Here is a 71,289-nt window from a genome sequence, read left to right as displayed (position 1 = left end):
TCTATACAATTTTAACAAGAAGGTATTGGATCCGGATCTAACGATCCAAAGCATCCATCTATGACCAACTCGTAACTTATGTTTTAGAGGTATCACAACTCAGTTGGGATTAGTCACTACCTTGCAACCTTTTGGGTTTTAAGCATCATCGTATTCTAAACAGTTAAACTACCACATCATCTCTACTATAGAGACAACCAATTAAATTACAATAATCTAATTATTGACTAATAAAGAACAATGTTTTGTCAAACAAAACATTCATCCATCTCTACTATAGTGACGGATTTAAGTTCCTTAAAATTGGAATGTAAAGACAATCTTTAGTATTTTCCAATTTCTTTGGTAGTTCATATGAGGAAGTAAGTACAATCCGCTTTCGCAGAGATCTATATTTTATTCACTTTCCGAATGTGAAGTACTTTCTCTTCTCTCATTAATCTTCTACTTCTTATTAGCACACTTTTACAACAATTGTAAAACATAGTTACTAATACAGAATCATGCATTCAAGTAGAAGAACCAACTGTTATGAACTTTTCAAGAACATTTTACAACACCTTCAAAAAGGTGTGTTCTTGACACTTGCAAGATATTTCTTGCAAATACCCCTTCCAATGTCCATCCTTTCATAAAGAAAGTTTGTTCCCTTGGAGTTATTTTGCCTTCTTCATTTGACTTCCCTTTTGATTACAATAGTCATGGTCCCTAAACTCCCACTATCTCTCTTGAAACTTATTTCAAATGTGTTATACACATCATACGATTTGGAGAGCGTGCGGTTATTGTTCACTATATAGTTTACAATAAACTTAGTGAACCATTAGGATAGGGACACAAAGGTGAAGTCCTTGCCTAGTTTCCGTCTCGTTAAGTGTTTTAACACTTCAACACTCAATGATTCAAAATCATCATAAGTCCATATAAATGGACTATTTTTGTCAACCAACCATTATGTTCTAAACATAATAACAAACTTTCAAGAGTTGTTCAAGGCAACTCTCATTTCTTCATACAACAATTTGTAAGTGAAGAATCATGGCTCATAAAGTGTCCATGCCCTTGTGCTTACTTCAAAAGTTCCTTGTTTATGTAACAAAGAAACAAGCACTAAAGTTTGTGTTAATTAAGGGTTGTTCAAAGCAACTCTTAATTCTTCATACAACAATTTGTATTTGAAGAATTATGACATTAAAAGAGTTGTCCTTCTCATGTTAGACTTATCTAAAATATTCTTCCAATGATACATTATCAATAGGAAGATTGTGAGGATGAGACTACTTAGTTACATCTACAAGCCATTAAAGACAATCTATGGGATTGTAGAACTAAGTCCGAAAATTAAAGCATTCGGCTTTTCTTTGTCAAGTTTTGGATAGCGTTCGCAAATATATATTGGTAAACAAATACATAACGAATATAAATTGATTGATTTTAAGCCATTTGATTCGGGTCTTTAAATCAAATAGCACCACCCACTATTTTTGGCAAATTCCATATCCCTCATCGGAATTCGAGAGTTTTATTGAACTCTTAGCGGGGTATGGGAGACTCACCATTACCAAGCCCACCTCACGATGATACGATGTTGGTTAGCAAAAATAATGATGAGAGAATAACGCTTTACTCATTTACAACGTTTGTAATTACCCATCTTGTTTGGCCTCTAGAGAATGTTGCCTCACGATGATACGATGTTGGCACTATTGCACTTAGTTAAGTTATTCCCACCATGCTTAGTTTGTGTAGGGGTTCAAGAATAGCCTCACAATGATATGATGTTGGCCATCCTCGTTGCCTACACTCACCTCATCATATGCGTATAGACTCCTCCTGAATGTAAGCATGCACTTTGTACTCCCCCATGATAGGGTGAAGCCGGTGTACAAGTCACAAACGATTGGAGCCTACCACGGTGGAAGGCCACGAAGAGATATTCAAAGCATCTCTAACTTATCAACTTAATATTGATTTGGTTGAGGGTTTTTAGGTCTCATCACATATAAACATACATTTTAATCCAATTAAAACATTTTGGTCCTATTACAACTATTGGTCCATATGATTGATTTAGTAGTATATAATACTCCCACTATGCTTTTAAAACGGTTTTTAAAGCAAGACTATATGGTACTACTAACATAAGATTTGCATTCATTGATGGACTATATAGTTGCCTTAGGGCCTTAGGATGACTATGAACCTTTGATTCGATTCAAACACGAGCCTAGTGTTGAATCTCGGTCTAGGGATGGAGATTGATTTTAGTTACGCGTTTAATCACATTAAGGCGTGTTGTCTTATTGGGCGTTGGACCCAACTACTCCAATTTCATGCATATCGAATAAAACAAGAAAGGAGTACTTCAAAGTAAATAAGAGCTTATGCTCTTTTACAACAATTGATCAAATCAAATTACTTTAAAGTAAAGAACAGCTTATGCTCTTTTACAACAATTGATCATATCAAATTACAACCAAAATTTAATCTACACATTCCCATGGTTCAAACAAATTTGAAACGGCCTTTCACATAGCTCAATTACCGTAGGCTAAGGTTCATAATCACCCTTTCTTTAATTAATTAACGCTTTAACTAATTAAACTTGAATGCAACATTTTCATTTGGTTTTTGTATCCATAGAATTGATTTAAATGGAGCTAAATGAAATGAAAATCCAATTCTCATTTAAAGAGACAAAACAATTTTGTTCTCTACCTAATTTGGGCCAAAATGCTATGACCTCAACTTGTTTGGGCCATAGTACAATTAACCTCAACTTTTGGGTTATTTTGCAAAAACTTAAACTTTTGGTGTCACTTTGTAAAAACACAAAAGTCCACTACTTCATGTAATTACAACTAGAACCCAAAAATTTCCACAAAAAATAAAACTTCATTAAAGGAGCAAAACAATTTGTCTTTTTAGTGATTTTGGACCTTTACGTAAAAACGTAAACTTTTGGGTCAAAATGCAAATACACAAAAGTATCAAAACTTTATATAATTGCACAAAAGCCCCACAAGGACCCTAATTGAGTAGGGTGGCCGGCCATTTGAAACAAAATGTATAAAAATTTCAAAGTTTTTGTAAGTTGGGTGTGTGTAATGGAATAAATCATTACACACCAACCCACTAAAATTTCTTTAATTTTTCAAAATAAATATCTAATATATTTAAACATAAGAAATATTTCAAAACAAAAACTTTATGAAATAAATCAAAACTTTGAATCAAAACACCAAACATTTTGTTCTTGGCAAGAACATATCAAGAACAATGAAGAACATTCATGAAAACCCATAAGAGCTCCATGAACATTCTTCACCCAAAAACATACCAAAACCACTCAAACTTAAGGGAAATAACATACAACCATACTAGGGTACATAGGGGTTCCAAAAGTCACTTTAAAACACTTTTAACAAGTCAAACAAGAACCCAAAAATCCACCCTTTGGATTTGGCCGAATTTCCCCAAAAACATGGCACCAAATTTTAGCTCCAAAATTCATGCTCATATGAACTACATCTACAACATTTGAGATGGCAAATTTTCTAACAAAATTTACATTCAAAGAAGCAAGAATAAAGCTTGTAACAATTACAACATTCAAATCACAAACTATGAACTACAAAACCCAAAAGGATTCACCAACTACTAGACTTAGGCTCTTGATACCACTTGAAGGAAGATTTGTGAAAAACATGTTCATTTAAGCAACATCAATAGCATGCAATTAACAATTAAAGGCGGAATCATGCTTGTATGCACTTAAAAACAAAACATTTACCCATGAAATTCAAAGCCTAGTAGATAGGTGAACCAAGACTCAACTCAAAACAAAGTGAGTTGAGAAATCAATACCTTTGTAGATTCCTCTTTGCATAAGCAAAGGCTAATCACCCAAAGAGAGGGCCTTCATTCCTTGCATCTTAGATCCATGGATTTGGATGGATGAAAAGGTTTCTCCAAGTTCCCAAAATTGAGAACCTCTAATTATTCATCACCAAGGCATAATGAAGAAGAAATGAGTGACCTTGGAGGAGTTTGATTGCTAGATGATCCCTCCAAGGTTGGCCGAAATTTTAGAGAGAAAGGAGAGCTTGTGTTCTCATCCTTTCCCCCAAAAATAACCCTTAATGAATTTTGGCTATTAAGTCATACTTATTCCTTAATTCATTTGAGTGGCAAACTTGTAAATAAGTCCAAAACCACTCCTTCTCTAACATGGCCGGCCTAAGGGGATTTATTGGGCTATTTGGGCCTTTGTGAATCATTATTCATTAAGTTGTCATACAACTTAAGTCAATGGACTTGACGTTCGAAGCCCATTGGGCCTTAAGGTCCAAAACTATCCCGAGGTCTTTTAACGAACTCATTCGTTTGATTAATTAACATATTAATTAATCCTTGCCATTGGATAAATAATTAAACCATTTAATTATTCTTACTCATCTCCGTTGTTTCTTCAAACTCTACCTTACTCGGTGAACGATCCATTAGGTTCCTTTTAGCGAGGCAGTGGGTGATTAAAACTCTTTCTAATCGATTGTGAATTGAAACTTACTTTCAATTCTCCCGTTAGTGATAATATACTTTTAGGGCTTCCACAAACCATGGTTGACGCCTAGCAGCATGTCATGGTTACCCAAGCTAATCAGAAGAGGTGGAGAACCTATTCAGTTTTAGGATTACAAATGCAATACGGTCTTTCTCTAATACAATACTCTTGACCACATTGTTTGGTTTGATAGTTTATTCATGTCTACTATCCAATGTGAGTCTTGTGCTTATATGATTACCTTGAATGTGATTTGGAACACATTCCTAAATCTCATTCATACTTTGGCCAAAGATTCTTAATCATATCATAGAGTATTTTCCCTCAAACAGTTTGAAGGTTAGAGATCCCTTGTTGCACATTCACTTGCCTCCATGGCTAAGTGGCTTAACCCCAACGATGCCTTGGACACCCTCCTGATGGAGTGACTTTGACATAATCAAAGATTAAGGACCTAACCACAAGACAACTGTGATGCCTCAGGTCAAAAGACTAATTTGCATTATCCCAACCATGAGTTCTCATGTGACATGAATATGAGAACTCTTCGTTGATCGTGTTCAGTGAACTCATTCTCTATTAAGCACCTACGTACTTGTCTTGATGTCACACACACCAATGAATCGAGACTAGTCACTCTCCCTGAGAGAAGACATAGCACGTACTGATCTTAACGGACTGTCAATGCCCAATTGACAATCCTATGATCAGGAACGTTTAGGATGTGTCAACGAAAGAATGGTCTCATGAATTTAACTTCTTTAGATCGCATTCTTCCAATCACATATTCCTTGGACTTATCGTTTAAGCATATAACATTTATATGAGACGGCTCAAACAATAATCTTTGCCCTTTACATTTAAACTACATTAGTTTAACTTTCTGAAATGTCCGTAAAGTATCATCATATGATTGGTTTTAGGGCACATTTCCAACAAACCCAACATAACTTTTGAGAAAAATTCAAGCGAATTAGAAGATTGGGAAAGAGCTTCCAATTCAAGAACTTCTCTATGTATATCGGCACAGCTAGATTCCAATGGTTGTTCACTATTCACATCTTGACCATCACCACATGGTTGTTCATTTAACGTTTGGTCAATCTGTCCCAATTGAATTTCCAACTTGGTAAGTGCAATGGAATGTTCTTGAATCATGCTACTCATTGATTGTTGAAAATTGTGAAGTGCTTTGAGCAAGTAGATCCAAAGTGTCCTCCAATGAAGTGTCAAAGGGGGCCTGTTGTGGGGGAGGTGCAAATGTTTGATTTGGAGCTTGTATATTGTTCCAAGAGTCATGATTAAGGTCTACTCCAAATAAGGCTATATGTGTTTGATAATGAATGTATTGGCCTTTGGTTGGATAAACTTATGAGGTGTGAATGTTCTCGGACAAATGTAGGAAATTCATCTCTCCTTGGACATAATTGAAAAGGATGACCAGTCTTGGCACCTAATGAACATACACCATACATCTTTTTATACCACCTGAAATCAAAACAAGCTAAATTGTAAATGAAAAATCTAAACTACGAAAATAAAAACAAAAAAGGTTTATAAGGCAAGCAATTAGAGAGGACTGAAGTCAGTCCCCGGCAACGATGCCAAAATTTTATCGTGTTCCTTTCAAGTGAAAATATAAGGATAGTATAATGGCACAAGTAAAGGTGTTGAATCACATGGACTGATTAGTACTCTACAAATTACTAGCTTTATGTTAACCCTAACTAAACAATGAAACTAACAAATTAAATTTAGATTTTTGAATTGGAAACTAAAATAACTTACAAATGGAAGAAAGATATAGATAAATGATAGGTTGATTCAGAAATAATGGGAATGGAACTAGGGATACCGATTTCACCGTTACAAGCCAATTCCATGAAAATTAAGTCAAAACGCATTCAACTCTCCAATCTGCAACTAGGGTTTGTTTTACTCATTTATGATCATCCATTTAATGTGTGGTTTTGATCAAGTACTCCTAATCTGCAACCTAGTTGTGATGTTCAACTTAGATTACCAAATAAGAATCCATTAAGAACAAGAAAACTTCCAAGAACCAAAGAAATCACATGGCATGATGTATGCATAGCAATTTCTTCATTCATTCACATGTCTACAAAGATTAAGCATGATGTGTACCACAACCTTGATCAAATAATTCATAAGCAGCCCTAATGGTGATCAAACATTAAGATTAACTAACAAATTATACTATAAAATCAGTGAATGAAACAAGAACACATATTGGTAATTTGAATACTTTAACTTAATAACATAGAGTAGGTTTGCAAGGTTACATTGAATTCCCCAGCTATGAACTTAATTACACAACATTATTACAAAATATATAAATATCAAGAACACCATGAGTGAAATTAAAGTTCATAAAAGAAACCCCCTTAAAGCAATTCTAATGTTGAACTTCTCCAAGAACAGTGCGGCTATGTGGTTTCTTTAGTGGCTGCGGATGGTGAATGGAGAAAGGATTTTGTTTCTGGAAGAAAGGCCAAAGAAAGAGAAGAGAAAGAGTTATGGGCGTCCCCAAGGGGAAGCTTGTGTAAAAGTGGCTGAAACTCTCAATTTTATAAGGTTAAAGAGGCTATTATAGAATGCCAAGACATCCCAGTAATAAAGCATTTATTTCAAACGTTTTTTGCTATTATTGGTCTCTTAAAGGGCCATATTCATCTCCATTTTCAATTGTACACTTTGAATCTTTCTCTACATCAGAATCCTTATTTAATTCTCCGCTTTCAGCACCATTTTGCCTTATGTAACTTCAATCGGCTCTAAAATACAATTAACTGCACATTAACACAAAAGAGCAAAATGCAACCAGATTAACTCAAAAATATCACTAAGAGACTAAGAATGGATGGTATAAATGTATGAAATATATGAGTTATCAACTACTAGTTCAAGTTGTTGGATATAGGAAACTATGGAAACTTCTAATTCCATTAATATGATTCAATGAGCTTTTAAGCAAAGATGTTTCCTAATATTATATCCTTCCACATAAGTTCCCGAGCATCATGAATTCATGAAAGTACTTCTTTCCTGAGATGTCGATGGTAACATAATCGAGTTTTCCTAAGTTCACCAATTTCTTGTTCCAAAAAGAAAGAAATTCAGATATGACAGAACTTGTGATAATTAATTCATACCATACAAACACATGTCTACTGTCGATGGTAACAAAATCGAGTTTTACTAAGTTCACCAGTTTCTTGTTCCAAAAATAAAGAAATTCAGGCACGACAGAACTTGTGATAATTAACTCATACCATATAAACACATGTCAACACAAAAATGTTAGAACTTCAAGTTCTTAACATTATTTATATATTGAACTTGAGGTCAAAACATAGACATATATACTCAAAATTTATTCTTGATAGCGAGACTATTAGAACTTTTAGGTTTTTATTTTTAGAATTCATGCCCATACTTAAGTTGTACATGGATTAAAAAACTTATGGCCCTCATTTACAAGAATCAAGGAACTTCTAGCCCTCATTTATTAGTCTGCAAACTGAGGCGCATATGGCCGTCATTTTAATTTAATTGAGCAAATGTTGTTCTCTCAACTTATTAAAAAACTTTAGCTTTTAATTTTAATCAAGGAACTTCGGGACCAATTTTTTATATGATGAGGATCAAGGAACTTCAAGTCCGATCTTTTCATATGATGGAACTTCAGGTTCAATCATTGTATATGATGAGGATCAAGAAACTTCATGTTCTTGTTTGATCAAGGAACTTCGGGTCTTGTATATACTCATCATAATAAAATGTATTACAATAAGTAAATTAAAGCAGAGGGCGGTAATTACAGCCACAATAAACAAATTTCTTTAAATAAATAAAGATTGTGACAAGGGTTTTAATTCAGCATCATTCACATAAATATCAAAATTTAAAGATAATAATTGTTATTATAAGAAGGGTGACAATGTCGCGCCATTCGTATATATATAAATTTATGAAGGGTGAGGATGGTCAATCTGTAGTATTCATACTATAATCTAGAGTGTAAGATGAGCGATTATACTGCACCAATCATATTGATAATAAGATTAATAATGATAAGGAAAAAGTAAGTACTAACTTACTATACTTTTCTCTCTCTTTCTAACAGTGGTTATTTATCAACGGTAATGTTTGAGAATTACAGAAATATCAAACCGTTAGGGTATTGACAAGGGGGTAATGAACAACTACAATGAAAAAAGTGTTTCCATCCGAGGTTAGGAAGTTGGAGTTTAACCTGGCCGCCAGTTTTTCTGTGAATTTCAAGTCTATAATAGTACTTTTGAAGATCGAGAATGAATTAACCGTTGGATCTTTCTGGAATTTTGATATGTTATAGGAGAGAGGATAAGGAACAACTTCTATGAAGGACAAATTTCTATTTGAGCATAGTAAGTTAGAATTGTAGGGCTCGTAGGACGATTGTTGGTTATTCTACGAGTTTCAGGTTTATAGTAGTATTTTTAAGATCTAGAATGAATTAACTATTGGATCTTTCTGGGATTTTGATATGTTATAGGAGAGAGGATAAGGAACAACTTCTATGACAGACAAATTTCTATTTGAGCACAGGAAGTTAGAGTTTTAGAGCTCATAAGAAGACTGTTGGTTTTTCTGCGAATTTCAAGTTTGTGCCTTTTTTGCTTCTACAAATAATTATATACAGTCATAGAACAAGATATATATTTGGTCTAAGAAAGTTATGAGGATAAAATAAAAGGATTTGCTTATCTATAAGATTCCAACCGACTAAGATGGAGGTAGGTAGTGCTTCACTGAATTTATTCTACTGACACGAGAGCTTCTCATGCTGATAATGTATTGTGAAATTAAGGTATGTGTGCAGTGGAATAAAGTAAATAAAACACAATATTTATGAGGTTTGGCAGGTGTGCTTATGTCCTGGGGGTAGCACTAGTATTTTATTTATTTATTATTTGAAATGATAGGAGTACAAAATAACTCTCATTATTTTCACTCTTCTCTCTAGTATTTTCTCTTTTCTTTGCTTTGCTACTTATGTTTCTTTTATTTGTTAGCGGCCTTGGCCTTCATTATATAGGCAAATGAATAAGTAATGATATCGTTGCTTATACATACATGATGTCATTACTTGCATTACTCAAACTAAATAATGAAATAATGAACATTCATATTTACAACAATGACATAAAAATAGTTTACATGTAATTATGCTGACAGGTGTTAAGTCAAAGCACTTTAATTAAATATTTAAAAGTTTAATTGAAAAACTATTGATGTGTAGTAAAAAATTATAAAGATAAACTTGAAGAAGGGAAAGGAGTCCTCGAATTTGATTGAGGGTAGGGAGGCCTTGGAGCTTTCGCTTTGACTATGAATAACGGAGAATCGGTGAAAGTGACATCACTTTTTTGGAAATTCTCAAGGTTTTGGATTTGTAATGGAAAATCCTGAATGTGTAGATTAGTAGATTTGCCTCTGAAGCTGCAGTTGGGTTCTTCTCCATTTGCTCTCGGAAATGGCCGACGAAAAAGAAGCTGCAGGAAGCGGTGGCAACCTGGTTTTTGCAGTTAACGGGGAGAGGTTTGAGCTCTCGACCCTTGACCCTTCCACCACTCTCCTCGACTTCTTGCGTTCTCACACCACATTCAAAAGTGTCAAGCTCAGCTGCGGCGAAGGTCTTAATACTCTCACTCTCTCTCTCTCTCTCTCTCTCCGTCATTTGCCCGAATACCCTTCTTCCTTGTTCATATGCTGACTGGAAGGCGGATCGCTATGCTTGTAGCTTTATATCATTTTATGATCAAACATTGCGATTTTTCTTCAATGGTACGTAGTACCGAGTTGTACGGGAAATGAATGAATGATGGAGATTGAAAATGCAAAGATTTATATACTTGTGGAAATGAAATTTGACGGCTAAATCAAAACTTGTTAGTCACTCGCTTTCGCGGTGAACAAACTATAATTTCAGGAGTTCAGTTGATGATATGCACAAAACATTACCTTAGTAATCATATTAGATTAGGTTGATGATATGCACAAAGTTGGATAATTTTTATGACATGCACTTAAAAGATTGGCTGCAGGTGGTTGCGGTGCTTGTGTTGTGCTTCTGTCCAAGTACGACCCTGTTGCGGACCAAGTGACAGATTTTACTGTAAGTTCATGTCTCACTCTGCTTTGCAGTGTAAATGGAGGTTCCATTACAACATCCGAAGGCCTTGGAAATCTCAAAGACGGGTTCCACCCAATTCACCAAAGGATTACTGGTTTCCATGCTTCTCAATGTGGCTTTTGTACTCCTGGCATGTGTGTTTCACTCTTTGGTGCTCTGGTCAATGCTAAAAAGACGAATAGACCTGAACCCCCTCATGGGTTCTCCAAGCTGACTGTTTCCGAAGCTGAAAAGTCTATTGCAGGTAACCTCTGTCGATGTACTGGGTATCGATCAATTGCTGATGCCTGCAAGAGTTTCGCAGCTGATGTTGATATGGAGGATTTGGGGTTCAACTCTTTTTGGAAGAAGGGAGAGAGTAAGGAAGTAAAGATAAGTAGATTGCCCCTATATAACCATAACGATGACATCTGTACATTTCCGGACTTCTTAAAAAATGAAATCCGCTCTTCTATGTCTTTGGATCCAAAGAGATATTGCTGGTACATTCCTGTTAGAGTTGAGGAGCTTCAAAACTTATTGACAGCTACTGATTTTGATAATGCGGACGATATGAAATTAGTTGTTGGAAACACAGGGACGGGCTATTACAAGGAGCTAAAGCGCTATGACCGATACATTGATCTCAGATATGTTCCTGAATTATCAATTATTAAGATAGATCCGACAGGGATTGAGTTTGGAGCAATTGTAACAATATCTAAGGTTATTGAAGCTTTGAGGAAGAAGGACAACGGTGAATCTCCATCAAGAGGTGAGGTTGTGTTGAAAAAAATTGCCAATCATATGGGGAAAATTGCTTCAGGGTTCATCAGAAATACAGCTAGTATAGGAGGGAATTTGGTGATGACACAGAGAAAATGCTTTCCTTCAGATATTGCTACAATACTTCTTGCTGTGGATTCAGAGGTAAATATAATGGATGGTTCTAGATCTGAAACGATTATGTTGGAGGATTTTCTGAAACAGTCTCCACTGGATCCAAAAAGTGTACTTCTAAGTGTTAAAATCCCAAAATGGGAAGCAGTTAGAAACGTTTCTCCAGAAACCAACACTGTATTGCTGTTTGAAACCTATCGAGCTGCACCAAGACCCCTAGGAAACGCATTGGCTTATTTAAATGCTGCCTTCCTAGCTGAAGTATCGTTTTGTAAGATTTCCAATGGAATTATGGTGGATAATTGTCGTCTGGCTTTTGGTGCTTATGGAACTAAACATGCAATTAGAGCAAGAAAGGTTGAGGAACTTTTAACTGGGAAAGTGCTGAGTCCTGGTGTTCTGTATGACGCTATTAAATTAGTTAAAGATGTTGTGGTTCCCGAAGAAGGAACTACAAGCCCTGCTTACAGGACAAGCTTGGCTGCTGGTTTTCTTTTCGAGTTCTTTAGCCCCTTAATTGACAGTGAATATGATATTTCCAATGATTTCTTGGGAACTACTTTGTTGGCCGATTCTTCTAAGTTAAAAAGGAACCAAGGTGCTAATAAGAAGATGACAACTGTTCTGTCATCTGCTAAACAGGTGCTTGAATTAAGTACAGAGTATGATCCGGTTGGTAAGCCAATTACAAAATCTGGAGGTCTCATACAAGCTTCAGGTTAGTTATCCAACTTATCCTTCACGTTATTATAGGGATGTCTAATCACTAGCATCCTTTTTAATGTTCTCTTTGGTGCTAATTAAATAAGGAAACAGAAAGAACAGGAATTTTTTTGGGGTGTTTGGGGGTGGTTGGGACTAGCAGACCATGCCCTACAGCCCGAACAAAACAAACAAGACACAACCACTCTAAAAATTGCTAACGAACTAAGAGGATATCAGCTTCCAAATATAGACATTTTAAGGAAGCAGAGTTTCCTTTGAACTCTGGGGAAACAGAAGCCTAAAGGGCTGGCAAACAACAAATGCTATCCCAAAGCTCCACTAAACCAGCTCCCACAGAATCTTCAATAATCCTTCTATTCCTCTTCATCCAAGCCCCCCAAAACAAAGTGAGGATCATACTGCCTCACATAACCTCAGCTTTCTTTCCCTTCCAGACCATATTGTGAGCCCACATACCTTAAAGCTTTATATCCCTCCCAAACCAACTTCAGCCACAGACCCGAAGTTAAACGAAGAAATATATGATCAACAGATTCCGAATATGACTTCCATAAAATACACCGGTGAGGCAACAAGCAATGATTGTCTCCATTTTTTTGGTATTGGACTTAGTTTGCAGTCGTGTTCTCTGCTCCAAAATGTTCCTTTTTGTCTAGCTGAGAAAATTGTAGTATGATATACTTGATATATTTTTCTCGCCGGCCGGTCATGTTGCATACCTAAAAGTATTGAGGGCTTTGAGGGCTTGAATTATAAACTTACAATATGCTTATTGAAAGGTCTCATTTGCCATCTTTTGAGATCATTCTTTAATATAAGAAACAAAATCTTAATGAAACCAATATTGGCAGAATATAAACTAATGACCAGTTGTGGACAATTAGTTCACTTGCTATATAGTATTGTGTCCTCCTCCCGTCGTCTCTCTATCTCTCTGTAATTATATTATATATACGTGTGTGGGTATTTGTATAATTTCTGAACAGATCATGTTTAAACTTTTATGGCACCGAGTTTTGGTTGACCTTTTGTCTTTTTGTTTTTTTCTTAATCCAACTATGTATCTTTTCCATTTCTTTTATATGTTTTCTTGAGTGCTTTTAATTCTTGAGAACAAAAGTACTTATCTCATTCATGACCATCAAATTGTAGGTGAGGCAGTCTATGTAGACGACATTCCGTCTCCGAAAAATTGCTTACATGGAGCGTTCATTTATAGTACAAAGCCTTTGGCTAGAGTGAAGAGAATAAATTTTGAACCTAAACGACATCCAGAAGGAGTTGCTGCACTTATATCTTTTAAAGATATTCCCAAGTCTGGGGAGAACATAGGGTCTAAGACTGTATTTGGTACAGAACCTCTTTTCGCTGACGATCTTACCGAATGTGCTGGTCAGCGTCTTGCTTTCGTGGTAATTCCACGATCCTGTGATTATATTTAACAATCTTAGTTTGAATGAATGCCAAACTACAAAAATGCTTTTTCTTCTTTCTTTGGATTGTGTGTCAATTTACTCATCAAAAAAAAATTCTGTAGGTAGCCGATACGCAGAAACATGCAGACTTGGCTACAAACTTTGTGGTGGTTGATTATGACATGGAAGATATAGACCCACCTATTCTATCAGTCGAAGAGGCAGTTAAGAGATCTAATTTTTTTGAGGTCCCTCCTTTCTTGTATCCGAAACAGGTTGGTGACATATCAAATGGAATGGCTGCAGCTGATCACAAGATTATTTCTGCTGAGGTACTTGAAATCAATATAACATTCTTTCTTTTTCCCAGTCCCCTTCCCACACTAATGTTCTGCCCTGTTTCTGATCCTTGTAATGTGGGTTTTCGATATTCAACGTTGTTCCTTGGTTTTATTCATATACATGAAAAGGCCATCCGCTAACTTACAAATCCGTGCATATTTGGCTTTCAGATCAAACTTGGTTCACAATACTATTTCTACATGGAGACACAAACTGCCCTTGCTGTGCCAGATGAAGACAACTGCATGGTGGTTTACACTTCAAGTCAGTGCCCTGAGATTGCACACTCTTCAATTGCAAAATGCCTTGGTATTCCTGAAAATAATGTTCGTGTAATTACAAGAAGGGTTGGAGGGGGCTTTGGTGGAAAGGCCATAAAGTCCATGCCTGTGAGTATAATACCTATTGGAATCTCTATATTCCATTTTTATTACTGTTTATCTAATCGTGGACAAGGTTGTCCAGTTTAAGTGTAGACTAAGCACTTGTTATCATCACCTGTCTATGTTTATGACTTTTTTTTGTACGTGATTCCCAATGTTGAATAGAAGATAAAGGTGCTGCAATTCTGATATTTTAGGTGGCAACTGCATGTGCTCTTGCTGCACACAAATTACATAGACCTGTAAGGATGTATCTCAATCGGAAGACTGATATGATAATGGCTGGAGGAAGGCATCCCATGAAGATAACTTACAGTGTGGGATTCAAGTCTGATGGGAAGATTACTGCTCTAGATCTTGAGATATTAATAAATGCAGGGATTTCCCTAGATATAAGTCCAGTAATGCCAAACAATATTCTGTCTGCACTTAAGAAGTATGACTGGGGTGCTCTGGCTTTCGATTTCAAGGTGTGTAAAACAAACACTCCGAGTAGGTCTGCTATGCGGGCCCCTGGGGAGGTGCAGGGGTCTTTTATTGCTGAAGCTGTAATTGAACATGTAGCATCCACCCTTTCTATAGAAGTGGATTCTGTGAGAAGCATTAATCTTCACACCTCTCACAGCCTTGATTTGTTTTATGAGCACAGCGCTGGTGAACCTCTGGAGTATACATTACCGTTTATATGGGACAAGTTGGCCATGTCTTCAAGCTTTAACCCAAGGACTGAGATGGTAAAAGAATTTAATAGGTGTAATAAATGGCAGAAAAGAGGAATTTCTCGAGTACCGATATTGCATGAAGTGATACTGAGGCCAACTCCAGCAAGAGTAAGCATTTTTGGTGATGGGTCTGTTGTCGTTGAAGTTGGAGGAATTGAACTGGGTCAGGGGCTCTGGACGAAGGTAAGACAGATGGCAGCTTTTGCTCTTGGTTCAATTCAATGTGATGGTAGTGGAGACCTTTTGGATAAAGTACGGGTGGTGCAATCTGATACATTGAGCTTAATTCAAGGGGGATTTACTTCCGGGAGCACTACATCTGAGGCAAGCTGTGAGGCAGTTAGACTTTGCTGTAATATTTTGGTTGAGAGGTTAGCTACTCTCAAGGGGAGATTGAAGGAGCAAATGGGCTCTGTTAACTGGGAAACTCTTATTCTGCAGGTATTCTACTTGGATTCAGGGAGGGCTTATTTACACACCCGTGCTCCTTTGTTGGACTGCTACCATAACACATGTTATTTGCAGTCCCCCATAGGAGTGAGGGAAGCATGAATAGCAATGGCCTTGAAATTATTGCTGCATGACTTTTTTCTTTTTAAACATTTTTAATCAACTTATTGATTTGTTACAAATCCCTGCCATGGCGCTTCACGCACTGCATCACTCTTTTTTTCTTTTTAAACATTCAATCAATTTATTGCATTTTTCCCAAATTCATATATACATCATTGCAGTGTATTCTGTCAAAATGCAGGCATCCTTGGAAGCTGTGAACTTATCAGCAAGTTCTTACTATGTCCCTGATTTTGCTTCCATGAAGTACCTTAACTATGGCGCTGCTGTGAGTGAGGCAAGTTTGTGTTTAACAGTCTTACTTCATTTTATTCTTGTGTATTTTAGTTCTTTTGTGCCCGTTGAATTTTCAACAACCTTTTATGGATGCAATGTCATAGTGCAATGTCACAGTCGCACTATTAGGATGAGTACTAGCAATTACTATCAGTTAAAATTTCTAGAGTAGTAACAATGAAACTACTTGATCACAGGTGGAGGTAAATGTCCTGACTGGAGAAACCAGAATTCTGCGATCAGATATTATCTACGATTGTGGTCAGAGTCTCAACCCGGCTGTGGACTTAGGACAGGTTGGCATGATTAAACTTACATGCTACTCGAAGTTTTATAATGATTTTCTGTGAATTAAGATCTAGAGGCGACTCCGGTCGTATTGCATGATGTCAGATTTTATTTTTCGTATCGCGAATGCCAGTAGGTGCTGCCTGGGAGAAATCTTTCATATTCCATTGCAAGGAAAGTTGATAGTTATGTTCATTTTATACATTGTTAGGATACTTTTGGTATCTAGCGTCTTTATGATCTGTCTATTCAAGGCATTGTAGCATTTTCATCATCTAGTCGTCTTTGGAATAAGAATCACAGTTTTCAACTTTTCTGTAATCTGCTAAGATCCATAAAGCCAGTTCACTTGCTTGCAGTCGATGTGGTTTAATTAAGTTTGACAGTGCATGTTTCTTGCAGATCGAAGGTGCTTTTGTTCAAGGTATTGGGTTTTTCATGCTTGAAGAATACTCGGAAAACTCAGATGGGTTGGTGATTTCAGAAGGTACATGGACTTATAAAATTCCTACAGTGGACACCATACCCAAACAGTTCAACGTTGAAGTATTGAACAGTGGGCATCACAAAAAACGCGTGCTCTCTTCAAAAGGTATGCCATTCAAATATTTCTGAGACTCTTTCATGTTAGTACCATGCCGTGCCTTGCACACTTCTACTTATCTCAAATACAACTGATACCAGAAAAGATTTTTGTGTAAGTAAAAGTAGGCGGATTTGAAAAAACAGAGATATTATGTTATTACAAAAATTGAAAAGTCGAAAACTTTATGTTGTTGCAGAATTTGAAAGTCGAAAAATATATGCTTGCCGTATTTTTTTTAATTTTCAATTTATTACAAACGTTTCAATTTAAAGAAGTGTTTGATCGCCAAATTTGAAAAGTGTCGTGAAACACATCGAAAATCTTTTGTGCAGCTTCTGGTGAGCCACCATTACTTCTTGCGGTTTCTGTTCACTGTGCTACAAGGGCTGCCATTAAAGAATCGAGAAAACAGCTTCTCCAGTGGGGCGGCTTAGATGGATCAGCTTCGATATTCCAGTTGGATGTTCCCGCCACCATGCCAGTTGTGAAGGAGCTGTGTGGGCTGGAAACTGTGGAGAGGTACTTGGAATGGATCACTGGCAGAAACCAAGGTTCGCTCAACCGGCAAGCGGTTCGTCATTCTGTGTAAGGACACTCTTCAGATTGCTGGAGGTGGAATGGGGATGTTTTCCGTTTATATTTACGCCTTAACCAACAAGACATGATACCCTGCAAAATCAAACCCCTAAATGAAATATGGCAAAACCCAATAAGCGGGGAAGCTCGTGTGAGTAACAATAACAGCAAAACATAGGGGGTGCCGGTGGTGGCCAATTTAATCTCAGTTTAAAACACAAGCATCACCTTCACAAATATTTATTTGTATACACCAATATGGATCCCAACATAGCCCCAATGTTTAAAATTGTATCGATATTGTCCATATTTTAACGGAAATATCGGATCAAAGATTGATATAGAAAGGGGGTTGAAGACTAAACTCACTCATATCGGCAAAATTAAGCAAAAATCCGTCAATATCGAGGATGTCAGCCTATAATTCCATGAAATTGTAGGATGAAGGAGAAAACTCCATGAAAACCGTCCAATATTCACAGTTTTCAATATTATTTTTGTAATTTAATACACGTTTTTGAGTTTTGTATTACACTAGATGAATAGATTTTTCAGTATAATGATATATATATATATATATATATATATATGTAATATCTAACTTTTATACAAAATATTTTATTTCAGTATGTAAAATATCTATTCGATATCGAAACATCCGCCAACATATGCGTAAGCGTAACACATCACTTATGCATAACCGCGACCACACAGGATCCCAGCAACACCTCCCCAGATGCAACATCCAACTTAAATCACATTTATGCCAAACAAAAGACGAATCAATCAACAAAAAAAATCAATGCTAAGTGGCATCATTGAAACTTGAAATCTACGTACTTGTAAATGTACAGCACAAGATGGCAACTGTCAGGCCAAAAAAAAAAAAAAAGAATGGTGTCCTTTATTAAAATGGTTAGATCAGAGTATGGAGCCAGTTACTACTGTCATGCTCTCAGCAGAACCTCCCTTCCCCTCGAATCCGTCGAGCTAGCTCTAAATCCTTCTTCACTGGGGACACAAGAGGCAAGTGAAACCGGGTCAACTTGTAAATTTTACACAGCATTTGGAGAATAACACTTAATTAAGCAAACATTAAATTCCAGAATTACTTACTAAGAGTGACACGCCTCGCATGGATTGCACAAAGCATCGAGTCCTCAAACAGGTGGACTAAAAAATCCTCGGCTGCCTGCAAAGGTAAAAACCAATATGCGTTGCTAGTTCGTCTTCTAATAATCTACGCTAAGTTCTTCATGCACTGGCACAACAAAAGCTTTGGAGGAATGCTATAGTGGCCTATGGTTACATGGCATGCTTGGGATAATAAGAAGAACTAAATGGAATAAGCAGCTGAGGAACCATCAAATGTACTTTCATAGACGTCGATGATACCTAGGGAGGATCGCTCATCAAGCCTGCTTATTAGAACCGACAAGAATATGCTACAACTCACTGAAATTGGAAGGCAGATATTTACATTTGCATGGTAATTCTGCTACTACCAGGTGAAATTTCCATTAAAACAAATAAAACATTTATTCACCTCTTGAATTGCTTGTAAAGCCTCAGGTGTCCAACGCACGGGATCTTTAGACATATTGATGCTGATCTCTCTCACCTATAATGAAGGACGACGGTGTCAGAATTTTGTGATCAATCAACAAATTTCACTAGCAAAACTAGATCATGAAATCTAGTAGATATTATCTTCATACAAAAAGTAAACAGAAAATCTAATCACATTGTTCACAAATAAAGCTTTAACTCTGAGATTGAAAAGATGTAAAGTCCAACTTGTCTATACAATTTAAAATGCAAAATCAAATATACATCACAAGAATCAAAGAATTTGTTAAATTGGCAAGTTCACAAATATCATGAGTAGTTCTCTGATTTCTGAACAGAGAAGTGCGACTAGCTGGCGCAGCGCATAACTCCTAGCACTAAACCTATCAAACATCTATGAGCACAGAAACATGCATATGTGGGTACAAGTGTGTAATATATCAACAAGGGAGATAAGAACTCACGGTTCTGATAAATGGAGCAGCGGGGATAATCAGATTCCACGTCTTCTGGTAGTATCTGATCTCCCGAAAAGCCACGGTTCCTGGCCTGTAACGCCATTTCTTCTTCTGTGTTGGTGGAGGATTCCTCTCAGATTGCTTCTGCTTCTTTGATTGAGGTGCTACAGATGTAATAACAATAACCATTCAAAATAAACTCATTTCCACTACCATCATAACCACAACAATCATCAGTGTCAAACAAATGGAAAGATATATAGATAAACAATGAAGAAACAAAAACTTACTTTGAGGATTCCTCTCAGATCCCTTCTGCTTCTTTGATTGCGGCGCTGTAGAAGTAACAACAATCATTCAAAATCCTTTCATTTCCATTACCATCATCACCACCAGCTTCACCAGTGTCAAACAAATGGGAAAATAGATAAATAAACCATTAAGAAACACATATTTACTTGCTTGAGAATTCGTCTCAGGTTCCTGCTGCTCTTGCGATTCAGAAGCTACAACACAACAGCAATTGACATTCAAAATCAACTTCTTTCCACTATAGCATTACATTTATCACCACCATTGTTGGCAACAAACTAATCAAAAAACAGATGAGAAAAAAATAATGAAAAAACATATTTACTTCTCTGAGAACTCCTCTCAGATCTCCTCCGTGGTGCAGATGGATCCTTCAATTTATTGAAAATAAATAAATTAGGAATGTCAGAATTACAGATACGAAATTTTTCTTCAATGGATCAAGGATAAGTGATTAAGTTTCAAGGGCCTTAACTATTAGGATTTTAACTCAAGAAGGTTAGATCCAATGGGAAATTAGACATAAACCAATAATATAACACTAAACTAAGTGCGTGGCTTAAATATTTTAATGGTATTTTTAATTTATATACATATTTTATTTACCGCCCTTTTTCTTAGCAGCCAATCAGAGAAAATTAGAGGATTTCATGAAAATAAAAAAAACTAAGCAAAACTCCGTTTGGGCAACAAGAAAATTACTAACAAGAAATGAAGTGCGAGAAAGAGAATACCGTTTGTTTTGCAGTCGACGCCGCCGAGGTTCCGCCAGTACCTGGAGAAAATGACAAAAATTAGGGTTTCGGAAACGAAAAAATCAAAATCCTCAACCCGCGCACACAGATCCAACAAAATCCATACATGAAGAGAGAGAGACAGAGAGAAGGGTACCAGCAGCAGCTTCTTTGGGAGTTGACGATTTTCTGGCGACGGATTTCTTGTGGGCAGTGTGCTTAATCCTCGCCATTGGCGTCGAACTCCGAGAACCAAAAGGGAAAATAAAAGTCAATATTTAAGGTGATTGCATTTTGATTTGGCGTCCGCTTAGAACAAAACAAAAAATCCCATCCGTTTCTTCCCGCTTCCTGCCAGTAAAAATGAAAAGCCTCCCGCTCCTTTACATTTTTCAATTTTTCATTATTCAAACAAAACCAGATACTTTTTTTTTTTCTTTTTTTTTTTTTTTGAACAAATAATATTATATACACTAAGAGCAACTTCAGCGTTAGAGCCTCCCCAGGCTATTCACTATTCAATCCACCTGGTAAACAGTAACTGCTCTTAATGAACAGTAATCGTCTTTTGCATTTCCACCGTTACACTTCAATAACCCTGGCAATAGGTAATAAAATATTAGTAATTTTTTTTTATAAAATAATACAAAATAATTTTAATTGTAATTTCGGATAAGATTTTTAATCGTTCTCGTTGCGTCACGTGTCATTATCCAAAGTATTATTAAATAATACAAAATAATTTTATTTGTAATTTCGGATAAGATTTTTAATCGTTCTCGTTACACCACTTGTCTTAAAATCCGAAAAGACAATTATTGGGGATGGATTTCCGATAAGATTTTTAATCGTACTCGTTGCGCCACGTGTCATTATCCGAAAATACAATTATTGGTGAGGATTTCTGATAAGATTATTAACCAATCACATTGTGCCACGTGTCATATTCTGTTTACAATCTTTGAGGATAGATTTCCATCAGATTTTTAACGAATGATGGCATGACATGTGTCATTATCCGAAAATACAATTATTGGTGATGGATTTCTGATAAGATTAGTAACCAATCACGTCGTGCCACGTGTCATAATCTGTTTACAATATTTGAGGATAGATTTCCATAAGATTTTTAACGAATGACGGCATGCCACGTGGCATTATCTACAACTTAATCCTTTCTGAATCCTCCATATAATCCACTATCCATCCTCACAAATCTCACACCAATTTTCTCAAGATCTCTATCATTATTCATAGTTTATGCTTCCTTTTTCACAAAAATTTGTATCATTATTCATAGTTTCTGCTTCTTTCTTACAATGTCTTCTTCTTCCTTAAGGATGATATGGGAACTCGATCAAGAAGAGAAAGAATTGTTTAACCAATCAGAAGGAATGTTCAATCTCCAGGTGGCAAAAAATGAGAGGGAAGAAGATAAGGAGCGTAGAAGGAGAGATGACGAAGTAAGAATGGGCAGAGCCTCACATTCCTGTCGAGTCATCAAAGTTGTGGCTCAGATCTGCAGGCCCAGCCATTCCAAAAACCTTGATAGAAGCAAGCAACGACGAGGTATGGAACTCTTGGACAATTATTTTGTCCCTAATAGTGCATTCCCTGATACGTACTTTAGACGTCGTTTTAGAATGGAACGACATTTGTTCAACAAAATCATGATTGTTGTTTGCAACCATGATTCTTACTTTGTGCAAAAGAATGATGTTTTTGGTGCTATGGGTCTCCTTCCTCAGCAAAAAATTAATGCTGTCTTGCGGATGCTTGCATATGGAGCATCTGCAGACCAAGTGGATGAGATAACGAGGATGGGGAAATCAACCATTCTTAAGTCCCTACTGAGGTTTTGCGGAGCAATCGAATCTATCTACACCGCAGAGTACCTCCGAAAACCTACAAACATGGACTTGGAACAGCTTCTGAAAAAGGCCAAGATGCATGGTTTTCCTAGGATGATTGGAAGCATTGATTGTATGCACTGGACGTGGAAAAACTGTTCAAGTGCATGGCAAGGCGCTTATGGGGACAGAAAATGAGCAAAAGTATCATTTTGGAGGCAGTGGCATCTTTTGATACATGGATTTGGCACGCCTTTTTCGGGGTTCCAGGAGCTCAAAATGACATCAACGTCCTTACCTAATCCCCAATGTTCAATGATGTCCTGCAAGGAAAGGCACCAAAAGTCACGTATGAGGTCAACGGACATATGTACGACGGGCCATACTACCTAGCTGACGGCATTTATCCAAGGTGGTCAACATTTGTTAAAACAGTGCCACGTCCGCAAAGTGCAAAGGAAAAACACTTTGTAAGCTGTCAAGAGGGGTGCAGGAAGGATGTGGAGCGTTGTTTCGGTATCCTCCAAGCTCGATGGGCGATCGTCAGAGGTGCTACCAGATTGTTTGATGTAAAGTCGCTTCGATCCATCATGATGATGTGCATCATTCTTCACAACATGATTGTGGAAGATGAGTACGATTATGAAGCCGTTGATGAATATGAGCCAGACACGATGAACAATTCAAGAACACGTATACATTGTGCTCATGACGCCACCGATGAGCCCGTGCAATATGAGCCATTACAAAATGATGGACGTTACAATGAAAGGCTCATTAAACGATTGGCTAAGTAATTTCCAACAACTGGACATCGATTCTTTTGTTTTTTTCCCACCAATTTTCTTAAGATAATCAGTATGGATAAGACTCCACATTTCTCGCAACTACACCTCATTACCCGTAAGCGAACTATGAGTAACTTCAACCCAGCTAGTACACAATGCAACATCTTCAAGAAGCGACCAATTCGTAACTACATCAGTAGTCATTTTGTTGAAAAAAAAAATGGATTGAAACTTTGAGAGAATGAAAGGAATGTGATTGAAAGTAGTTGAGAAAATATGAAATTGTGGTGTAAGGTAGAGTAAAAACAATTTTTTTTTTTTTTTAATTTCAGATTTTTTTTCGAATTTTTTACAATTTTTTTACAATTTTTTTTAAAATTTTATTCAACTAATTAATCTCTGCCGTTGAATATAAAAAAATTTGAATTCCAACACTCCAGATTGTGCCACGTGTCATAGCGGTAACTTTTTTTAATTTTAAAACTATTTTTTCTTTTTTATTTATTTATTTATAAAGCATATTAATATCGACAGTTGATCTCAGATCGAACGGTAGATATTAAACAAGACTTTTTTTTATTTTTTTTACCGTTGAGATCGAACGGTCCAAGTTAAAGAGTCGTTGAGATTAAATGAACCGTGGGAAGCCACGTGACTTCCCAACAGTAACTGAAAAACTGACTGATTTTTCTGAAATTGTGTCGGCGACGCACCCCCATGCGCGAGTGGGGTGCACGCGCCTGACAGAAAAAAAATTAAAAAAAGGCCTGACACCAGGTTGACATCAGTCTTGGCGTCACATCCACTCGGCCTCTCAGGCTGGCAATTCTTCACGGAACCGGAGCTTGGGCCTCCACCTCCACTCGGGCTCCTTCACGCTGAAGCCAGTCCACAGGGCCTCGGGCCCCTTTTCTCTGGCCTGTCCCTCGAGCATCCACCTATGGTGGAGTTGCTCTAAGAGGAGGGGGTGGGCTTGGCCTGCTAGTAATAATATGGTTCAAACTCACTTTTGGCGAGAATCAAACCTAAGACCTCTCTCACTCTCACTTACAAGTGAACAGGAATACCACTAAACCGTAGTACTAAGTGGCAACAAAACCAGATACTTGAAAATTCCTAAATTAGCCAAATTTATTTAGAATTTTTATTTATACTATATATCTTTTTTAATGGAAGCAATATTTTATGAAAATTACACTAAAGAAGTTACATAATACTACAGTTTAGTGATATTCATGTTCACCTGTAAGTAGGGTTGAAAATTTTTCCCGAAAGTCCCAAATCAAACCAAAAAAATCCATATCTGATAGCGAAAATTCCCAAACCGATAATACCAAAATTTTCAAGATCTATACCAAACAGATCTTGAACCCTTAGATACTGGAATCAGGATTGCATATTCAATTGTTTGGGAATTCCGAACCAAACCAAAAGAAATATATATATATTTCTTTTGGTTGGATGCATGTTGAATGTTGATTTTAAGTAGTATGATAGTAAACTATATTTAGAAATAGAAGTATGAAATTAAGTTGTTTGGAACTTTAGAATGTCAATTTGACTTGGTATGAATGAATTGGTATGAGGTAAAAAGCCTAAATTTCAATTGATATGAAATTGGGCAATAAAATTTCATGCCGAAAGCCCAAATTTTAGCCACAACCCAAAAATCTCCAATTTCAGCCCAAAATCCAGTTCTGGTTCATCACGAAATACCAAAAACATTTTAGGAATCCCAAAATTTTAGTTCTGGATTAGTCTTCAAATTCTTGTCCCGAAAATTTTCAATTTGGGATTCGGGATCCCATTTTCAGTTTAGGATCCAATACCGAACCACCCCTACTTGTAAGTAAGTGTCTTAAATTCAAATCTCCTGGATGATAAGTTCGCAATCAATTTATTCGATAACGTAGTGGTTTGAAGAGTAATTTCAACTAATTTAATCCACCAGACAATCTGCCACTTATATCTATACTTTACTATATTTAAGAGAACTCTCTTTATCAATCAAAAAGGGTAATAGTATGCCCCTATTTTAATAAGGTTAATAATTAATTATAAAAGGCAGATGATTTTTGTGGCAAAAAATAATCATACATGCTCATCCAAATATGGGTTCAATCATTACCAATATCTCTCCCCTAACAACTAACTATTTAACCAACTAATGATATCGCTCTGAGCAAAATAATAATAACAACAATTACTTATACAATAAATAAAGAGGAATAGAGCATAATATTCAATTGATATCTTAAAAATAAGATGAATAGATCATATTATTCTTAATTAGTGATCACCTATAGAAGTAGGGTCGCTTTTATGAGAATGAGATGTTTAAATTCTTTAAAGCTTTCATAAATCCAGGAGTTGTTCAAGACCAAAATTGAACACAATTGTATGAAGCATAAGATATTAGGTTAAGAAATGTGTAATGCATATTGTCAATGATGAACAGTTCAAGATTGCATTTCTACTGCATCTCCAGTAAATCTGGTAAGTGATGCGTTACGAATGTGACACACAAATTAAACCCTATTTGTGACAATTGTAGTAATGATGTAAGTAGGGATCGTTCTAACCGGGGATTAACTAGGGGTGCTAAACACTTTAAACTGACTCAAATAAATAAAACTAACCTTTAAAACACTTAACTCACTTAACAAAAATTCAAAACAAGTCCACAAGACTCCAAATACTTAAAAACACAAAATAAGATAGATTGTAATGACTAAGACTTAACAAAATATAGGGGGATTGTGTTTGGACGAAATTAAATTAAATGGACAGATTGTAAAGAAAACAGATTGTAAGACAAATTGTGATAAACCAATGGATGATGGAATAGCTAAGGGGTTCTTCTCCACACATGAAATATATGCAACGTAAATCAATTTCCAGTTATCAATTCAATAAGTTATGAACCTCGACACTCCAAGTTAATTAGGTCCGCTTAAATTAACCTTCAGATTTCCCTAGAATCATTGAATTGGATGAATATGCATCGCAAACAAATTATTCCTAACAAGTTCTCTATATGAACAACATGATAAAGATACAAGTTAGAATCATTATGTTCTTTGGAAATCATAAGCATCGACAAGGCATTTGTAACTATGAAAAGCATGAAACTCTTGCCAGGAATCTACTTAACATGATCGTGACTAGCGACCTTCACTACTTGTGAATATAAATTCATAACGATTAGGTGAAACAAACTTATATCCTAGCACCAAATTCAAGCATGCAAATTAAGCGTGCACTCTCAATCAACATACAAGAATAAGTTCTAAATCAAACGGTTAAGCAAATTGTATTCACGACTTATGCAACGATAACTGGAAGTAATCAACTTATTTCACATATATAATCATGGTTTCGAATACACCCTTAGCCAAAACGAATTTAACCAATCATTCTCAAGGCAAAACAAAGATTACATGAATTCGACATTGAAATATAAGATAGAATACACCTAAAATTATTCAACAACTCATAATGAAGAGCCAAACAATTGTGTGAAACTGTCTCCTTTCCCTTGCTTGCGGTAGATTGGATAGTGATGGTTCCTGGGCTGTTTTGATGATGTAGAATGGATTTTGGGGGTTGTAGAGGCACGGCAAGGGGTGTGGATGGTGTATGGAGGTGTGGAATGGAGTGGGGAATGGTTGGAGTGCTGCTGCCAGGATGGGGGAAAGCTGGAAATGGAAGGGGAATGCACGGCCCAGGTTAGGATTTTCTGGAATGCACGGGTTTTATGAGAGAAATGGGAGAGAATGGATGAATGATTAAAGAGGGAATGATGATGGAATGACAGCTAGGGAGTGAATGATTAAAGAGGGAATATGGAAGAGAATGTGCTGCAATGATGAAGGGGGAAAGCTGGAAATGGAAGGGGAATGCACGGCACAAAGGGAGAGCATGTGGCTGATGGTTTATGGGAGAATATATGGCTCAATGATGATGGGAGTGACAGTTAGGGATTTAATGTTTAAAGAGGGAATATGGAAGAGAATGTGCTGCAATGATGAAGGGGGAAAGCTGGAAATGGAAGGGGAATGCACGGCACAAAAGGAGAGCATGTGGCTGATGGTTTGTTGGTGAGGGGATGCACGGGTTGATGATTTTGGGTGATGGTGGATGCGGCTAATGAATGAATAATGTCATGGTGGCTGAAATAATGGGAGTTAATGAATGTGACAGCTAGGGAATATGGAAGTGTGCAGCTGCAATATGAAAAGAATGACTAAATAATGCATGTGGGGTGCGGCTAAGGTTGGAAAGGTGTGGAAGATGGCTGGAATTGGTGGTGATGGAAGGGGAAGGCTACGGCAATGGTGTGTAATTGGGCTAGGGCCATTGTTTTGTGTCCTAAAGTGCCTACAAGGCCTTCAAAGTAGCTAGAAAATACGGACGTTTAAGTTTAGGAAAGGTTACCAAAACGGGAAACCTAGGGTTAACTTTCCTACTTCAAGTAGGAATCCTTGTTTGAGTAGGATTCCTCGTTTTGGTAGGAATTCATCGTTGGAGTAGGAATTCGTCGTTGGAGTAGGAATTTGTTGTTTCTTCAAGTCTTCAACTCATTCATTCCTCTTTCGCTCCAAAAGACTCCAATTTGCATCTTCTTGCACACCTTGGCCTTATAATCTGAAAATACACAAAAGTGGCCTTAAACACTAAAATAACTAAGTAAACACAACATAAATGCACGAGAACAAGCTAATTAAGTCGCATGAATATGCTCCTATCAGTAAGTATTCACTATGGTAGATTCAAGTCTAAAAGATATATCTCATGTTAGAACCAAATTTGCGCACCTATTGATATGGCGAGGCAATAACTTAAAACTCTGCAAAGAAAAGCAAACAACAGTAAAGAACGTAGGCACCTGTGTGGTACTGGCCAAGGACTATATGGCAATCAAGTTAGTAAGGCTATTGGAACTCAAGTAGTAGGCAAGAGAGAACAAAGGAAGTAATTTCCTTCCTTTTAGGATTTTGGTCACTTGCGGGGCAAGTCAATCCCTTGATTTTATAGGGATTCCCAAAATACTATCCTAATTCAGATGCAATTAGGAGTTGGTTACTTGAGGTACAAGTAGATCACCCCTGATGGAATGATTCCCACCTGCCAATCTGGGAGATCTAGATTAAGCTCAGAGCCTCCGATTCGAAGGTCATGTCTGAGAACCCTGATTCGGTCCTTGCTTGTTTGGTTATGGCACTCTGCATCAATTACTGGCAGTCTAGACGCCACATGGAGGCACAAAACTCATGGTTCCACGTCTCTTGATGCATCTCTTGTCTGCATATACTCTTAGTTTCTTACTAATTTTCATACACATGGGGGATTGTTAGAAATATATTATGATATTAATTTGATATTTAATAGAAAATTGTTATTGACACTTCAAAAATCTAATTGGACACTCTTATGAAGAATGCATAATTAGATTTTTGGAATGCTCATAATAATTCCTTATAATATTTAATTGGGAAAATTTTTGAATTATCATATGAACTACTACATTTGTTTTAGTTTGTCATATGAACTAAACTTTTGAGCGATTTGTCATATCAATTTTCAAAAAGACTTAATTTGTCATCTCACTCTAATTTCATTAAGTTTTTCATTCAAAATAAGTCATGTGCCTTACACATGACTTATTTTCAAGGTTGTTTCAGACATTTCAACTTCTTTTTTTTCAGTGAAGATGATTGACCACATTGATTTCTCAAAACTTGTAATTAGTTAAACATGTTAGTGAGCTCAATGTCCTTTTCTATTAGTTCACCATAACTCTTTGAAATGAACGTGTCATGTTTTTTTTACTAGCCAAAATGTTTGGGTTAGTACCAAAGAGAAGTAGAGAACTTGTGAAAAGAGGTCAAAAGTTCAAAACCAATTTATTCCTTCACCCTCTGGTGTACATATATATATTTGTGTATCTTTGTATAAAAATAATAAATAAATAAATAAATAAGCTTGTAAAAAATGATGTTAATGTTGGAAATTTGTCTTAAAGTCAATTACAAAATGATACTTTACAGATATTTCACATGCTAAAATAACGATAATTAAGTCCAAGGAATATAGGTGGACCACTGTATATCTCTATGTCAATTTCATTACCAGTCACCTACTGGATATCAGGCCCAAATCCAAAACCCTCTGGCATTCACGTCTTAATACCCTAAAAACCCCTTTGTTAACCTTACCATATTTTAGCAGTAAGAATATATAAGTGGGCACAATATTTTTATGTTCCTATTATGTACCCATATATATAAGTGCGTACAATATTTTGTGTGTATATTATGTAATCATATATTTTTGTCATTGTATGTATAATATGCCTTACCATTGGTACATTCTTTCCCATGATGGTTTTTATTTGGGTACAATTACAATGGGTACATATGAATGCTACCTGATATTATATACGAGTAGAAAGATGGACAGAAGAAGTTGGTTTTACATTTTGTGGGTAGTAAGACCAAACAAAAAATTGATTCTTGGTACAAATATTAGGCCATAAACAATTATGACTAAAACTAATTAATTATTGTTAGCTTATTTTGAGGCTAAATTCATCTCATCCCCATTAGTGTAGATAATATTGTTTGCTCAAAAAAAAAAAATATATATATATACACACACACACCAATTGAATTATGGAATTTTGTGTGACTTTTAACTCGGTTTAGAATTAAAATTTGAAAACCAAATTAGCTAGTATGCCTGGTATGCGTGATATGTTTAGGATAACATATATTAGGTCTTGGATAGTCTAGACTCTGGAGAGCAATAAAAGGGACATATAGTATGGAGAAATTTTATTTGGATTCAGTTATCTTATTTCTACACCCCAACTAACAAGTTTTACCTACCAAACTTTCAAGTTTACACTTATATAAATAAGAATAAGAAAAGAAACGAAAATAAACATTGTTGTTTTTATCTCTACACCCCATAACTCCAAAACTGGCATACCAGTGCACTCCTCCATTATTTCCAGCAAAACCCACCTAAATAACAACAAAATATTCTCTCGAGTTCATCAACGAGTCAACTTGCTAGAAACCCTTATCAACTCTCATTTATAATTTCAACATAGGTTTTTGGCTAATATGTTTGCTTGTTTGAACCATTATCTGAGAGTTGGCTACTTGCAATTAAAACTAACAAGTCAGCTTGCATAAATGATTAAGGCTTCCATGTTAGTCAGTGTCTATTAGAAGAGATAGCAACAAGTGTTTTGTTTAGACACTGACTGACAAGGAAGCTTTTTTCTCATATTGCCGGAATTTGTTTCATGTCCAACAAATTGGTAAGAAGTTTTATCCGCTAAAATTATAAATGAGGTCTGCTAAGGGTTTCATGCAACAAGGATTTCTAGCAAGCTTACTTGTTGATGAATTTAGGAGAATATTTTGTTGTCATTTGGGTGTGTTTCGCGGGAAATAATGCAGGAGTGCAGATATGTGCCATTTTTTTGAGTTATTGGGTGTAGAGATAAAAACACTAATGTTTATTTTCTTTTATTTTCTTATTCTTATTTATTTAAAGGCAAACTTGAAAGTTTAGTACAAAAAAAAAAATTAGTTGGATGTAGAGATAGGATAGCTGGGTCCGAATAAAATTTCTCTATTTTATATTGTTAAGATGAATTGTCATGGTGGAATAAATAAGGGACTTGAATCAAAACTTTCAAACTAACAAGGTTTGAGTCTTAAGTATACGATGATGAGGCACCGGAAGCTAAATCTTAAAGTTCCAAGTTTGTGATGTTTCGACGGTAGATTATATATTCTTGGACCACAGGAGACTAATGTCTTTCGAACTGTAAGCATAAAGGCAGAGAAGAAATTCAGTCTTTAGAACATTACATTTATGTAAGCCTCAACTTTCAAGTTTGTCAATTTTCTACAACTTTTCTCTTTGATTTGTCGTTATAACTGATCTGCCATGTCATAATCCTTAACTGTTTGATGTAAAATATACTATCTATTTCTACTTTGTTATAATAAACATGTGAAGTGAGTTACTTCTTCTATTTGTATATAATTTTCTGATAGGTTTTTTTTTTTTTTTTTTTATCACTAATGTCTCTAAAATTGATCCACACCATCAAGATTGTCCTTGAAATTGAAAATCGATCTATGTAATCTCTGAAAATATGTGTCACAAATCAATGTAGTCATTCTTTCATAATTCTGTCAAAATTTTTATTATATGCTGATGTGGCATATAAATGGGTCCCACAAGATTTATGGTTTTTTATTATATATATATAAAATGGTCACTGAAATTGATTCACACCATCAAGATGGTCCTTGAAATTGAAAATCGATTATTATAGTTCCTGAAAATAGGTGTCACAAATCAATATAATCATTCTGTCAAAAATTTGGTTGTCAAAACACCTTTATGCATAATGGGATCATCTCATGGCAAAACTCATCGTTCTCCGTGTCAACAAGATCACTGAGGGAGCTCTCAACAAGCTCTTCAAGATTATGGTTGTGAGGATGTCGATCGCCCAAATGATAACGGTGATGTCACATAAGTCATCACCAATCCAAGTTGTCACCAAAAGGTGGTCTCAATCCTTGTTTAATTCAATGAAGGGTGTAAAGATGGGTGTCCTGAGAATTTTTTTTTCAAAGAAGAGACGGCAAAGGCTACCATACATGGAGGTAGAGGAGTGTGGGTTGGGATCAGAGGTGATTGGGAGACTCGGTTTCTGGGTTGACAATTTTTTTTAATTAATTATTAAATTATTAAACCTATTTCTAATTTAAAATAAATTTAATTAGATTCAGCACATAATAGAATTTTTGATAGAATTGTGACGGAATGACCATATTGATTTGTGATGCCTATTTCTATGGCTACATTGGTTGATTTTCAATTTAAGGGACCATTTTGATAGTGTGGGTCAATTGTGATAAAATGACTTATGGGCCCCTATTTATGTGTCACATTAGCACATACAAGTGTTTTTTTACAGTATTGTAACTGAATGACCACATTGATTTGCTACACCTATTTTCAAGGACTAAATTGATCGATTTTTAATTTTAGGGATCATCTTGATGGTGTAGGTCAATTTAAAGACCATTTGCGATAAAAACTCTTTTTTAATATTTCTCCATCACCAACCATGCGCCCGAAGGACGGCATGATGTCTAATATGGAGGCCCACAATACTCACAAACTATAATCACAATCAGACCTACATTCGAAAAATAGAAGAAAACTAAGTGAACTGTATTTTCAAAACAACCACAAATTTATGAAACAGCTCACTTTTGAGTTGATTTTCCTCAAATTTTCTGCACGGCTCTGGGACAAATGTCTCACAAACGTCATGGTGCTTGTAATAAAACCATTTCAAGTTGAAGTGGAAGCACTAAATACCAACCGTGCTCTCCTAAGGTCCTCTTTTTGAGGACATGTAAGGACCTCTTTTATATTAGTCATAGGATTAATCTAACAGTAGAAAAATTATTGAGTTTATATAATCCTATTACACTAAAACAAAATCCAAACAACAACAAAAAAAAAAAAGGGTTCACACTCAAATTTTCGACGTTAAAGAAAAGCAACGCGACCCGATTTCACAGTGCCCTCGGAAAATTAAAATTTTCTTTGAAACTACGAAAATGTATTTCCTTTGTGGTTGTATTGATTTCAATTTCTCCCAATTTCTCCCTCCCCGCTGTTGAAAAAAAAGTAGAATGGAAACTGTAATTTAATCGAGAGCACCATTCTTCTTTTAATTGGGTTTCATCTAATGCTCTCCTAATAGCACCATTCTATTTTATATTCCTTTGTGGTGATGGTTCAACCTCAACTCCATTCTTCCTTTTTTTTTTTTTTTCTTTTTTGCTTCACTTTTAATTTTAATTGCAGATTGTTGTATGATGGAAGAACAATCTTCCCAGGAACGATCTCGAACTGATAGTGATGATCTTTAAGTGTGGGAGCATAGCAGTAGAGAGGGAGGGTTGGGACGACGTCCTTGACAAAAGATTTCCTCAGAGATTTAACGGGTTGCAATTTTGCTCCTCTCTCGCGAAGTAGGAAAGAAGGATGAGTGTGAAGCTTGTTAGCATGTTTTGATTTTGTTTAGGTGTAATAGGTTTATATAAACTCATAAATTTTTTTTACCGTAAGATTAATCCTATGACTCATATAAAAGAGGTCCTTACAGGTGCTCAGAAAAAGGACCTTAGGAGAGCATTGATGCACTAAATACGCCGTTGCCAAACCACATCTTGAGATTCAACAAATCTATAGGTTGTATCATTGTTGTTGAGCTTTTATTTTTGTTAGGCAGCTAGGTTGTGTTGAAGAGGCAAGGGCGGGAGAGGTTGTGGGTAGGGGTGGGCAAACGGGTCAAGGACCTACGGGTCGAGGCTGGTATAGGGTGGGTGGTGGTATTTACGGGGCGAGGTGGGTCCAAATCTTTAGAATTACGGGGCACCAAACCGGCCCGTTTCTAAAATGGAATGATCAACAATCATCCAATCTTACTCGTTGGATTGGATTTGTTTCTCCAAGTGACCGAGTCTCTCCCTCTTCTTCCAGACTCCCACTCGGCTCATCTTTTCCCACTCTTCTCCTTGACGACATCATCGATTCACCAAAACGACCTCTGGTCCACAAACCTTATCTTCTCAACCCTCCTTAATTAGCCATTTCAGCTCCCAACTCGAAAGCCTCTTCGACTCATTTTCCTTCTCTCCTAAGTCCCAAGTCCAAAATGTTGACAATATCAAAGATTTATTGCCTCTCGACACCTGCAAGTCAAGAAACCATTAGATCCAATGAACTAAATACAAGAAAGTGCGAATAAGAAGGTAGAGACCTATCATTGAATCGTGAAGCTGTGGTGTTGAGGGCGATTGAAGTTGCAAACAGAGAGATGACTGAAGTTGCAGACAGAGAGACGATTGAAGTTAAAGACATCGGCAGTGGCAGAGGCCTAGGTGATGTTGTCGAAAAATGGTGGTTGTTACTTTAATTTTTCATTTGGTAGAGGGAAAGAGGGGAGAGAGAGATAGAGAGAGAATGAAGATGATGTGAAGAGGAGAAAGAAAAAAGACTTAGGCAGTATGCCTAAAGCAAAAAAACAAAAAAAAGTACTTAGACTCGTGGACCCGCCTTGAACCAACCGTTTGAAATAGGCTGGGTTAGGTCCAGTTCCAAAACTCAAAATCCCTCCCCAACCCAACCCACCCCGTTACATTTTAAAACGGGTAGGGTCTGGTTCCTCCAAATTTGGGCCCAACCCAGCCTGTGGCCAACCATGGTTGTGGGTATGGCTGCTAACGAGGGCAGTCGGGGAAGAGAGAGAGAGAGAGGTGGTGGTAGTTAGTGTGCCGGTGATTGGCTAGGTTGTTGAGGAAGGGGTATGGGATTCTAAGTTGCAAGGAATGATGTAAGTTTTGGTTTTTTATTTGGAAAAGACTTGGCTTCTCAAAGATTGAAGAGGAACTCCTCTTCAATATACTTCGTGGCCAATTCACGACACTTTATGTTCATACTTATGATCGGAACCGTTCATATTATAAATCATCATGTAAGGATCCTCTCTACAAAAAATTACAAAACTATGATCAAACTATACAAAAATAAATGGTAAGTATCAATAAAACTATTACGAACCATCTACTATAGTTGATTGACTTAACAAACTTAGTTTTAGGTGATTTTTGGCAAAGATGATTTTACAGAGTGATTTATAATATGAACGGTTCCAACCATAAGCACAAAGTTTTGTTAATTGACACAAAAATTGACCACAAAGTGTTTTGAGTAGGAACTCCTCCTCAATCTTAAGGAGCCAAGCTTCTCTTTTTTTATTGTACGTCCCCAACACCTTTAATGCCCCACTAGTCACAAGCCCACGTAACCGAGCTCGGCAAGTTTGGTTTTTTATTCATTGTTATTATTTTCATGATTTAAAATTATCTTTGAAAATTGATTTAATTGGACATGTGGGTCTACAAGTGTGCATGTCAGCACACGAATAGAATTCAAAACGGAAGGTGAACATTGATTTGGTACATCAAATTTCAAGTACGATGTTAATCAATTTTCAGTTTCAATGACGAAAATAAGGAGTTAGGAATATTTTTCAAGTACGATATTAATCAAGAGTGCTACTAGATTTACCCCCCAGTGTATTATTTTTAGGGGTGAAAAAAAAACCGAAAATTCCAACCGAACCGAAAAAATCCCAAAACGAAAATCCCGAAAATTTCAGTACCCATTATCGAATCAATCCTGAAAATTCAGTATGGGAATGGGTCTCAGATTTGCATTTGTTCTGTAATCCCAAACCGAATCGAAATAAAAAATATATATTATTTAATTTTAAATTTATATTTGGAATTGTAATAGCCATCCGATGTGGTTGAGATTTAATCTCAACTGTTGAATCCAAATAAACCCTAACTTAGACTCGAAGACTCAAATCACTTTGTCTCAGTCTCTCTCGACCTCACACCTCACCTTAGTAACCTCACCGTCGTCCTCGACCTCACCCAGTCACCCTCACTCAGTCACTCTGTCGACCTTACCTCACCTCACCTCGCTGGAGAATAACTTGTTTTGGAACTGCCCCTATCGTTGCCGTGCTGAAATTCGCCGCTAAGGAATTCAAAGTATGTAATTTTCTAATTGATTATTTGAGTATTATTGAAAATTTTGGATTATTTGAGTATTATTGGAAATTTTGGATTCTTGTTCATCAGTGTCTAGACAAGAACCTAGGGAATTTAGAGAATGGGTATATGGGGGATGCAGATTAAATAGGAACCAAGATGAGTTGCAGAATAATTGAAGCTTTGAAACTCTACATGCATTCTATCCACATTTTAGAAAATTGAAAATAGTATAAAAATCAGCATGAATCAAGTTAATTTCAATTCTTCATTATGTTCCCAAAATAAAAATTTATAAAATTAGGATGTTTTAGTGACTGATCAGACTTCTCCAATTTGGGGTTTTGCCGAAATTCAATGTAAGTCTCGAGTCTCTATCATGTATATAGGTTGTTTTAGTGACTGTAGAGATTAGGATGGTGTTCAATTTTGAATGTGAGTCTTAAATCGGCATGAAACAAGTTAATTTCAATGTCAATATTATATTCCTAAAGCAGACTCGTATAGTCTATAATTTTGTTCAAATTCTAGAGCAAGTCTTTAAGTTCTAGGTGTGAAAGTTATTTTTTTTGTCAATGGGGGGAAATGAATCTTTGAAGATGCAGCAGGGCAGGCCAGCAGAGTATGGTGAAAGGAGCTTTGGGAGTTGTAATAGTCTAATTTCTATGAGTTGATCTTGTAGCTGTTATTTATTCTACTGGATTTTTAAGTCATTTTATGCCTTATATTATCGGTCTCTAGTCTTAATTCAGATGTCATTTTTGTCTTCTATGAGTTTTTATCTTCTAGTATTATTGGATTTCCCCTTCAAGTTATTCCTAGTAAGAAACAACTCTACCATCCAAATTGTTCCTTTGTTTTTCTCTTGTTCCTTTGTCTTCTATGAGATGAACCTTCTTGCGGAGGCTAGAGGTTTCAGGATTGAGGAACAGATAGAGATATCTGTACTTGAGTTCTCCACTGTGCTTAAGCCAGTGGAGAACTCCAGCTACATTGTTAATTCCAAGGTACCTACAAAGTTAGCATCTTAATTAAAATTTAATTAGTATTTTATGCATTAATAAAAGTAAAGTCCTTCCATATAAATCAAACCCATCAAATTAAATGTACAATTAATAAAAATGGTAGCTAAATGCATCCCTTTGTACTTCTTTTTGTCTCCTCATCTTCCTATTTGTAAAGTCCAAAAAGCTGAAATCAGAATTGCTTCAAATAATTTGCCAAATTTTACAATTCGAAGGGACAAGCTTGCAAACTAACATACCAAGATATTAGTAGTTGACACAAATGATTAAAATTAGTAATAAAAAAATTGAGTTGAAGATTGATAGGACTTACAAACGGTAGCTTGATTGGAGACTTAAGGAAAAGTAAACAGAGAATGAGCAATAATGGAGTAAAAGAAAATTAAAACCTTTATTTTTGCTCTGAGATGGTATGAAGTTATGTCTACCAATTTTATGATAAATGGGTGAAATCATAGTGATAAAATTTTAATGTTTAGGTTTCAATTTGTTGGTAGAAGCATGCGAAGCAATGGAGAAAGTTTATTCTTGTTATTGGATAACTGCAGCAAAGATGAGAAGAGTTAAAATCTCAATCCTTAGCGAATAAGAGTTAATATATCAATGACTTGGTGAATGGAATGTAATACTTGTAACTCCTAACTTTTAGCACTAAATCTTCAACAAAATAAGAATTAATAGATCAATTACTTGTTCATTGGAATGAAATACTTTAAAAAACGCTTAAAACCAAAATGCTATCAAACTAATTCCAAGTTCGAGAAGGCAGTGGAAAAGGTAATTATCAAAATGGGAAGAGTTAAACTAAATTAGGCATTGTTCTCAATACTATTAGCACACCTATGACTAGTAGGAAAAAGAAGTAGTGCTAACGTGAAGGCAAAAAGTTTGTCCTCGATGTGTTGTGCCTCTCCGTGTTTTTCTTTTACCAATAAATATGCAACCAAACCTATGCTATGAACTATCTATCCAACTCACTACACAAAAACCCAATTAAAAACCAAAAGGCATAATTCAAGCATTATCAAAATAGGTAAAATCATAGACATTGGTCATAAGTAGAGTAAAGAACAATTTGTTCCACCAATTTCTCCAACACAAAAATACAGAGATTTGAACTTTTACCTCATGGAAATGGAAAGGGGAACAATCTATAATATAATGAATTATGCTCCCACTTATTTCAAAAGGCCACAAAGTTTGAACATCACACTTAATATCACACTGCAGTTTGGCATTCACTTCAAAGGAAATCTGATCAAAAGACAATTATGCACTTGATAATCACAAATGAGGTCATAAGGTAAAAAAATTCACCCCTCAAATTTCAGTGAGTAAAACTAAGCAATGATGTAGGAAATCATTTAGAAGCTTGAGATAAACAAAAAATTAAATTAATTGACTAACAAAATCGGAGCCATTCCCCTAATTTTAACCAACATCCAAATATCCAAATTTGCATAGAAAATTCATTTCCACATCCGAATTTACAGTTCTAGAAATCAGAATATATTACGAAAAATAACAATGAACTTGTAACGTAGAGCATGAATGGGATTCACTTGGATGCTGATGCAGAGGGTTTGGAGGGGCCTTCCTAATGGTGGCCCATGCGACTTTGTGAGGGTTAGGGATGGTCTGTTGCTTGCTAGTTTGGAGTTGGGTTGTTGACTTGTTATTCAGAGGTATCGGAGTACTCTGTTACCCTGTGTATTATCTTCACCTGTAGAATCAAAGAAGTACATGTCTGTTTTCTAAAACATGAAATGAAATCCAATGTAGAATACCTGAATATTTGTTATGGGAGTAAGAGGAATCGTTTACCGATAGTAGCGAGGTCTAGTTCTCTGGTCATTGGTCGGAATCACCTTGTCGGAAAATCAAGCATCTAAACACACAAACAAAACAACCAAAATTTAAAAAAAAGAAAAAAAAACCAAAATTTAAACAAAATTTGTATCTGCAGACCAAAGGCCAGCCAAATAAAAAAAAAAAAAAAGGGAAATACAAAAATTGTATACACTCAGCACAAAGGGCTACCAACGCTGCACACAAAAGCTCTAAAATTTTACCCCGAAATCACACGCAAGATCATAGCAAATCCACCTGCAAATTGAAAACCACAAAAAAGAAATTAAATTAGTGATGCGAGAATTATACGCACACAATTTAAACCCTCTTTTTGTCAATTGTAGTGAAGAATGTAAGTAGGGATCGTTCTTAACCAGGGATTAGGAGGGATTGCAAAATCACTTGGAAACTGACTCAAAAACGTAAAATAAAGTTTGAAACACTAAACTAGACTCAAAGAATGCAAAACTAAACAATAAAAACACTCAAACAAATCAAAAGACTCAAAACAGCCCCAAAACACTCAAAACTGCCTTAAAATCACTTTCTGGGCAGTTTTGAGCACTTTGGTAACTTTGGACGAAATTGAGTAATAGAATGAATCAAAATGCTTAAAAACACAAACTAAGATACTTTCTAACTAAAATGACTTAACAAAGAAAAGGGGGATTGGTTTTGGATGAAATTGAAAACAAAACAAATACTTGGGAACAAAATAGATTGTAAAACGAAGAATGATGAGAAACTAGTTAGTGGGTTCCTTATCCACACATGAACATATGCATATAATCGAATCCACAGGGACTAATTGGACCTATATAATTACTTGTTTTGCAAGAACTCTTTACTAGAGAAATAAAACTAATCAATGTAGGCAGATTTGTTGTTGTAACTTAAAAGCATAAGGAAATGAAGTAAACACAAATAAATGAATCAACAACTAATAAAATGAGATAGTATCAATGGAGATGAAGCTAGGGATTCGATTTCACCATGCTAAACCAAGTCCATGTTTGTTAAATCAGTTTATACTCAGTCATCTACTTATTTCTTGAGTTTGTTTCACTTAGATATGATCAACCATATGATGTGTGGATTTGATCAAATGTCTCTAATCATGAACCTAATTGTGATGTGCAACTTTGGTTCCTAATCAAGAATATGTAGTGCACAAGAAACTTTCATAAAACCAAAGGGAACACTCGGCAGGATGTTTGCAAAACACTCCCTTCATTCATTCACATATCCACCAAGATTATGCATGATGTGTGCTTTAATCTTGGCTAAACAACCTGTGGTTAATTCAAATGATGATCAAGCATTAAAATCAACACACTAAGTCACAATTAAATCGGAGAATGAAACAAGAAATAGATAGACTAAATGAGAATTCTGAATTAACTACATGGCAATCTTGCAAGGCTACATCGAATCCCTAGAGAGAGATTAGTTACACTTCATGTTTACAAAAGGTTTGACATAAAAATATATAACATGAGTGAACATAGGATTAAGAAGAAAGGGGATTTAGTTCTTTATAACATTGAAATCAAAGAAACACCTAAACATTCCAACAACTCAAACGTGAATTGTATGAACGTTTAAGCACTCTTTTCTTACATTCCTCAAACATACAAAACAAAGAGAATTGAATTTAAACATTGAAATCAAAGAAACACCTAAACATTCCAACAACTCAAACTTGAATTGTATGAACGTTTAAGCACTCTTTTCATCCATTCCTCAAACATACAAAACAAAGAGAATTGAATTTAAACATTGAAATCAAAGAAACACCTAAACATTCCAACAACTCAAACTTGAATTGTATGAACGTTTAGGCCCTCTTCTCTTCCTCTTCGTTGTAGCATAAGGTCTAGGGATAGTTGGTTGGGGGGATGGAAGTGTGGATTGGAGTGGGGAGTGATGGAAATGGAAGATGGTTTTTTGGATTGTAAGGGAGAGCACGGCAATGGTGGTTTGATGTCTACATTTTGAAATGGAAGAAGTGAATGAGAATGAATGCAATGGATGCTTATTTATAGGTGAAGAAGAGGGAACATGACAGCTAGGAACTTGGTGGAAATCTGAAATGGTGATGGGAGATGCATGTGGCTGATTTATGCATGTGATTAAAGGGTGGGAGTGCATGTGCTTTGACAGAAATGAAAGGAGAATGTGCACGGCATGGGAGAATTTCTGGAATGTTGAATGTGCATGTGAATTAAAGCTAGAGTGATGATGATGAATGCATGTGGAATGGCTGAAATGCAAGGAGAATGTGCATGTGCTTTGACAGCTAGGATGAATTAATTAAAGGGAGTGCATGTGGCTTGGCTGGAATGAATGATTATGGATGCATGTGCAATGTTTTAAAGGATGGAATGCATGTGAATATGATGGAAATCTGATGGGAACTCACAGCAAGGATGATTTCTGGTGGTGAATGGGTGTATGTGTGAATGATTAAAGGGACATGTGGGTTGGAAATGATGAAGGAAATGCATGTGAGTGACAACTAGATATGTTGATGAATGCATGTGGAATGTTTGTGGTGAGTGAATGTGCACGGCAATGAGTGATTTCTGGTGGTGAATGGGTGATGCAATTGCATGTGGATTAGGTTGTGAAAGCATGTGAATGCATGTGTTGATTTATGAAGATGCATGTGCAATGAAGTGGAATGACAGCTAGGTTAAATATGCATGTGGAATGGCTTCATTTATGAAATGTTGAATGATTACTTAGTGAGGGGATGCACGGCATGGGTAGTGTTTGTATGAATGATGGCAGATTTGTGTGGATGATATGTTTAGGGTCTTGTAAAGGTGGAAATGCATGTGGAGTGCATGATTGTTTATGATGATGTGCACGGCAAGGTTTGGAGAAATGATTATGGATGCATGTGTTGAAGTGGTGATGAATGTGGATTAAAGGAATGCATGTGCAATGGATATAGGAAAGGTTTAAATGTCCTAGAACTAAAGAGAACAAGGTTCCAACACTTTGGTCTTCAATTAGGTCTTCAATTTCGTCCAACACTTTGGCTCCAAGCATAAGCTATCCATCCTTAGCCCAAAAGTGCTCCAAAAGTCTCCAAAATGCATCTTTTTGCTCCTTTAGCCCTATGGACCTACAAACACACGAAAATAGCTTAAAGTACTAAAATAACTAAAGAAACATAACGTAAATGCACGAGAACAAGCCATTTAAGTCGCATGAATATGCTCCTATCAATTAGGCACACTGAAAAAGACCTAAAACTCACCAGAAGACGCTAGATCACGTGAGGAAAAAAAAGAATTTCGATGAAATCGAAATGGCAAAAACTTGTAGCCACCTAAGGCTTTCGAACCAAAGAAATTCGCAGGAGCAAAAGACTATTCCAGCAACAAAAATAGTGGTGGATGATCGCGCTGAGACAAAGACGGAAACAGTAGACAACAAGAAAAGGGGCAGTGCGAGAGAGGAAGAAAGCCAGGTTCAAAACGAAGCAAAATGCTATGGGAGAGAAAAAGAAACACGGAAGAAAAGGTCGCGAAGAAATCGAAGCAGAGCCTTTAACGATGATCAATGAGTGCAGCCTAAAGGGAAACGGTGAGCAACACGTGTATAAGAGGATAAAACCAAAAAGAAGATGGAAACAAAAAGCACACGGATGATAGACGCGTGGGCTAGAAGGGCAAATGCGTCTTTTAACTATGCAAAGCAGTAGCACAACAGCTACGCAAACAAAGAATCAGGGGCATTTCCGCCCCTTTTACTATTGCTGAACAGTGCTAAAACTCAATTGAGTTTTAGTATATATAATTCTACAAGAGAGTGAAATTGGTATTAAATTTTTTATTAAAAGGTGGGTAGAGAAATAAGATAGTGGAGTGAGTTTATCAACACTCTTAATCAAATCACAATAATTTGGTCAATTTAAAAACTGCTTTTGATAAAAACCAAAGGACAAATAAGAGAGGAAAGTTCTAAAGAAATCATTCGAAATGATCGACAAATTCACAAATCAATACTCAATTATATAAGTTCAGGTACCAAAACTCCAATTGCAACAAAATTCATGGTCTGACGACCAATTTTGTCTTCTAGATGTAAATCTCTTGAATAATCAACAAATTTTTATTTAATATTATAAAGTAATTATTAAAAAAAAAAAAATCTTCACGCGGTTTAATAATTTGAAGGTCTTCATTACTGCAACGGCATATTTTTCATTGCCTTTTGAGTAATTGCGCTGGCTTAAACTATTATAATGTTTCTGTTCCAATTGTACAATCTTCACTTTTTGACAAATTCAAATTTGGCGTTTTGAATCCACACCCACGTTGATTAAAGATGACGCCCACTCTCTCAGTATTAGAAGATTTTTTCTACCTACCCGGATGGTACATCACGTGTCATAATATAAAGAATTTTTTTTATTATTTTTGTAATGATATTATAATATTTTGTAATGTATCGACTTGTGTTTCGAAGGCATCAATAATTTCATCTTTGGTGAGTATCTTATCTTTGAGGAGAGAATTTTTAATGTCGGAAAAACGATCTAATACACCAAATGTAATAATACAATTAGGTAAAATTTTATTTTTCAAGTTTTCAACTTATTACACTAGATATACCGAACTATATTTCTAGCATACTGAAAAATTTCTTCACTTTGAGTCCCGTCATGGAATTGGGTGCCACTTTGATGATCATTTTCTGGTTGGATTATTATTTTTATGGGTTAAACTCTGTTTACTACTCTCATGTTTTGTGGTTTTCAACATTTAGTACATCAAGTGTTTTTCATCCCAGAATCATACCTAAAGTGTTAATTTTGGGACAGTCTCATACATCCGTTAGTTAAACTGTTAATTCTCCTGTTAAGTGATGACGTGGCGCCCATGTGGACAATGTCTGAGTGCCACATGTCATTAAAAATATTAAAATAATTAATTAAATAAAAGTTAAAAAAAAAAAAAAACCCACCCCTTCTCCCCTACCCCTCCAACCCAGAAGAAGAATAAGAACAAGAACCCAGAAGAAGAAGAAGAAGAAGAAGAAGGAAAAAAAGAAAAAAAAAAGAAACCCAGTTTGTCATTTCTAGATTAATGGAGATCTACCACAAAACCAGTCCAAAAATCATTTCAAACTCAAACTCCCTATCTCAAAGTATTTTCGAAATTCACCCATACTGAAAATCCCACAAATATGGAGTTCATGGTTTGGGTTGCATTCTCGGTTATGGGGCATGCGCAGGGGGAGGGGGGTGGGGTGATGAACTGGGTTTGGGCTGCTGTTTTTTTTTTTTCTTCTTCTTTCTTTTTCTGGGTTGGAGATTCGGTTTTTTTTTTTTCCTTCTTTTTCTTCTGGGTTGGGGCCGGGGGAGGGGGGAGAGGGAAGGGATTTTTTTTATAACTTTTATTTAATTAATTATTTTAATATTTTTAATGACACGTGGTGCCTAGTCATTGTCCATATGGGCGCCATGTCATTACTTAACGGGAGAATTAACAATTTGACTAACGGATGTATGAAACTGTCCCAAAATTAACACTTTAGGTATGACTCTGGGACGAAAAAAACTTGATGTACTAAATGTTGAAAACCACGAAACATGATGGTAGTAAACAGAGTTTAACCCTATTCTTATTTATTTTTGTGGATAATCCACTTGACTACAAAATCCTGAATTATTTTGACCTCTACCAGTCTTCCTAGACAGTGCCAAACGCATATTTACGAGGGTTTTTTTTAGTCAAAATGGTCATTGAGATTTACATAATTTATCCTTTTGGTCTCTGAGATTTGAAATTAATAGAATTGATCTCTGAGTTTGTCTACCATCAATCATTTTGGTATTTTTGTGAAAAAACTCCATTCAATAAGAATAAAATGATCAAAATACTCTTAGTTTTTGTCAAATCATTTTGCATATAGTTTATTAAATTAAAGGTATATTTGTCATTTTGAATCCTTATTTAACATAATTTTGCACGAAATGATCAAAATGATTGATGATGGACAATCTCAGCAACCACTTCTATTGATTTCAAATCTCAGGGACAAAGTGATCTGTTATGCAAATCTCATGAACCATTTTGGCTAAAAAGCCTATTCACGAGTTTGCCACATTATTCACATGGCATTTCTCCCTTGATTAATAACAAATGTCATGTTAAGAACGTGACCGGAACTGAAAAACAAGCTCAATATCATTTTTATTTAAAATTGAAAACTGCTAAATGGCGAACATAATTTCAAACATAATATGTTACACAACTCGAATATAGGTCTCAGTTGGCACTCAACTAATAAGTCTATTTCATATAAATTAAAAAAAAAAAAAAAAGAGAGGATAGAATCTCATTTTTCTCTACGCCCAGTGTGAGTTTAACATTATTATTATGTGTCGATCAATTTGTAAGTTGACAATTGACAGGATGGTAAAACTGAACACGACTCGTCAGCACATCTACCAACAACGTATAAATTGGATGCTACTTGGATCCGATAGTGTCAATTGGCAGATCACGATTTGGGAAGTTTTAACGACAAACTTTTATTTTAACGAAAAATCACATTTTTACATTAAAAGTCAATCTTAATACTATTCACTTTATCCTTTATTTTGTCTTTATCATTAAAATCCAAAGTTTTCAAACCATTTTTATTAGTTTTCTTTTTTCAAACATCAAAGACCCAGCTTTCTTTCTTCTTCATTTTTATTTTTAAAAGAGATCCAGCTTTTAGTTTTTTTTTTTTCTTTCCTGCAAACATCCAGCTTTCTCTTTATTTTGTTCCTATTTTAGACGTGTTTCTTTTGCCGGGTCAGTTAATATGTTTTAAATTGTACAATTTTAGGAACAGATAAACGCTTCTTATTATGTTTTTTGTTTCTATTTTGAAATCGCTTTTCTACTTAATACCTCGTCCAAATTCAATGACTCGTCCCCTGGAGAAATATATACATGAAACACACACCATCACTAAATTATTTTACCATTAATATAATAGTATGCGTAAAAAACATTCTACAGGATAGGTGCATGCATTCTTGTCTTGTAAATTGTTTTTTATGTAGAAATCCTTTGGACGGTCGGATAAAACCCGTGGGGTTTAAGTCTTTAAGATGGTAGGCGAGTTGAGAAGAAGTCAGAAAATATCGGCCCATCATAAAGCTACTTTCTATAAGCAAAGCACCCCAGCAGGGCCACCACACTTGTAACTTGTTGTCCATCCTCACTCCACTCTCTATCAGATCTCTCCCTCTGGAGTTTCTCACAATGTAAGTAGAAAGAAAGCTCTCATCTTTTCGAAATACTTGTTCTTCTTCTTAGTTACTTGTACTGCATTCTTCCTTGTCTACTTAATTTTAGCTACTTTTCTTCCTGGCTGTATGTTTTCTAATGGAACCCTGTTGGTTCTGGCCTCTCTGCAGATTACAACTAACCCAGAAGCTCCAGTTAAGGTTCAAAAATGGCGAGATTTTCGATACCCTTAACGGGTTTTCTACTCTTATGCTGCTGCTTACTGTCAGCTCTGAGACTGTCAGAAGCGGACTACTTCAAATACAAAGATCCAAAGCAGCCACTGAATGCTAGAATCCGAGACCTCATGAAGCGAATGACCCTCGCCGAAAAGATTGGTCAAATGACGCAGATCGAGCGCAGTGTTGCAGCCCCTGATGTCATGAACAAGTATTTTATTGGTAACCAAACAATCTTCACCCACATTTTCAATTCTTCATCTCACCACATATGCATATTCTTCTGTTTGTCAATGCTGGATTTTTATTCGATCGATATTCTGATCTAATCTAAACTACGGAGGGAGAGATTCGAACTTGCGTGCACAGAAGGAAAATAGTGGAATTACAGTAATGTCAATGTTGGTTTTAGTAGCAAATGAAATGATTGTATTGTAATTTGTAAATGTCTTAGTGGGATAATGGTTTTTTACTACAGGGAGTGTGCTTAGTGGTGGTGGGAGTGAACCAGCCCCAAAAGCTTCAGCTGAGGCATGGGTCAATCTGGTGAATGGCCTCCAAAAGGGATCTCTATCCACCCGTCTCGGGATTCCCATGATCTATGGGATTGATGCGGTTCACGGCCACAACAACGTCTACAATGCTACTATTTTCCCTCATAATGTTGGACTGGGAGTCACCAGGCAAGTCACATTCATTCTCACCCAAATAAGTCGAAGTCAACAGGATTCATTCAAGCATTACAGAACGTTTATGATCTTTCGGTCAAATTATGTAGTTTGATGTTTCTAATCACTGTACTCATGCTTCATTTCATGTGTTTTCCTGTTTCAGAGATCCTAATCTTGTTAAGAGAATTGGGGAAGCAACTGCCCTCGAAGTCAGGGCAACCGGAATTCCTTATGTCTTTGCCCCATGTATTGCGGTAATAGAGCAGTCTTATTATACGAAAGCCATAGTTAGAAACTCCAAAACTTGACCAAGCATTCCACTAAAACTATGTATTACTACTCTTCTTGCAGGTCTGCAGAGATCCGAGATGGGGTAGGTGCTACGAAAGCTATAGTGAAGACCATAAGATTGTTCAAGCAATGACTGAGATAATACCTGGTCTGCAAGGAGATATGCCTCCCACTGCTCGAAGGGGGGCTCCCTATGTTTCTACTGCAAAGTAAGACTTCGTTTTTTTCTCTTTCCAGTTGGTGTGAATTATTTGCGTTGTGATGGTTCTTATCCATGAATAGTTTGAGAGTCTCAGACAAGTACCTCTGCAAACATATTTATTTTGATCATAATGACCACATGGTAGGCCTGGTTAGAGATTAGTGGTCAAGGTTTGATTGAGTACTAATACTTGAGTTCATAGAAGGCCTTAGCTGGGGCTCGATTGGTCGGATGCAAAACATTTATAAAGGGAAAGTGACAGACTGAGACTATGCCTTGGTGTTCTTGTAGTTATATTTTAGACTAGGATTTGACCTAGAGCCGTCTTTTAATCGCTGGAGAAAAAATCAATTGTATATATAACCTACCTGTGATGTATTCTATCATTATTTCAAATATCTGGACATAAAGAAAATTGGGCGTAACTCGTTTTCCTTACCATTTCTCTAGAGGGAAGGTTGCGGCCTGTGCTAAGCATTATGTTGGAGATGGTGGCACAACGAAGGGCATCAATGAGAACAACACTGTGATCGATTTGGATGGATTGCTCAGCATTCACATGCCTGCATACCTCAATTCCATCCGCAAGGGTGTTGCAACAGTTATGGTGTCTTACTCGAGTTGGAATGGAAACAAAATGCATGCAAATAAAGAACTTGTAACCGGATACCTTAAGGACAAGCTACGTTTCAGGGTAAGGAAAGTCATTTTACATAAATCGTCTGCTGTGGTTATTAGATTATTACTAGTGCCGAGCATGACTTGTTTCTTTCGGCGGGTGCTATCAGGGTTTTGTCATATCAGATTGGGAGGGTATTGACAGGATTACATCTCCTCCCAAAGCTAACTATTCATATTCAGTTCAAGCTGGAGTTGGTGCCGGAATCGACATGGTTAGTCTAATTAAAAGTGTAACTTTCGGTCATTGTATTGTAATAAACATTCGGTCTGCTGTTTACATTGGAATACTACCTCCTCAAGCTGAGATATGCTAGGTTTTTATCTTCGTTTGCTAATGTATATCTCTGGTTGTTACAGATTATGGTTCCCTACAACTTCACTGACTTTATTGATGATCTAACATATCAAGTCAAGAACAATATCATCCCAATGAGCAGGATCGATGATGCCGTGCAGAGAATTTTGAGGGTTAAGTTTGTTATGGGGCTTTTTGAGAATCCCTTGGCGGATCTCAGCCTGGCGAGCCAGCTGGGAAATAAGGTCCGTCTTTCTAACTTTACGATACAAAATAACTTTGTTCTCTTTATCTGCCGTATTCAAACCCTTTTCTTCAAATGCTGGCTTTTCACAGGTACATAGAGAATTGGCAAGGGAAGCTGTAAGAAAATCACTTGTTCTGCTAAAGAACGGAAAATCTGCTTATAAGCCAGTGCTTCCCCTTCCCAAAAAAGCTGGGAAGATACTAGTAGCAGGAAGCCATGCGGACAACTTGGGCAATCAATGTGGAGGCTGGACAATCACATGGCAGGGCCTTGAAGGCAACGATCATACAATGGGTACGTGTTGAATTGACAATTATGCCTTCATTCCTCTTTTGAATGATCTAGCAACCCATCTCACTGTTTGTTGGAAAGAATTTATATTTCTTAGACTCACGTGATCGAACTTTCTGAGCATAGAAAGAATTGCTCTTGCTTACTGTCAGTGATTCAATGCTGTAACAGGTACCACAATCCTCAGTGCTGTGAAAAGTACAGTTGATCCTACCACCCAAGTTGTCTACAACGAGAACCCCGATGCTAACTTTGTGAAGTCCAACAAATTCTCCTACGCTATTGTTGTCGTGGGCGAACCCCCATATTCTGAAACATTTGGGGATAGCTTGAATCTGACCATACCACAACCTGGACCGAGCACAATTGCCAATGTCTGTGGAGCTGTGAAATGTGTCGTTGTGGTTATTTCTGGCCGCCCTGTAGTGCTCCAGCCCTATCTTGCTGGAATTGATGCACTTGTCGCAGCTTGGCTTCCAGGAACTGAAGGCCAAGGTGTTACAGACGCATTATTTGGTGATTACGGATTCACTGGCAAGCTTGCACACACATGGTTTAAGACAGTAGACCAGCTCCCAATGAACGTTGGTGATCCACATTACGACCCTCTATTTCCTTTCGGATTTGGTCTGACGACCAAGCCAACCAAGAATTAGTAACACATGGTACCATTCCTATCCGTTCATGAAAAGTTGTTAGCTGTTTCATGGATGAGATTTTGTAGATCAACATTCCCTTCCCACGAGAGGGCATAACAAAATGTTGTATCGTTACTGTCGTCGATTTTTCTGGAAACCGTAGAGGGAATGCTGTTAAAAGTTATTCAACATTTAGCATTCTCAATTTGCTTCAATGTGGTGCGACCGTTGGCTTTTTAACAAGAGATAATCTCTCGTCTCATCAGGTCACCACTGTTCGTTTGACTGTCAGTAGGCATTTTAATGGGAGAGATTCTCTCATGTCATCAAGTCACCATGTGAGAGATTTTTTTTGTTTATCCGGAACACTTTTACGTGATGTTATTATTCCACTCAAATTTTGATCTGTGAAAGATAATCTTGGATCAATGAATCCTACAGTGAGGCTAATTCAATTATCATACATAGAATTCATATTACAAAGAAAAACTAAAAAAAACAGGATCCTACGATCGACTATGAGAATTTATTTCAATTTCTTTCATCTCAGAAAAACCATTTAATTTGCTAAGATTTCCTTCCAACTGCAAGACTAATTTAGCTTTAGATAATATACCCCAATGCACATGCACATGCACTGCTTAGACCCATTGCTCAAAGTTTGCGCCGATAGTGATGGAGCCCTACGTATCGTCGATCGATGCTCCCGTGGCTTCATGGCTGCCCGGGACGGAAGGGCAAGGAATTGCTGATGTCCTGTATGGTGACTCTGGATTCACTGGAAAGCTTGCTAGGACATGGTTCAAAAGGGTAGATCAGCTCCCTATGAATGTTGCTCTTTCCCTTTGGCTTTGGACTTACAACTCAACCTATTAACGCCACTAACTCAACTTCGGCAAACTTGTAAGTAATTGTTAAATAAGAAGAGCAACTTACATAGAACGGGTTCACCGTCACTGTGACTTTTCAATCCAATAATGCAATGCAATGTCAAGAAAAACCTTACACATGACATTCATTATTGGTTGGAGACGTCACGTGACACCTATTTCATATAAATCGTCCCCGTTAAATGAGGCATTGGGTTGCTAAATTCCTAATTATATATTCCTCAATAAGAAGAATCAAGTCATTAAGAAATTCTCACAAACTAGCATGGTGTCCGATGGCCGCTCCAAGGTTAATCTCCCTCATCAACATCTGTGGCGTGGTCAAGTGTGTTGTTATCGTTATCCCTGGGCACCCTTTTGTGGTAGAGCAATTAATTTCGTCGGTTGATGCTCTCGTGGCAGCATGGCCGCCGGAACTGAAGTGTATACCAAGCAATTACCAACGCTCGCTTTGGAGATATGCGCAAACAGAACTAGCATGATTAATTTTGTGCAATTGGAAAGTTATAAGAGTTGTGTTGTGCTAGAACCACAGACCAAAAATAAACATTGTCCAACCAAATACACATTTCATCAACTAAGCATGAAGCATCATGTAACCTTTACCAAAGGGAAACGAAACGAAACAATACCAAACCAGCCCACAGACAACCTAATTTCCTTAATCATATGCATACATACTCTCATGGTTCATAGTGACACCGGAATTCCGTGGAATAGTTTAGATTATAAGTATTATGTACTCATGGTTCCTTCTTATGAGCAATACCTTATACAGGAAATTGTCAATGGATAAAGCTAATGGTTCTTCAGCATATCTAGAATCGAGCCAACACCAGCAAACCTACTTCGTACAACATCTCACTCCTCTCAGTGTGAATTTACCGAAAAACAGATTGCTCTAGCCGTCTTTCCTGTTCTTGATACACGCTGGGACCAAAACAAGAAGTGTTGTTCAGTTCCAAAATGAAACAGGTAATATAACGGTAAAATAATGACCCCACAGCCGTTCAACTACAATAACAAGAACTCTTCAAGGGTTTTTTTTTTCCGTGTCCATCGTCTTTGGTCTTAAAACTCAAAAGACCTGTAATTTGTTCCCTAATCAACTTCATGAAATTAAAAAAATATCACTATGATGTGAATATAAAAGTTGGTCTAACCTTTACTCCGCATTGTGAGACTGGTCACGCTCTATGAAGTCCAATGCATCGTCCTTCGATGCAACGCTGACACGGCTCACCCTGTTTTTATGTTCAACAGCATATATCTTGTCAGAAACTTTCACAAGCTCTGGCCGGAATGTTGTGGTTATAAATTGAGTGTTTGCTATGTCTGCCAGGCGTCGGATCATATCTATCAACGGGTAATTAAGGAAGCTGTATGGCAAGTGAAACTTCCAACAGAGATCAAAAGGAAATGCGTAAGAGGCACCTTGGTATATATGAGTATTTGCCATGTCTACCCTTGTAACTGGGTAGCTGCTACAGGATAGATTTAAGAGCTGTGTTACAAAGTACTCTTTGATTTTGTTTTTTCAGGGTTGTATCATGGTCACAGATAATCAATATCCCTTAATGAAAAGGAATTTAAGGCGGATTTCTGTCCATCTTTAGGTTATCTACATGTGGCAGCTTAGCTGGACAGGTAGGCCGACTAAAATTAAAAGGCTGCAAACTACGGATCTTGAAAACTCATTTAATCTAAGGGAGTCAGAGAGAATGATAAAGCTGTTGATAGAACTTGAAGAGGGGATATATATTTAGTCATTCACCCCTTGACCAACTTTTGCTCCATTGACGTGTAGGATATCAGAACCTACTATCTGTCCCCTGAACATAGGGTGTACCCTAACAAAACAAGCACGGCAATGTCACTTTAGGAGATCTAATCCAAGCAAACTGTACAGTATATCCAAATCTACAAACCTGGTCGCTGACATATTAAGGGTTCTGTGGCATAATATTTGAACACCTGGTGAAGTGCTTTAATTTTAGCATAAAAAAACAGAAGACAAAATATGACATAAAGGATACTTCCAACAGCAGTTCTGTACTGAGGATCCAGTGCTGCATCTATTTCATCAAAAAGATAAAATGGGGCAGGATCACATCGCTGGATGGCAAAAATAAGTGTCAGCGCAACAACAGTTTTCTGACCCCCAGACAACTGCTTCATGGACTGAGTCTCCCCTTGTCCAGTGAAAGAAACCTGCCAAAAGATAAAAAAAAAATAAAAATTGAAAGACAAATAAATTCAGAAATAAATACAACCTTACTGACAACCCATAACATCTATTTTTTTCTGTTTCAATTTAAAAAATTTTGTAACTGAGGCTGGATTAAAATTTAAGTTATCTAAACCAATTAAAATTATATATAACTTTGCTACATCAATTAAAATTTAAGGTATCTAAATCTCTGACCCACAGATCCCAAGGGCACATGCAGACCCGCCAATCCAAATGGGTGGGACAAACAATGGGAGGTGGCCCTACAGGAGGGTACGCATCTGTGGGTAATCCCACTCAAGACCCATGCTTCCTGGGGCACTTATCTCGACCAGTCCTACCACAGGACTAACTCCAGGGGGTTGCTCGCCACTTAATATCACAAATAAATATGGTGGAGGCATCAGGTTTTAGTAAAAGGAACAACAGAATATCCGTGCCTTCACTTTTACACCAATATATTTTTCCACTCTTCCCTCCAAATCCACTTCACGTGGCCCATCCTCATCCTGTTCATCATCACCATGCTGACCATCCTGCAGATTCAATACCCAGATTTAAGTAAAACCATTAGAAGTTTAACTAAATGTCTAAAATGAAGGCAACATTCGTGAAGACAGTCCTACATACTCGAGTCAATCTAGTTATGTCTAAGGCTCTTTTGATGACAATTACTGGAATGAAACCATTTTTTATGATCCTTCTAAGGGAGAAAGGAACTACATTTTCTGAAAGAACATTTAGATGGGACAGAGTGTCAAGCATCTCTGGCCACTCAGCTAACAGGGCTGCATTAATATTACATTCTTTCAGCTGATACTAAACCAATAAACACAAAGCATCAAGCTATGTCCACGCATATCAGGATTGACCACAAAGAGGAAAAACTGAAGAGATCAAGTTCAGCAATAAACCTTTTTCTTCATCATAACAAGGTGCCCATGGCCACCTTGCACAAGTTCTGAGAAAACTTCTCGGAAGTGCCTAGCAACTCCTTTAAAAGTACGTTCTATTGATTCATCTTTCCTTTGATCCAAAACCTTTATAAGTTCATCAATTTTCTGCAAAAATTGAAATAAAAAAATAAATGCCAAGACAACCTAATCTTAAGCCAATCTTTAGAAGAAAAAAACCAACTCAATAAAAGAGATCTGACAGTGAATTGATACCTGATCACCCGCTTTCAGCTCAGCTTGCCTCTTCTGGAGCTCTTCTCGTTGCTCTGTAAAATTTACATATTGATCAAGTGCTTTCTTGTTGACATGACTAAACTGTTGCAGTTGTTCATTGCATCTATGCAGCGCTTTATGCAACTCTTTGATGCCCCTGCGCTTATACCTACCATTTCAAGCAGAACAAATCAATACGAACCTACCAACGGTGTTACATCTCAACGTAAGAACAAATAAATAAGAACCTAATCAACTGCATGCATCAACAATGGACTGTCATCACACAGGTTGAATACTAACTACATAGGACTCAAGCTCAAGTAACACGGCAGGTGGGAAGCAGTTGTTCTTAGATTCAAATCTTGGCAGGAGAAATGGTAAATGATCTTAAGGTGCAAATGATTTCAACAATTAGAAAACCTAGATAATACCCAAACAGATTTTGAGAGTTTGGAACCTAAACAAGCTCCAGATAGTGTACATAAAATTGATATCAATTATTACGTAAAATAAAGTATGGACAGAAACAATACGCTTCAAAAGCATCCGATGACAATGGACCTAATTCCCTGATTTTCTTTGAGTATTCTTCTTGTTTTGCAAGAAACATATTTCTTTTACTCAACAGTTGCTCTAGCTCTTTGGCTTCATCCTGAAGTGTCCTCTCATACTTGTCTTCCAAAGTCTGCATTCACAAGTAGTCATCTTAGCAGCGGCAACACGCATTTACAATTTAACAATATCACCACCTTACCTTTAACGCAGTCTTTTCATCTTTAATTCTCTTGAGATGCTTTGACTTGCTATCTATAGTTTCAGAAACTCCTGATGAACAAAACTGTAGTTAAAACACAGAACAAAACTCAAAACTTCCAAACGGGCACTTCAGAAACAGCATATCAACGCCTCACTTTTGAGCTGCTCTGTTGCATCTTTAACCAATAATTCAGCATCATTAAGTTCCTGAGTCTTAATTTCAGCTTCACCGTTATAATTGTCAGTCTCCACAGAAGATATTATGGCCTCTAGTTCTTGCCTCCGCCTCTCAAGGTTTGTGGTTAAATTAGTCTCCAGCTCTGCCTTTATTGTTTCAGTCTATAAATGTACATGAGTAGAAGGAGATATGCACATAAGGATACAATCACACAAATACTCTAAATATCAATCAACTATATTTGGCTAACCTCAAAACGATCCGTCTTGCATGAAACAAGCTTCTCTTTAAGATCCGCTATTTCAGGGTTTAATCTTGAGAGAAGATCCTTCTCCTCTGGAGATAAATGATCAAGGAGATCTGTGCCCATTTCAGCTCTCTTCATGGCCACACTGGCTCTAAGCTGAGTAATTTGAGTCTCCACATCCGCCAGTGATTTTTTCTACAGTTAAGAGGGCAGACTATAAGCACACACGACTGATAAATGATAAAATAATCAGCTAGTAACTGAAACTCCTCCAGGCACGGGAAATGATGTCATTTCAAATGCCAAAATACCTTATTCCCACAAGCTTTGGAAATCAGATTCTTCTGCTTATTAGCATTAGCAATGTCCTGCTTAAGTTGTTCCATTTCTGATTTCTCATGGGCCCGCTTGGCATCAATTTTCTGCTGTTCAGTTACAAGTTCTGTAATTTTTTTGTCTATCTGTGAGGTAAATTTAGTAAAACAAGGCTGTATTTTTTGAAAAAACATAAAGAGTAATCACCACGAGAGAAATGAGAAGTACAATCAAGTGGACCAGCAGTTCACAAAAGGAACCCAAAACCAATAGGAAAAGTCAACGACAAAAACAGGGTAAATGATAAAAGAACAAAAAACCAACAAAGAAGGAAAAGAAAGAAACAACACCCCAATCTAAAAACAAAACTGCCAAATTTAATCATATCAATCTAACCGGAATGCTAAAAAAATTTAGACAATCACAAAAGGATTACCTACTTGATACTGGTCATTTTTATTCAATTTCCTTCTCAGATCTTCATCCAACTTACGTAGTTAAGACAGTAAGATTAAAATTCAGGCAGGGGCCTCTGATTATCTTTCATCAGATTTTTCATTGGCTTTAGCAACCAGAAAGGGGACTGGACAGATTCAAGGGCTTCAAACCAATGCACACGACACGGCTCAGTCAAATCCATTTAGGCATTTTTGTTATAGTTAATCAGTTCGAATTGGGTTTATCAAAATGTTAATTTCCAGAAAACAAGAATAAAAGTTTTGGTGGGAAATGATTAAAACCATTGGTTTCACACTAATGCTCAGCTTATGAAGTGCATAAGATGGCAAATCACTCCAGCTGACAAGACTGTAGAATTCAAGGTGTACCTCTTTATCTAAATATTAACAAATCCATGTATTTTAAGTGAAAATTCAACTTAGACATCAGCAGCAAACTTCTATTTTCAATCAAGTGGTTTTTTTTTTTCACTCTTGCATTTTGGTAGCCTGGAAACTTTTATTTACAGATAAAGTAAATTAAAGGCTACGGAGGAAGATTACTGCTCTGCATGTATATGAAATCATTTTCCAAAAGGATATCTTCAAGCATTTTCTTTACTTTCTCCAGCTCTTCTTCCTTCATGTTGATAGATTTTGTATTCTGCATGATTATATGCATAAACTTTAATTTTGACCGTCTATGGTCATAAAATCCTCCCGTCATGCCACCCTTCTTGCTGACTTGGTCACCTGTTAGATAACACATGGTGACTTGTCAAGCCATTAGAACTAATAATTATAACACTGCGCAACACAATGCAGAGAAAGCCTCGAGCTCTGTCTAAACCTTCCAAAGTAATGCAGTCTAGACCATCATTACGAGCAACCCTTGTAGCCACATCCATATCTCGACAAACAACCGTTCTTGCAAATACCTAAGTTAAGAGCATATAATGATGACATGTCATTCTGAACATTGTTAGAAGCTAAAATACAAATAGATATGCACATATAGAAATCACCATACCCAGTAGAGAACACATAATCCTAAAGTGAACCAACTTAAGAAGGTATGCCAATGAAATTTCAAACCCGTATCTCTATCAAGCATGATACTGAGTTATTGCACCTTCTGAATATCTAGTTTCAGTGTCAATCATGTTTTCATCATTCACTCTATGAAGAAAACATAGGAACAAGAAAAATTACATAGAAATACATCACTACAGTTTTGCAATTAAATATTTTCCATGTTTTTGAACCCAAACAAGTAAATCAAGGTGTCATTTCATAAATCCCAAGCATGGGTGAGTTCCAAGTTTATTCTGTACGCAAATGCACCATTACTGTTATGAAGTGTTTCAGATTTTAGTCGTCCTTTTGAGTGGTTCCATGTTAGACATATAGATAGTTGTAGGTAATAGAGTTGATTACACTAAATTTGTAAATCTGTACTTCGTGTATACTGGGGTTTCTTTTGCCTCCCTTTTCTTGAGTAACACAATGGTTCTACAGGATTAAAAATAAAAGTGATCCCCAACTTAAGATTATGTACGTATGTAGAAACAACACAAACAAAAAAAGGTCCACTTCTGACATTGACCCAATAACCAATGATTTCTAAGATAGATAACTCAGGTAGAAGCTAACCTGGGAAAATGCCGGGGTGTAGTTCGGAGCAAATTTTAATTTCTTCAACAGAGGAACCACATCTGAATTCTGTGGATAAGTTACCCGTGGAGCCTTCACCCTATTGAGGGGAATAAATGTAACTCGTCCACCTTTCAATGAATTAAGGTGCCTAATTATCTGGGTTGATATTTCGTCATTTTCAACCACAACGTGAAACAAGCTGTTCAGAAAGAACAGAAATCAATTAATAGAACTAAAAGTGCAAAGAAACAATGAAGGTGATAGCTAACAGATCATAACACCATTTGGTAAATGTGGCAACAGCTAAAAGAATGGGGGTAGAACCCTAATGAAACATTGAGTACCTGTTCCCAGCAGTTACTTCAACAGCTGTAAAAAACTTTTCGTCACAATCAAGCAACTCAATGATTGGACCAAATACCCCATGAATATTATACTCTCTGCAGATCTTACGAACAGAATTTAGCCCTCTCCTCACATCCTGAAAGCATTAGACAAGAAACAGAGAAGAAAAGTGAAATCTTACATATAGTACTGCCTAATGACTCTGAATATCAAACTATTTTAAACATGGAAAAGCGAGAAGCAAAAAAACAAAAAAAAAAAAAACTCATAATTTGAGATGCACCAATAGAAAAGCCATAGACATAATAAAATACATAATCACAACACAAAACAACACAACAAAACAAGTGGAATCATAATGCAAACAAAACATATAAATTCTTTTCTGCATTTATTAACTTAGAAACATAAGTTAGATTCTTTTTGCACTCTTTTCCAACATAATAACCTTTAAGGCCTTGGAAGTTCAAAGTCATTATATCACAAAGATGCATGAGGTTTTGAAAAAAGTTCTAGCATTAAATCCCAAAGTGATCCCTCAGAAGATTTGCTTTATGATTTCAAAAATAGTTTTCAGTAAGTCAGCATAAATATATATGTAACATTATATATTTTAACTTGGTTTGTGATCCTTCAGAAGACTTGCTTTTTGTGATTTCTCAGAATATAATATTGTATGCATTTTAATGTTTAAACATTTACCGACGTTTACAGTAATTCAATCACTTTAAGTTTCACACAAATGACAGCCATGTTTAGCATAGCAGAAGCTACAAAAGTAAAGAAAGCAATTACTAACACCCGGAGTTGCATGATCAAGGCTCTTTTCAGCCTTTTCAACTTCTGTTCTCAGCTTCTCAATTTCAGCAGAAAGTTCAGTTTCTTTCCTCCACAGGGACCTAACAAAAAATATTTCATATTGGAATGGTTGTAACAAATTCATTGAATATTTAGTTCAAAAGACTCGTACTTGCGCTCATCCTGCATCTTGTCCCTCTGTGTCTTGTGATGACTGAACCCATCATGTGACTGAGAGATGAGAGATTCAATAGTAGCAATCTCAGTTCTTCGAGACTCAATGTAGACATCCCTGTCACTCAACTCAGCATCAAGCCGTGCAATTTCATCTTTAAGTTTTTGCTCCTGGAACATACAAAAGTTAAAAATAGATTAAAGTAAAAATTTGGTACAAATAATACAGTATACATAGCTTATAAATGTTATGAATGACTAGCAAATTAAGCACTAAGGACATAAGATGTGGCAGCAGGAATGTCAACTCGCATGCCAAATCAAAAAGTGAACCAAAAGCCACAAGACTAAATGCCCAACCAAGGCAGTCTAAACAGAGCAGAACAAAGAATCATACAACATAACTCCAGAGCTACAATAAAACCACACAAACAACGCCACAGAACCGTTAGCAACACAAAAATGAATGAGTGAGATTAACAAAATACAAAAATGCTAAGCGTTAAGGTAGTCAGTTGGCCTATGAAATATTTGGGCATTCTGCTATGTGTAATCCACATGCAGATAATTACTGGGATTTGGTTGTGGAGAAAATGGAGAAGTGGTTAGAAGGTTAAAAAAAAAGTGTTTCAATGTAAAGGAGGTAGGCTTACTTTGATTTAATCAGCCTTACACAGTGTGCCAACTACCTCTATCTTTTGGATTCCAAGCAACGGCACTAACATATTGGAGAATCTCTTAAAGGATTTTTTTTTTAAAGTATCTCATAAAGGGGATTTTTTTTTTTTAAGGTATCTCATAAAGGGCTTTACATGGGAAGGCGTTGGTGAAGGGATCAAGAGCATCTAGTTAGATGGAATATTGTTGCATATTCTCAAGAGAATGGTGGTTTCAGGGTAGGTAATTGGTGATTTCAAACACGTCTAATTCAAAGAAAGTTTTGAGAAATGATGTGAATTCAAGGTGAAATAATTTTCTTTTGGTCGAACAAGGTGAAATACTTAAATCCAAGAAAAGAGGATATAATTGAATCTGTATGCATAGAAATCTAAACAAAAATTAAAGAAACAATCACTGGGGTGAAACAAGGAATAATAGCGTGCATACTTCTAGTAGTTGGAAATAAGAAAGACATGCTAAAGTACTATATGGAGCCATTCAAATATTCCTGTGCCAAATTTTAAGAAACTAGCTCAAGATCATCAATTTCCTTTTGGAGCCCTTCAAATATACGCTTTAAAAAAAGAAGCCTTCATACCTGTGCCAAATTTGAAGAAAGAACTCGTTCAAGGTCATCAATTTCCTTTTGGAGCCATTTGTCACGAGCAGCTTTACTTGAAAACTGGGTGGCACGACCTTGTTTTTGGTACAGTATACTAAGCTGCTTCTCGCGTTCCATTATTCTATATTCCAAGTGAACCAATTGTGAGATAATATATTAGCACATATACCAAGACTTCTCAAAGGTCCAAACATATTCCAGTATTTGGACAGACTTGCTGTTCAACTTTTTCTGAAACTCAAGTTATCTTCGACCCACAGGTTTGTGTAGGTCCTTCATTCCAACGGAATACGAAAATCCTGAGAAATGAATTTCCCAAGGACTATGAAACTTACATGACTCACAATCATGTCACCCACTAGACTGCAAACCAGACTTTGAAATTTGAAAAACAGAACACCACTAAAAATCCTGCTTAAGAGGAAATCACCACCACCAGGCACCGGTTACCCAAAAGACGCCTATTCCTAAGCAGCAAGTTCCAATCGTTCATCTTTACACTTAAAACTTTCTACTAGACTAGAAATTGTTCTATAATATTACCTGGGCCAAATTAAACTTAATAACCTATCATCACTGCGTAGCGAGTAGAGGAAAGGGCAGCGGCATAAGCACATGGAATTAGTGTGCAAGAAAAAAAAAATTGTCCATAAAAGAAAGACTAGATGTAACAAATTGATTTTTGTATATGAGCTAGAGTTGCACATGAATGTTAAGAAACTCCTTGTTTGTTTGAAGTGTTGATAAATAATATTGAGTAATAGATGTTCTGTTTCAAAAAGATCCATCAGAAAAAATGGAGGTTTATTAAACACCTATAATATATGTTATGATTTATTAATTAGTTGACATAATCCCCCTGTACTTTTTTTTCCACCAATCAAAGGAAAAACGAACATTTTCTCATGACTAGAATTAAACTATATTGTAAATGGGATAGAAATAAGAAGATTATCTAATATTACATAGACATACCCTTTTGTTATCTCCATTTCCATCTTGACTTGATTATCATACAGAGGATTTATTTTCTTAAGTTCTTCCTCTGAATCCTTAATTTCTTTCTGCAGACTCTGCAGCTGTTTCATAGCATCTTCCTGGAAGCATGTAAAGATCAACAAATGCATCATTCATGTCCCTCCTATGACTAGAACAAAGAAAACTGATACAAAAAGAAAATTAGAAAAACAACACAGCAGACGACACAATTTGAATATTACTTTGACCCGGGTATTTCCAGTTTTCTTCTCCTCCAAATCGTTGACATCAAGCTGAAGCTCTGTCCGCTTCTTTATTGCTTCTGTTCTTCGCATTTCTATTGTTTCTTTATCCTTATTTAAAGCTTGAAGCTCTTTCGTCAGATCCTTCAAAATCTTGTCCAGGTCCTTAGACTTTTCATGGGCATCCAGCACTGTATTATACATCTTTGTTGAAGTTTCAGAAACCTTATTTCTAGCATCTTCTACCTGAATCAAGGTGAAAAAGCATATAATTTAGGCATCGAGGTCAGCATTGTGCATGTTTGTCTGCAGTCCGAAGAGAGTTAGGGCACGAGATGAAGATGTGTGTGTATATATATCTGCATGTGTGTGTGGGACCGTTATTTTAGCTCTTCAATTTTGGATTACATTATTATAATCAAACTGGAGTTTTTACTATTCGAACTTTCTAAATGGAATAGTTACTAACACCATCATTCATTCTTTTAAAGATATGTAGAGTGAGAATTCTCATCGGTAGCACAAACACTTCTAAGAGAGCTATTTATTATTCAGACATGCACTGAACATCAAACATGTCCACAGGTTACAAAAATATATGCAATGACAATTGCATATGCTACCTAAATATGATTCCAGAACCACTTGGGGGAAGGCCAAGAGCACAGCGGTGGAGAAGGTGGAAAAGGTGGCTTCAAATTTGGTAATTGGAAGGAATTTTTTTTTATTATTCAGAGGTGGCAGATTAACATTGATTCAAGGGTGCGGGAGTACGCGAAAAACCGGACCAAGTTAGATACCTGGCAGTTCTTTGGGCCACTTCCGAATGAGTGTAAGGTTTATTCTCACTCTTCTATAATGATGTATGTGAAATGAATTTAGGTTTCAAGTCTGGAGGTTTTTGTAACTTAGAATCTATTTGAAAGGTCTGATTCTGTATTATAGGCTCCATAAGATTGTGTACACCTCATTCACACTTCATAATTGCATCCAATTTTAATAAAAATCTATTTCTTATAAAATAAATATATAACACTTCTCAAGAGCAACGAGAAGATAAACTGTGCAAACCTAGGGCTGGGAATTTTGTCCCGAAATCAAGAAACCAACCAACAAATTCCCGAACAGACTACCGAAAAAACAGAAACCCAAAATCTGATAAAAGACTCAGACTACACCTCCCCCCCACCCCCCTCTCTCTTCCCTTCCCTTCCCTTCTTGAACCCAACCCTCTCCCTCTTGACTTCCACTCTCTCTTCTCTGTTTCCGACTCTCCCTCTTGCTCTGAACGCCGACCAGCCACCACTCTCCTCAATGTCCATCGTCAAGAGCTTCCTCCACCTTCAAAACCAAATCTGGGTTTTTGGAGGAACCTCAACCTCATAATTGAAGTTCTCTGGACTCCCTCTCGTTCTTCCACCTTCAATTACATCAAGGTAAATCTTTTGAAATTGATATTACTGAACCATCCCGAAACCATTCATTATTGGTATTACTAATTTTTGGGATACTGAAACATTTGGTTCGGTGTCAGTATGAACTATGAATTATGCCCAAACTGAAAATTTCGGTTCGGTAATCGGGATATGAGTTTCGGTTCGGTATGCAAACCTTTTATATGGCCTAGCAATCTAACTCGACTAACCTCTGCCAACTTTTGGCGAGCATCCTGAAGTTCCTTGTCATAAATAGTGTATTCCAAAGATTTCCGCTGCTTGTCAAATTGTTGATACTGTCTTAGTTCCTCTTTCTCTTCATCCAACTCCTTTAATCTCTCATCCAAGTACTGAACAACTTGAACTATCTGTTTTATTTTGTTTCCTGAATAGCAAAGAGAAAAGCTTGTAAGAAACCATATATAATAACCATAAAAAAATAATTCAATAATGACTTGCCAGTTTCCTGCATAATTTTCAAACTTTCTCGACGCCTCTCCTCATACACTCGAGTACCACCAATTTCTTTCAGTAAATCCAGCCGTTCAGAGTCTTTCATCAGTGTCAAGGATGCTATCTATGAAAGAGTCCAAAAAATTGTAATTAGAAAAACCAATAAAAAAGTGCATCAATCACAATCACAACAATACTCAAAATATAACAATGAATTATTTTCTCAGGTAAATATATGATATCCAAACAAGTAGAAAATCATACCTTTCCTTGCTGCACAACATAATAAGGATTGGAGCGAGAGAACCCAGCACTTTCCAGTAAATTCATAACTTCCGTTTTCCTGAAATTAGAGTTATCGTCCGTCATTCAACAGAAACCATGGAAAAGGATCTCATAATAAAAACCCCATAATACACAGAATATTAATATTTTCCCAAAAATATATGCACTCACGTGATATGCTTTCCATCCAAGAAATACTCATCCTTCTTCAAACCAATGGTTCTTCGCAAGCGCACTTCCTCCTTATCAACCTATCGAGAAGTGATGCAAAAGTTGAAAGAGATATAACCCGTATAAGAAAGCATGGCAAATGCCTCAATTGGTGTTAAAGCAGTGAAGTAAGCTGAAGCTGTCAAAATGAACAATAATACATAAAAGCAATATCGCTACTTGTGCAAAAGTCTTGGACAAACACAAAATAGCAACCAAAAACAGAGGTAATTTGAAACTTGTCAAGTTGGAGTATCCAATCCAAAACCAATTAGCAACCACAGAGAGGTATCATTTTCACGTATCGAGGTGCAATGCTTAGAATACTCGATGTGCGAATTTGATATTTGCCTTATCAAATCATTCAAGTATGGACAACTAGGCTTAGAATACTCTATAGTTTAATCACCTACCTTTAATGTGAAACAAAATAGCATTTTCCCAAAGAGTATTGTTATTGGCACTCCAAAAAACTCATTATGCACCCAAACTTTCTATATTTAGAAAGAAAAAAAATAAATTATGAGGAGTGCACAAAAAAAAAGGGTAAAGTACAAAAAACTACCTCAACTATTGGTGTCACGACACTTTCATACCTCATCTTTTAAAATTGACAATGTCATACCTCAACTTTAGAATTTGGTCCAATGTTATACCTTCCGTTACTTGGCTGTTTACTTTTCAGTTAAATGCTAACGTGGCTTGATTCGGGGCCCACTTTCCATTAAAAAAATTAATAAAATATTATTAAAAACTAAAAAATTTATTTAATATTTTATTAATTTTTTAATGGAAAGTGGGCCTCGAATCAAGCCATGTTAGCATTTAACTGAAAAATAAACGGCCAAGTAACGGAAGGTATAACATTGGACCAAATTCTAAAGATGAGGTATGACATTGTCAATTTTAAAATATGAGGTATGAAACTGTCGTGACACCAATAGTTGAAGTAGTTTTTTGTACTTTACCAAAAAAAAAAATCTATCCCAGAAAATATGTCCTCACCCTTAAAGCCCCCAAAATGCAATCCTTCTATTTCTATTAAGGATTCAGTGACTGAACAGATCCCAAACACTTCAACATTCTTCACTCCGCCCAAAAACTTATGTCCACATTTTCATTCCTTGTTTCCTAAACAATTCTTCTATTCCTCTCCACGCACACCACCCAAAAGATTGCTATGACAGCAGTCACTACCATGCGCTCACAACAAGTTGAGGGCAGGGCACATTTATAATTTAGAACTAGATAATATTTATGATATTTTAGATTTTAGAAAGAAAAAAAAAAAGTTAACAAGGAATAGTTTAAAATAATTGTATTCTTCATGTTACTTGGAAGCCCTCGTAGTATACTGAGTGTATCAGAGAGAGAGAGAGAGAGAGGACACTAGACACACAACTCATCACGAATTGTACCCGTTAAATTAAGCATGACACGTTTTGCCAGAAAATACAGGTCCCGTACTAGTTTTGACATTACTCCATTTGTGAAGATTGATAATGTATTTTAACTTCCAAAACAGGAGAGTGGAAAAAAATCCCCCTAAAACTGAAACAGCTATAGAAACTCCATAAAGCTAACTAATTGCAGCTTTCCAAACATGCAAATAATTGAAAAGACAGGTCTATCCAATCAATGCCTCTATTACAGATAAGATTTTTTTCCTCAAATAGTAAAACTCACACCAAAACTTGATTTATATTAGAAAAACAAAATGTTGCAAGCACCATTCCTATAGTGATCATCTTTGCACAATCCATGCACCAAGTGGGGAAAAAAGATGTGACTAGGCAGCCCAAAACTTTCAAAGTGGGTTGAGTGCTAGGAGGTAGTTTCAGTAAATTTTCCATATTCACAAGGAAAAAAGACATACATGTGTATTGAGCAAGAGAGAGAGAAAGAGAGAGAGAGAGAAAAAGGATTACAAAATAAACTGACAACATATGATCAATAAACATTACCGGGATTCGATTGTCAGCATTATCAAAGACAATCTCCACGAACGCAGATAATACTTGGTGCCCTGCACCTTCCTGGTCAATCATGAGGAAGCATATATTGCAATACAAATTGTTTATTAGGCAATAAGTTGAACAAAATAGCTTGAAACAAAAGCAAACGTTCAGAGAGACCTACATGGAGTAGAGCATGCCTATCCTCGCTCCGAAGGTTTTGGAAAAGGTCACTTAGTACAAACCGGATCGCTAAATAAAATTTTTGAATCAACAAACGTAAACAAGTCAATGTTAACAGTTCCAAAAGGACAAATATATATACTGGCCGAAGGAAAGAAACAACGCAAGAATCACTCATACTTGATACTTACCATGGAAGAAGTTCGTCTTTCCAGACCCATTGGCACCAACTGCAGTAAACATCATTGAAATAGATATGGAATTTTATTAGAAACATGTTTTAGAATGGAATTAGAAAACAAGCAAATACAGATACAGAAGTACGATTGACATTTTTACTTTAATGGAGAAGATCTCCAATACATATAGGCATACTTTTACAAGACAAAAATGCAAAGGTATCAAATGAATAAAACTATTGAAGACTCAATTGTTTTTTTTTTTTCAATCTCGGTTGAATGACCTCAAAATTTTAATACACAAGATTTTATATTAAGCTGCAAAGCTGCACAGAGGTCTATCTGAAAAACCAAAAAGAAGTGCTCATGTTATCCAAAAGGATAGGTTGTGCAGCAATGAATATTAAAAAACCCATATACACCATGAGCTTGGCAAGCTAAACATTCCTTAACAGTCATAAAACTCCTTTTTATGTCACACACCTTAAGAACCTAGATAAGATACTTCAGCACCTCATTTGTCTGATGTCTATTACTATGCTAACCAAACCAATACAAATATGGCACATCACCCTCTTGTAATCTAATACTTTGAAGTACATTATCCATTTTACAAAGATATTCCAATCGGTTACAGTTAAAAATGAAAATTATAAACTAGCATAAAACTCTGAAAATAAATAAATAAAAACATCCGTTGCAATTGCAAGGAAAGATATCATTACCAACACAATTAACTTTCGGGCTGAAGGCCTCAGTAGCAACTTGTTCTCTGTAGCTCTTAAATCCTTCAATAATAACCTAATTGCAGGACGGCACATATTAATAAAATATTAGAAATCTACGAAAAAGTAAATCGGGCCCTATAGATATCACTCGGAAAAATCAAGGTTAACAGTAATCCACCTATAACAAAAACTTACCTGCTTTATGTACATATTGAAACCACCAGATCAGCAACCTCTGAGAAAATGTGAAAGAAACGTATAAGTGACAGTCATACTAAGTAAACAACCCAAGGATTTCCCTATGAGCCATAAACCAGAACACTAATGCAACTTAAGCAACTATTACTAGAAAGTAATCGGGATGGGGGGCGTTGACAAACACACACACAAAAAAAAAAAAAAAACCAAAGAAATCATGAGTTAGTGGCTTCACAATTAGCATTCGAGAAGTAATTTTAACACAAACGGGAAGCATTGCTTGGAAAATCGACAATTATTATTCCAAACCTATAACCCAAATAATAATACTTCACTGCCCCATTAGCACAGTGGAAGTACTTTGCGGCCATCCCGAACAATTTTGCTTCACAAAAATGGGATCCACCAGAAAACAGAAATTATCCATTTCAACAAGGCTAAATCACAAACATCTCGGGTCGGACCTCCATTTCTACCCAAGCGTGCTTGAGAGAGAGAGAGAGAGAGAGAGAGAGAGAGAGAGAGAGAGAGAGAGAGAAGAGACTAACAAGTTCTGTATGAACTCAAACCCTAGCTAATACCATATATATACGCAGTCTACGAAACTAGATTTCGTTCTAGGGTTTCAAATTTCCAGCACTGCAACTATTCTGCTTCTGAATTTACGAAAATTAAAGGCAAAGCTTGGAGAAGAAGAAGAGACCTACCGGTTGAAGTTGCCAATTCAGTTTGTCTGCTCCAGAATTTGTCTGCTCCACAGTCGCACAGAGAGAGACGGGGGTAGGGGGTGGTGCGCAGTTTGAGCAGTGTGCGCTCACCGGTGACTTGTAGCACAGATCGACGAGGGAAGGCAAGTTAAAAGGCGGCAAAAGTGAAACGAAAATGGAAGGCGAAAATGAAATGAAATTAAATCGTGGAAAGAGTTAAAGAAAATTAAAAAACAGAACCTAATAAATGGTGGGTAGAAAGTAAAAATGTACCAACGTCAAACGAAAACGTACCAACCTAAATTAAAACGTACCTAATTATAAATTATATTAAAATGATTATTCATGTTTTTGGAATGTTTAAAAATATGTTTGATCCATACACAATTCTCTAGATAGTCTTGGTTTTTGGTAAATAAGTCTCCAGAATAACTTTTAGTTCATCAGAGATAAATCCTTATTATTGTAGATAATGCTAAATAATAACGATAAATCATATAATTTTTTAATTAACAAAAAGGCTATTGTTCATTGATTAATGACTCCTTCTATAAAAAAAAAATTAATTAAAGTAATTTAAACTTCTACATTGTTAACGACTCTTTCTATAAAAAAAATAATTAATTAAAGTAATTCCTCGTTATTAGGACAAAAAGTAATAAAACTTATGTTTTGAAAATAAATGTACCAAAGATTCAAATGTACAAAGAAGCTAAATGGACCAAAAATTTAAATGTACCAAGTAACTAAATGTACCATTATAATCAAACGTACCGATATAACCAAACGTACCTAACAACGAGTTTTGTTACATTCTATTTAATTTACTAAAATACATATTTTAATAAAAAATAAAAAAATCTTAAATCATCATAATAACATATGCATAAAAATAGAAGCAAAAGAGGGAATGCTAATGTGAATAGATTTCTAATGAAATAAAATTAAAGTACCAAATTGTAGGAAAAATATTTAATCAAATTTGTAAAAAGAATAGATGTTTCATCTATGACATTTAAAAGTGAGGTTTTTATATCAAAACGTCCCTAAATAAAATTATGTGCTGATTTTTCTTTATTTTTTGTTTTTAACAAAATTATGCGTGGATTGCATAACACGGATACGGGTGGTTTAGGTGTGAGATTCGAAATCGAAAATGGGATGGAAATTTAAAGACCAATCTCAAATTAAAATTTCAATATTTCCAATTTTCAGGATTTCCGAAATGTTTTTGGCATTTCGAGATGGATCAAGATTGGATTTTTAGTTTTGAGTTTTTTGGTTGAAATTTGAGATTTTGGGCTATGGGCTAAAAATTGGACTTTCAGCCTAAAATTTTATTTCCCAATTTCATATCGATTGAAATTTAAACTTTTTACCTCATATCAATTGAAATACCATTTCATTCGTACCAAGTCAAATTGATGATCGAAAGTTCCAAACTACTTAATTTCATACTTCTATTTCTAATGTAGTTTATTATTAAACTACTTAAATTCAACATTCAACATGCATGTAACCAAAATAAATATATATTTTTTTGGGTTCGGTTTGGGATTCATGAACCATTGAATATGTAATTCTGATTTCTGTACCGAAAAGTTCGTGATCGGTTCGGTATGAATCCTAAAATTTCGATATTATTGGTTTGGGAAATTTTGGGTATGGAGTCAATTTTTTTTGTTTGATTTGGGATTTTCAAGGAAAGTTTCCAGCCCTAATGGGAAGTCTACTCAACCTTAATCTAACACTTGTAATTTGGATTAAGTTTCAATTCAAGTTCATATTAATTCATTCGTATTCGGGCTTCATTCAGGTTTGACTTTAGATTTGTAAACGATTCATCTAATCCATACAAACTCAGTTTTTTTTTTTTTTTTTTTTTTGGCTTTTTGATTGCTAACGTTCGGCAATCGAATTATTATATTTGAATCATATTCGAATTATCGGATTTAACTCGTCAAAGCAAGTTAAAAAAACATGATATATGTTTTAGGCTTATTTTTAGAAAGGTTTTTTTTTCGACAAAAAAAAAAATTTGGGTATAGTACATGCTAGTTTTTCAGTACCCAGACGTTGCCGCGGGTTTAAAATTAGTTTCACACAAAGACTCACATAAAAGCAAACAAATCACAAACAACTAAGCATAACAAAATAAAGCAGCAAAGAGAAGGGTTTAGAAACGCAAATCTGGGTTTGGAGTGAAAGTTCCATCTTCTCCTTGTCGAATACATGGGTTGCCTCCCAAGAAGCGCTTGCTTTAACGTCTTCCAGCCGGACGAATACGCCATGCTAAGCTTCACTAGTAGTACCCACGGCATGGAGGGGTACATCATCCACCACATGCTCCTCGAAATTCTCATAGTAGGGTTTTACTCGATGGCCATTCACCTTGAACTCCTGTCCTGTTTTCAAGCTTTGAACTTGGACTGCACCATAAGGAAAGACATTAGTAATAACAAACGGGCCAACCCACTTAGAACGTAACTTACCAGGAAACAAGCGAAGGCGGGAATTAAAGAGTAGCACTTTCTGCCCAATGGAGAATGATTTGCCTCGAATCATCTTATCATGGAAAGCCTTGGTCTTCTCCTTGTAAATTCGAGCGTTGTCATACGCCTCGTTCCTAATCTCTTCTAATTCATTCAATTGGAGCTTCCTATGAAGTCCAACGGCATCAATGTCCATGTTGAATGTCTTGATGGCCCAATGCGCCTTGTGCTCCAATTCTACGGGAAGATGGCATGGTTTGCCATAAATGAGCCGAAATGGAGACATGCCCAGGGGTGTCTTATATGCCGTGCGATAGGCCCACAACGCATCCTCCAACCGTCCACTCCAATCCTTCCTTGTAGGGCCCACGGTTTTCTCTAGAATTTGCTTAATTTCCCTATTTGAAACTTCAGCTTGCCCATTGGTCTGAGGATGATAAGGTGTTGAAACCTTATGCGTGACGTTGTACTTCTTGAGCAAAGCCTCAATGGTTCGATTGCAAAAGTGAGATCCTCCATCACTTATGATCACTCGTGGCATTCCAAACCTTGCAAATAGGTTAGTTCTAATGAAATCTGCAACCACTCGAGAATCATTAGTTCGGGTGGCTTTTGCTTCCACCCATTTCGACACATAATCCATAGCAAGTAAGATATACAAGAAACCATGTGAGGAAGGAAAAAGACCCATAAAATCAATACCCCAAACATCAAAAATTTCAACCGGGAGAATAACATTTTGCGACATTTGATCCTTTGCATTAATGTTGCCCATTCTTTGGCAACGATCACAAGACATACAAAAGTTTCTAGCATCCTTAAATAAAGTTGGCCAATAGAATCCACATTCTAAAACCTTAAGGGCTATGCGTTGTGTCCCAAAGTGTCCCCCACATGCATAAGTGTGACAAAATGTTAAAATAGAAGTGAATTCCATGTCATGCACACACTTACGTATAATCTGATCCGAGCAATATTTCCACAAGTATGGATCATCCCAAACATAAAACCTAGCATCTTTTTTCAATTTATCACGTTGGTTTCTATTTAAAGTGTTAGGAACTTGTTTAGTCACCAAATAATTTACCAAATCCGCATACCAAGGCTCACTTACCTTAATGGATAGCAATTGCTCGTCGGGAAAGGTTTCTACAATAGGGTACGGCTCCTCCTC

At 36.3% G+C, this 71,289-nt stretch overlaps 4 protein-coding genes and 1 long non-coding RNA gene across 10 annotated transcripts; 2 read left to right on the top strand and 3 right to left on the bottom strand.

Annotated features, from left to right (window-relative positions):
• The first annotated feature begins 9,901 nt into the window (after positions 1-9,901).
• LOC103937039 (abscisic-aldehyde oxidase) lies at positions 9,902-17,893 on the top strand. 2 transcript variants are annotated; one of them, XM_048573368.1, is made up of 10 exons: positions 9,902-10,263; positions 10,675-12,360; positions 13,521-13,780; positions 13,906-14,115; positions 14,296-14,514; positions 14,706-15,671; positions 15,985-16,080; positions 16,277-16,375; positions 16,770-16,959; positions 17,286-17,893. In XM_048573368.1, exons 1-10 carry the CDS (start codon positions 10,104-10,106, stop codon positions 17,540-17,542), a joined length of 4,143 nt encoding a protein of 1,380 aa, XP_048429325.1. In that variant the 5' UTR covers positions 9,902-10,103; the 3' UTR covers positions 17,543-17,893. The 2 variants fall into 2 exon arrangements, with proteins under 2 accessions (XP_048429325.1, XP_048429326.1); XM_048573369.1 differs by having other exon boundaries at positions 10,143-10,263; positions 10,664-12,360.
• Positions 17,894-18,315: 422 nt separating this feature from the next.
• LOC103937036 (histone H3-like centromeric protein cnp1) lies at positions 18,316-20,979 on the bottom strand. The gene is made up of 9 exons (XM_009346943.3): positions 20,760-20,979; positions 20,603-20,643; positions 20,194-20,239; positions 20,015-20,062; positions 19,847-19,891; positions 19,563-19,720; positions 19,076-19,150; positions 18,646-18,721; positions 18,316-18,540 (listed from the first exon to the last, which is right to left on the bottom strand). The coding sequence occupies exons 1-9, from the start codon at positions 20,833-20,835 to the stop codon at positions 18,485-18,487; spliced, it is 621 nt and encodes a 206-aa protein (XP_009345218.2). The 5' UTR covers positions 20,836-20,979; the 3' UTR covers positions 18,316-18,484.
• Positions 20,980-38,314: 17,335 nt separating this feature from the next.
• On the bottom strand, positions 38,315-42,336 carry LOC108866170. The gene is made up of 4 exons (XR_007254127.1): positions 42,134-42,336; positions 39,015-39,048; positions 38,767-38,830; positions 38,315-38,665 (listed from the first exon to the last, which is right to left on the bottom strand). It is a non-coding gene; the product is annotated as an uncharacterized LOC108866170 (long non-coding RNA).
• A 3,577-nt stretch (positions 42,337-45,913) lies between these two features.
• LOC103934651 (beta-glucosidase BoGH3B) lies at positions 45,914-49,758 on the top strand. Of its 2 annotated transcripts, none has more exons than XM_009344403.3 (10): positions 45,914-46,072; positions 46,226-46,495; positions 46,752-46,956; positions 47,108-47,198; positions 47,296-47,444; positions 47,888-48,131; positions 48,226-48,330; positions 48,476-48,658; positions 48,750-48,954; positions 49,123-49,758. In XM_009344403.3, the coding sequence occupies exons 2-10, from the start codon at positions 46,264-46,266 to the stop codon at positions 49,605-49,607; spliced, it is 1,899 nt and encodes a 632-aa protein (XP_009342678.2). In that variant the 5' UTR covers positions 45,914-46,072; positions 46,226-46,263; the 3' UTR covers positions 49,608-49,758. The 2 variants fall into 2 exon arrangements, with proteins under 2 accessions (XP_009342678.2, XP_048429328.1); XM_048573371.1 differs by having other exon boundaries at positions 46,054-46,130.
• Positions 49,759-50,114: 356 nt separating this feature from the next.
• On the bottom strand, positions 50,115-67,832 carry LOC103934650 (structural maintenance of chromosomes protein 3-like). 4 transcript variants are annotated; one of them, XR_007254134.1, is made up of 32 exons: positions 67,624-67,830; positions 66,914-66,953; positions 66,716-66,791; positions 66,003-66,041; positions 65,813-65,880; positions 65,638-65,709; positions 63,635-63,714; positions 63,443-63,521; positions 63,185-63,302; positions 62,935-63,110; positions 61,290-61,535; positions 61,045-61,166; positions 60,046-60,190; positions 58,786-58,958; positions 58,615-58,714; positions 57,815-57,951; positions 57,468-57,669; positions 56,665-56,752; positions 56,418-56,567; positions 55,374-55,525; positions 55,066-55,257; positions 54,793-54,976; positions 54,636-54,706; positions 54,415-54,566; positions 53,879-54,047; positions 53,624-53,770; positions 53,150-53,245; positions 52,516-52,690; positions 51,643-51,835; positions 51,249-51,409; positions 50,737-50,928; positions 50,115-50,458 (listed from the first exon to the last, which is right to left on the bottom strand). XR_007254134.1 is itself a non-coding variant. In XM_009344402.3 (30 exons), the coding sequence occupies exons 2-29, from the start codon at positions 66,926-66,928 to the stop codon at positions 51,645-51,647; spliced, it is 3,615 nt and encodes a 1,204-aa protein (XP_009342677.2). In that variant the 5' UTR covers positions 66,929-66,953; positions 67,624-67,830; the 3' UTR covers positions 51,023-51,409; positions 51,643-51,644. The 4 variants fall into 4 exon arrangements, 1 of the variants encoding a protein (XP_009342677.2); XR_007254133.1 differs by having other exon boundaries at positions 50,115-50,928; XM_009344402.3 differs by lacking the exons at positions 50,115-50,458; positions 50,737-50,928 and having other exon boundaries at positions 51,023-51,409.
• Between the last annotated feature and the right edge of the window lie 3,457 nt (positions 67,833-71,289).

This window comes from the organism of the source record quoted next, unplaced genomic scaffold, assembly GCF_019419815.1.
Source record: "Pyrus x bretschneideri cultivar Hongxiangsu unplaced genomic scaffold, Pyrus_bretschneideri_v1 Contig67, whole genome shotgun sequence".
Classification (NCBI taxonomy): domain Eukaryota; kingdom Viridiplantae; phylum Streptophyta; class Magnoliopsida; order Rosales; family Rosaceae; genus Pyrus; species Pyrus x bretschneideri.
The sequence above is the reverse complement of the archived record's forward strand: the minus strand, read 5'-3'. Positions and strand labels throughout refer to the sequence as shown.

What these genes read in the sequence shown, in the direction of transcription:
- LOC103937039 (XM_048573368.1), top strand. Translation starts at nt 10,104, where the DNA reads ATGGCCGACGAAAAAGAAGCTGCAGGAAGCGGTGGCAACCTGGTTTTT. An exon ending in ACAAGATTATTTCTGCTGAG is followed by an intron (nt 14,116 to 14,295) that starts GTACTTGAAATC and finishes TTTGGCTTTCAG; the next exon opens with ATCAAACTTGGTTCACAATA. An exon ending in AGGCCATAAAGTCCATGCCT is followed by an intron (nt 14,515 to 14,705) that starts GTGAGTATAATA and finishes CTGATATTTTAG; the next exon opens with GTGGCAACTGCATGTGCTCT.
- LOC103934651 (XM_009344403.3), top strand. Translation starts at nt 46,264, where the DNA reads ATGGCGAGATTTTCGATACCCTTAACGGGTTTTCTACTCTTATGCTGC. An exon ending in TCTTTGCCCCATGTATTGCG is followed by an intron (nt 47,199 to 47,295) that starts GTAATAGAGCAG and finishes CTCTTCTTGCAG; the next exon opens with GTCTGCAGAGATCCGAGATG. An exon ending in AGGCAACGATCATACAATGG is followed by an intron (nt 48,955 to 49,122) that starts GTACGTGTTGAA and finishes ATGCTGTAACAG; the next exon opens with GTACCACAATCCTCAGTGCT.
- LOC103937036 (XM_009346943.3), bottom strand. Translation starts at nt 20,835, where the DNA reads ATGGCGAGGATTAAGCACACTGCCCACAAGAAATCCGTCGCCAGAAAA. An exon ending in TGAGAGGAGTTCTCAGAGAA is followed by an intron (nt 20,063 to 20,193) that starts GTAAATATGTTT and finishes GTTGTGTTGTAG; the next exon opens with CTTCTGAATCGCAAGAGCAG. An exon ending in TGAGACGAATTCTCAAGCAA is followed by an intron (nt 19,892 to 20,014) that starts GTAAATATGTGT and finishes TTACTTCTACAG; the next exon opens with CGCCGCAATCAAAGAAGCAG.
- LOC103934650 (XM_009344402.3), bottom strand. An exon ending in ATGCTGACAATCGAATCCCG is followed by an intron (nt 63,715 to 65,637) that starts GTAATGTTTATT and finishes ACTTCTCGATAG; the next exon opens with GTTGATAAGGAGGAAGTGCG. An exon ending in GAAAATTATGCAGGAAACTG is followed by an intron (nt 63,111 to 63,184) that starts GCAAGTCATTAT and finishes TTTGCTATTCAG; the next exon opens with GAAACAAAATAAAACAGATA.